At 38.4% G+C, this 72089-nt stretch overlaps 1 protein-coding gene across 2 annotated transcripts; it reads right to left on the bottom strand.

The window, feature by feature from the left end:
• Nucleotides 1-21126: 21126 nt before the first annotated feature.
• LOC126373570 (runt-related transcription factor 3) lies at nt 21127-49156 on the bottom strand. 2 transcript variants are annotated; one of them, XM_050019741.1, is made up of 5 exons: nt 48166-49156; nt 37912-38025; nt 28274-28390; nt 26481-26666; nt 21127-22607 (listed from the first exon to the last, which is right to left on the bottom strand). In XM_050019741.1, exons 1-5 carry the CDS (start codon nt 48578-48580, stop codon nt 21979-21981), a joined length of 1461 nt encoding a protein of 486 aa, XP_049875698.1. In that variant the 5' UTR covers nt 48581-49156; the 3' UTR covers nt 21127-21978. The 2 variants fall into 2 exon arrangements, with proteins under 2 accessions (XP_049875698.1, XP_049875699.1); XM_050019742.1 differs by having other exon boundaries at nt 28274-28375.
• Between the last annotated feature and the right edge of the window lie 22933 nt (nt 49157-72089).

Raw genomic sequence — 72089 nt, 5'->3', positions numbered from 1 at the left:
CCTTGGAAAAATATATAGAGGAAAATATATGTAGGGGTGCGTCGCGATTGGTCGTTGGAGATAATTTTGCGGTTAACCGCGGAACGCTATTCGTTAAGATGATAATGTGTGCGATTGGGAGGATTTGTCGCGGTAAGGGCGAGCGTTGCGGTTGGAGGTGTCGATTTCCACTCGCGTCGAACCACTAATTGCGCACCGGATTGGCGTGACGGAGAAATGCTGTTTTTCCCCAGCCTTAAAGAGATTGGGTTGAATAAAATTATTCTAATAAGGTGGAAATTGGTGTATTTTATTATGTATGTATCTAAAGTAACCAATCAAGTATTATTTGGATTAAGATATCCACTTTTTCCCAATGTTCAAATGAAGCTCGAATTAAGAACTTTGTATACTTAACTATTTTATAACAAACTAAACACTACGACAACCAAAACATAAGTCCGCTCATACCGCTAAACTCCCTGCGTTTAAAACATCAATCTCATACACTCCCCTACCTATGCGTGTATAAGTATAGCACACCCTAATAAAAACTGAAAACGCGCCCTCTTACGGTGACGCTACGAACTGTTTCGTCAACATTTTTCACTAAACTTATCAAGTGCGAACCTTTCCGCTTTCTTCGCCTTCTTAAGAAACTCGACTCCTTGTAAGAAAGTTCACGTACACTCGCCTCACTCACACAGATGACGACGACCCAGTCCCCTAAGAAAGGGTAGACGTAACACAAGTCAAAAAGTTGTAACAGCCACGATTTTCCTACTCACATAAGTTCCTTTCGTACTAAGCTCTTTTCAACCCTTCATTTCAGTTCTAAAACAGTTGAAGCTATACTTTTCGCATGCGAACTTACGCCGTTCTATTTTCAAACGCATTCTTTCAACTCGTTTGCCTTCATGGAAAAATAGCTCGTATTTTCTGTACCCTCTCTTAAAATATGAACGCTGTCCCTAGTACATAAAAGCTACTTTTGTATGTTTGAGCAAAGTTGACTTTGGTAGAGTAACGGTGGGATATTTTTGACGACTTTTCCGGATGGATGTGTGAGTGTGTGTACTTTTGTGAAGGTGTGTATGTGTGGGTGACGTGGCGCTAGTGTGCTTTTGGTTCACGCGACCGCCGGTAGGTGGCGGTAACCGTATTGCGGTTTGGAAATATTTCTGTTGAGAGAAAGCTTCGCTTCGGAAAGGCGAGTCGGAATTGCTTTTAGCAGATTACAGTTCGCGAAAGTGCGTGGCGGTTGTAGATTGATTCAATTTTAATGTGCTCGTGGCCTAAATTCCTAATTAGATCTTGGTTTTATTGTATTTGAAGAACTTGTTTTATTTTTAAAGAAGTTTCTAGCGATAGTAGGTAAACTTAATTTTTGGTAGAGTTGGCAGTTATGGATTAAAATTTGTTTTAAAATTATGATTTGTTTTTCTGATTGTAACATCATACCAGTATTCCCAAAGGAGTAAGCAGAGGTGTAGAGTATGTACACACTCCTCGCTAGCTATGTTTAAGACCCATGTAATTGGGAGCGAACCTTTTAACATTAACATTTTCTTAGTATAGATCTAAATTAAGGTAGAAATGAGAAATGATTGTCTGTCTACAGGGATGCCTGGTTGCTATAATTAATTATGTTCCAGGTTTGATTCCTGACTACGCAATAAGTTTGTAAACTACGGTTCGAGCAATCATTTCTGTTTTAAGTACCAGCATGAAAATATACTTCTCATAAGAGATGGATTTGATCACTTTACGTGTTATAGCTGAAAGGCTGTTAATAAATGATGACTTCCTTCCCTTACATTTAAGTTTAATATACCTTGACTTGCCTCTCTTCATAATACCTCCACTACTTACTATAATTATAATACAAAGTTGGGACTAAGGGTGTTACGGAGCTCCGAAATTGAAACTATCGAATATATCCGATCCTTATTGAAGTTTCGGATGATTTCGTAGGGGGGTTCAGACAGGTTTTTGTTTTTGGCCGACTGAATCGACACCGTATGCTCTGCAATATTTCTTTTTCTCTTGCTTCGTAACTAATCATTGTGGGTCCTTATCCTTGTCCTTATCATTGTGGTACCTTCTGTAAAAATTTTCACTTTGTGAATCATAAATGATCTAATACAACGTACTTACCTGCTTTTACTTTACTAATTCCTTAAACTATCTAATAACCGTATCTATCCGAAACCGATAAAAAGATCCTACATCCGTATCTGAAACCGGTGAAAAAAATAGCTATATCCTTATTTTTATATCCGAAACTTCATATCCTAAATCCCTGGCGGGATTTACTCTGGACTCATCTACTCGATAGTATTACTTCACACTATAGACCAGACGAGGGAGATGTGGAGGGTGGTAATTTCGCGGACTATTTATTTCCCGATGGTCACATTATGCGACTATTTTACTGCCTCTGACTATTATACTCATTTTAAATGACAGTCTCTCAAACTAGATTATATCTAACTAATCTAATCTAATCTAGCCTACAAGATCCCACTGCTGGGCAAAGGCCTCCCCTTCCTCTTTCCATTTTTCGCGTCCTGTGCGTATTCCGGCCAGCCACACTCAAAACTAAACTAACTGAATTATAATAAAGCTACTTACATAAATAGCTTTTAACAGTCTCCATTGTCTAATGGTTACAGCGTTAGGCTCACGATCTGCAGGCCCAAGTTCGATTCCCGATGGGGACATTATCGAAATCACTTTGTGAGACTGTCTTTTGTTTGGTAAGGACTTTGCAGGCTTGAATCATCAGATTTTTGAAAAAGTAAAATGATTCTGTGCTTCGGAGGGCACGTTAAGCCGTTAAGCGTGGTGGAGTATGCTCCATACGCTCTCCGGTTGATTGAAAGGAAGCCTATGCCTAGCAGTGGAAGGTGTATAGGCTGTTATGTTTTTTGTTTATGTATGTAAATAGCTTGCTCGACGAAATCAACCAAGGGGAGTTTGAAATTCGCGGTAACTGAAGTCCGTCTCCGGGAGGGGCTCTAAGTTGGAATACTTTCAGAGGGTGAACTCGCCCTAACTTCATCTCTTAGCTTCGTTCTGTCTCTATCAATGAACTATTTTTTATCTAGATCAGTCTAATCTAGTTTATCAGAATATCAGCATGGATGGATAAAAAAGAATTCTAAGGTGATATGATGTCTAAGGTACCTATATAGGATAGGATCCAACGTGGGATTTGAACCTGCAATTCTAACAGAAGAAGGCGCCTGTTTCGGTCACCACTATCACGGTTTGCCTTAAGATCTGAAGGTGTACCTAGTGTTACGTACGTGGGTCGATAACGTAGTATTTTTATTTTTATTTCATTAATGCTATAAATCTGAGCTAAACCGGGCCCCCCGTTTATCAAAAGGCGCTAATAAAAATGATGCGCTGAGTGGGGGCGCTAAAGGGTTGCAATCTTGACGGCGGCAATCAGGCGGTGACCGCTAACGGCCCCGTGGGGGCGCCTTGAGACGTGGCCGACTAGGGGTGACACAAATGCCACGAACTGAGATTTAAAAAAATAGTAAAAGTTGCATAATAATATTATACCGCCTTATATTTACAAGCCTCGGTAACTCGCTATATGCTTCTACAAGCGCGTATGTGTGGGTGACCAATTAGGGTCTTCGCAAAATTTATATCTAATTCATGAATTGACTAATTTTTAAGAGAACTTCCTCACGACTAAATCGATTATTGCACGTTTCATTGATTGTTTTTTCAAGATGGCAAGAGAAGAAAACCCTTTAAACTTATTTAGCTACATAAACTCATATTTCGCGCAAAACTGTAACTTAAAAAAATTTTCACCTGTGTGAAAAACTATAAACCTGTATTCATTTTAAAATCCAAGTAGGTATAGTTTAAAGACCTAATTCGAATTAAAAAAGAAACCTGAGATATTTTGGCAACTCTGACGTGGTAACCCTCAAAAGCTGTAACTCTTAGCGAGGGTAGAAGACAACGATGTTTATTCTTTATCGTAGCCGTGGGAAATTTACGCACTGGTAATTAAAATATTCAGCCAAAGTACCGAGAGAGCTAACGCCCGCAACTTAATTAAAAACGACAACCCTAATCAGTATTCATTGATAATTATACTGAATTGTAAAATTGGTCGAGTTTGAATTTGGAATGCTGATTTTTAGGACTGCCGTTGACGATAAATAATGTAATTTATATTCGATTTAATTAATGCTAAAAAACTTCTAACAACACATTGGTTGCCGCTTCGGGTTTTTAGCTGTAATAGAGTGCAGGAACATAGTACAAACTAGGTAACTTTTGTGTGAACATATCCTCATGACACGGTTATTATTCAACATAATATTAGTATGTACTTACATTATTGTTTTGACTTTTATTCATATAGTTGCAAGGGTTAGTAAATGTTGTGCCCTGTGGTAGCCTTATGTTACTGTCACAGAAGACCCTATGAGCAATAGCTTACGTGTCAAATCAGCAGTTGAAGAATGAAGTACAGAACATTGTAAAGAAATAAATATTTATTTTATGCCTAGAATTAAATAAATGGGTTTGCAACGCTGTCGAACGTTTAGGAAGCAAGAAAAATGAGTCTGGCAAGATCGGAAATCCATATTAACTGCTTACAGTGGGAAATTGGCGTGAATTTAGAAGATATCGTCCTCTTATAGTGAATTACACGTAAGGTTGCTTGAAAAATCTCATTCGGATGTGATTTTTGTTATCAAAACCTTGCACAAGCTGCCCAAATAAGTTGGTTTCAATCCAGGTCAAAATTTGTGGTCTCATTTTTACCCGCAATGAAATACATTCTTCTAGAATACCAACCTCATCAACCCTGGTGTTAGGGTTATTATTGAGCCGCCAAAGGCCTCTGACATGGCTCATGTAACGACTACATACTTACATCAGTAAGTTAGTAATCGGGACCAACGGCCTTCCGAAGCACGGATCATCTTACTTTCGGATAATCAGGTGATCAGCCTGTAATGTCCTAACCAAACTAGGGATCACAAAGTGATTTTTGTGACACCGGGATTCGAACCTGGGGCCTTCGGATCGTGAGCTCAACGCTCAACCACTGGACCAAAGAGGCCGTTAATGAAATACATTGATAGAAATCGAGGTTTAGTTGATGAAAATCATTCAAAAATGAGCTTATATGGTTCACTATGAGGTGATATGTATGTACTTAGTTCCTAGAATGTAAACCAGTTCACGTTAACCATCTACTATATCAATCGGCAAAGTCTCCGACCGGTTTCGAATTTCGAATCCAGATCATACGTCATCGGGCTTGGCGCGTCCGCCCGTCGAACGCCAATCGCGGACGGGCGTAATTTAAAACCGCACGCACCCGCGCCCCACATGAAATTAAGTGCGACTCGTGCACCCCGTGACAACGGCAAATGCCGACCTGTGTCGTGTAAACCAACTTCCATACAATACGCTGGACTGGCTACAGGTCGCATTTGACAGTACCAAATCTGTGCGCAGTGCAGCGTCATTGGCGAAAGTACTTCGCGACTTTTCTATAGCACCACTAAACTTATCATACATACTGTGTGGCGTCTATTAGTTCTTTAAGTATAGCATGATCAATTGGATAGCTTCTTCTATGTGGTTCTTCGTCTACGTAGATCACCAACCTCATCAACCTTGGAGTCAGCGTCATTATTGAGCGGCCAAAGACGAGCCCCTTTCATGGGTCATGTAACGACTACGTACTTAATTCAGACTACTTTTACTTAATTTGATAGCTGACTAAACAATACATTTTCCTGATATATCTGTTTCGCACTAAACCGCACGCTATCTTTCTCTTATGTTATCAAATTAATTAGGGACTGTAATTGATTCATGCAGTTTATAAAGTACTACCAAGTACTTCCGGTTCGACTTAAATTCAAATTCTGTCTTCTGTTGACGTACAATAAATACTTCTGTTGGCGCCAAGATGGCGAAGTTCAAGCTCTACCTGTCCAGTGCATTGTATAGAGGTTAGTGCGTGTGTAGCTACCACTAACTGCAGTGTATAGTCGCCTTAATTATTGGGCTTCATTTGTAGCACGTCGCAGGTGGAATGCAGGCTCAATGGTATGCAAGTAAATGGTGAAGGAAGAAGTGAAGAACATCTTTTGTTTTTTTTTAGATGTTTGGGTTTAGTTTTGGTGTCTGTTGATAGAAGCTCAAAAGAGGTTCTCAGAAGAGGTCCTGAGCTGAGGTTCGAGCCCAACTATCTTGTCTTAAATTGTGTACCAGATGATAGCCCTCAGCGCTCCCCATTTGTCCGACCAAGTAGTTCATGCCATCTGCGGCAAATCTAAAAAAAGTCACGACAAAAAAGGTGTGTGTTGTAAGTTGTTTTAAGTTTACGCGGTTATTATCATAATTAAAGCACATAATAACGGGTTCTTACCGCTTATGGATCTACCTACTCCACTCCAATCTCATCAGTCATCCCGTGATCATGGCACTTGCAACAGTGTCGAAATATCGGGAGTCTCATATCCCCATTTAAACGCGGTAAGAACCCGTTATTATGTGCTTTAATTATTGTGTGTTTTAAGTGTCTAAGAACGGAATCTAGCTTAGTGTTTTATCATAAATAGGTACCTAGCTGTCAATATTCATTGGCTAAGTAACCTACATAATTATATTAGATAAAGAGCTTTGTGATTTTTTTATTTCTATTTGTCTTACCGTTTATGTGCTATATCGTATTCTTCAAAAAAAAAAATTAAAAACACAAGTAGGGAAAATAAAATACTTATTCAACTAGCGACCCGCCCCGGCTTCACTCGGGTGCAGTGCTGAGGAAAAATGAAATTATTTACGACATCACATTAAAAACCTAAAAATAACAGTATGTATCCACTATTTAATGGATGTTATTATTCATACCTTCCTCTTGAATCACTCATCTATTAAAAAAACCGCATCAAAATCTGTCACTTAGTTTTAAAGATTTAAGCGTACATAGGGATATAGAGACAGAAAAAGCGACTTTGTTTTATACTATGTAGTGATACTATGTTTGTGTGCAGTGGGCGATGCTTCCATTGTAAGATTCAATCCCACTTACTTACCTACATAGTACGCCTAACATCGAGCGACAAATACGTACGTGCAAGGAAAATGTTCGACTACGTCTTTTGTCTACCAGTAATTGTCGTGAAGACTGTCTATTATTGTATTGAGGGCCCAGAACGCCTCAGACCTACACGAGGCGTAATTAGGGCCCTTTCACTGAGGCCCTTTTAATTATAACAGCCTTTGTACTTTGCGCCGTGTTTGTGTGAAGATGCCAATTATTGCAATAAGTGAACTCGCATCGTTTGTAGACTTGCCTTACTTTGTTATCTGAGGGTGGGAAATAATGAATATAATTAGTCATGTCTTCAAAGACTGTCTATGACGTCTCGAATGTTATGTATGTAAGAAGCTTATTATACACAGACTTCGGTTTTCTTGTTAAATTAAGTAAGTACTTACATATTGAAGAAGAAGGTGTATGTTTGCACTCGGTGAGTTGGGATTGGCCTCGTTTATGAAGATCAAAATCAAATCAAATAAAATACACTTTATTGCACAGAACTTACAACTTGGACGGCCTTATTGCTCTAGAGCAATTCCTTCCAGGCAACTACTACCAGGAAACAAACCTTTATTAGACTTTAATGCGGGATGGTGGGATTGGAAAGGTGTAACTGTAGTGGACTACACCGCATGCTGTCCTACAAGAATTCAAAGTAAGAATTCACTTAAAACTAAATTCGAATTCAAATTCATTAATTCAAATATTTTTTCTGTCAATTAATATTAGGTTATCTCAGTTCCGCCAAGTCCTCCAAGGTCAGCGTCTGAAATCAAGTGAAACCATTTAACGTTTTACAAATACATTTCGAAGACCTATGAATAATTATTCTCCTAGTTGGCAACAATGTCTGTTCATATTCGTTGCAAAAATTAGGCTAGTTTCCAAGTAGCCAAATCAGTTACTTTTTCCTATACGTCAAAACACGAAATTACTATGGAATCTGAATGAAATAGCACACTGTGACGTCATAGAAAAACGTGACAAAATGTCGGACTTATTATTAAGGATTTCTTGATTTAAAATTCATAAATAAGTTAAATAGAAGAATGTATTTCGTTAGATCTGTTTTTTCATAAGATCATAATTTATCTTGAATCTAGTACACGACCCTATTGTCATAACATTGTAATATCAAGCGATATCATCCGAAAATAGGCATTTAGTGTGAAAATTAACACGAACAAAGTTGCGACATAAATCTGGCGCAGGCGTGCGTACCCAAAACTCCCGTGAATTTAATGTTTAATGGTAAAAATCAATAATTAACCGATGTATGTGATTAATACGCAGTGTCCGTGCCCGCGTTGCATTATAGACGAGAGCTAAAATGCAGCTGCATTATGAAAATGACGTCGCGATAAGCCGGGGTCGTCATTTTCGACGGCGGGATTTTTGTGTCGGTAGCAGCTTATGACGGGCTGAAAATGTTGGCAAAAATTTCGGTGTTCTTTTAGATGGTTATGTGTGATGAAACTTATCTACTGTAAGCGATACTTATTTGAGTGAGTTAGGATATTGGGAAGCTACCAAATTATCATCATGTCCCTAGCATTTATCTCGTTTTTCACAGGGTCCGCGTACTTAACCTGAAGATTTGAAAGGTCTGTTGCGTCTATTGGATTTAACAGAAGCTATTGCGTATCTGACCTTACAACCCTCGAAGGGAAAATCAGCCCAATACAGGTTAGGTTACATACCTTCGAAAATTGCATTTCACGGGAATGTGGGTCTTTCCTCACGAGGTTTTCCTTCACCGCTGAGCACGTAATAATCACTTATGATCCAAACATGAATTCGAAAACAAATTCTAAGTTTAGGCCTGTGCTAGATTCGAACCTGTGACCTCAAAGTGAGAGGCAAGCGTTCTACTAACTGGGCAACCACGGCTCTATACACGGAACTACAAAATTATCATGACCGTTCTTAATTATTTTCTGAAACTTCACTTATTGCTCATTACAACCAATTTTGTTGTTAGTCCGTTTGAAAGGAGTCATCATCAGCATGTCTTCTTTTTTCCTTTTCCTCTAAAGTTTTATCCCATTTGAAAAGAGTATAAAGATATTTCAAGGAGTATTGAAACTTATACTATATATTATGTAAAACACAGAATCTGTTCATCGTAGAATCTTCTAATCTACTTACTGATTTTCTTCTCCCATATCTGGTCAACAGAATATCTTACATAACAAAAATACGACAGTCACCTATGTAACAACAGCCACCTATATAACTGTAGTCGTCAACCTACATTTAGCAATTAAATGCCAATCCATCCGCATTATCCTTAACATAACAACGGAGACATGTAATTACCTATGTAAATTTACCATACCTACTTGGCAAACCTGCACAACATAATATATAAGCATACCAGCATACATAAATGTATGCCCACATATATAAGCATATAATATAAGTATATACATACGTTATCTGGTCCAAACAGGTCGTGTAGTTTTCACTCGGTCGAGCGCGAAATTATTGATTGTTGTAATTAATTGCACACATTCAATGATAAAATTAATAACACCCCTTGTATAAATATCAGCCCGATATTAATTATGAAACTGATAGAATTTCATGTACAAACTGTGTATGAAAGTTTATGTAAGTATACAATATAAAACATGACAGAAGTATTTTGTTTTTACGTATATTTATTATTTCTGCAGTTTGTGGTTAAGTATAGCAGGTATTTAATTATTTATTTGGTAAAATATAAATGAATTCAAATAACTCGAATCGAATTATCGAAATTGTATTTCTGGTGGAAACAACATGAATCCGCTAACCAGATTTTTATGGTTAAATTCTGTAAGTTGTTTTTACAACAATTTATTTTACGTTGTACGTCACGTAAAGGCACACACCGGACACTTTATTATAACACCTCGTTTTACACAGATAATACATAATTATTCAATCAATCAATCAAATTATTTATTCAGGCAACTAGGCCCACACATTGCATTACATTACATTAAATAAAATTTAATAAAAATAAAATAAATGGTTAGTAATTCGAACTGTCACCAATGTTAAAATTTTCATTGCAAGAAAGGTGATGAGCTGGCATGCAGTCTCATCCACCTCTCTAGCATCGGCGGGTTCCACCGCTCAGACGATATCATATCATTGACTCGCATATCTGTGTGACGTCTGACGCCCATATGATTGAAGATTGAAGTACGATTGACGTAAGACTGAGGGGGTGAGGTGTACCTAGCTCAGCCGCTGGTTGGGAGCGGAGAATTGTTCTATACGTAGTGTGCGTATTATTCTTTATTCTAAGGTAAAGGCAAGCTGCATTACGGATAATTTTTTCGAGGTGTATCATTTAATTTCAGTTTTTAATTTTAATTTTGACGTGGCTTATTGTAGATTTGCCGCAGATGGCATTAACTACTTGGCCATATAAATGGGGAACGCTGAGCGCTCTCACCCGGTGCAAAATTTAACCCTGACCCAACCCAGTTGGGCACGAACCTCGGCTCAAGGCTTCGTTTAAGAGTTTGGTGTCGTGAGCTGGTGGGCCGTCTCTATGGCTAGAGTAATCGGATCGTCGGGATCGTATACTACGTCCTTTTTAATTTCAGTAAAGACCCTCAGAACTTATGGGAGATGTTCATAAGCGGTTAAGCATTTTTGGTTTCCAGGTAGACAGCCCAGATACGGGCCAGGTGTTTCCAATTTCCATCATTCAGCTTTCGCTAATCCTCATCAATGGCTCAGTAGTTTTAAATCTCATTATCGTCCAAATCGGTCTCGCATCGATTTTTCCTGTGCACACGGTACGGCAGCGCATACATTATCACGCTACTGTGACAATCATTGTGGCTGATTATTTTGATGTCGGTTTGGCCAATATTTCAGAGTGGAAATTAATATTGGAGAGTTTTAGAAAGTGCCACCGTTAAATTTGAGTAGGCTTTTGTGTTCCCACTGAAGTGGAGCGCAGACCGTAGTCGTGCATCGTAGGGGTAAAATATATGTGCGTGTAAGTACATTTATCATGCGAGTCTCATTTCTGAGCATAAACCTAAATGCGTTTAATCTCTGGGGGTGGTGTTAATAAACTAATTTCAGCTGAGACTGCCCTCAAGCTCATGCTTAAGTCTATGTTTTTATATACTGTCACAATGACATGATTTTGAGGGCAGTCTCGAAGCTGAGATTAGTTTATTAATACCACCCTAGGAGGGGTTTTCTTTCGCGCCCAACTGAGCACCCTTAGGCATGTTGTCTTAAACGTTGTACCGGGTGAAAGACTTCAGCGCTTCCCATATGTCTGGCCAAGTAGTTTATTCCATCTGCGGCAAATCCACAATAAGTTACGTCAAAAAAAGAGGGGTTTTCACCTGCAAACTTCTTTATGCCACCTTTTCGTTGTCATTGCTCAATATTCTTCATTATTTATATAAAATATCAAAAAATAAGAACTAACTTCTCTTTCAAATAAGAACCTAACAAAAACAATATTATGTCTCTCTAAATAGTTTTATTTCCTATCCTTAAAGGTTGCCTGGAAGAGATTGCTACTTAGCAATAAGGCCACCTATTGTACTCTTTATTTTTATATCTTGTTTTGTATTTTGCATTGTCCTGTTTGTCCAATAAAGTATTTGCTATGTTATGTTACTTCAAATATATAGTTCATAGTACTGAAAACAAAATATATTTATCATAGATCAACCAAAATCGTCAAAGTAATCCATAATTATGATTATCCAATCATAGTCTCTCGTGTGGTGTAACTACTGTGAATGGGCGTCCGTCTATCCATCGCATTGGCGCAAATTAATGAGGGTGGGATATTTATTTCGGACTTGCTGGCAAAATATCAATCCACCCAGCACACATAACTACATGGTGAGATAGTTTCATATCCGTAGCATAACAATAAGCTAGATGACAATCTTAAATATTTCTACTGGATGTAAAAACGTCAAAATTTATATTTATTTATTTATAGGAAAACCAACAGCTACATCAAATAGTATAAACCTAAATATAAATCACAAAAGAGCCAATTATAGGTTTCCACAGATAGACTTCGGTATATGTTGGTCATACAGCAACAATAGATAGCAAAATAAACTAGGTGCCTATACAAACATAACAAACACATTTCACGAAAAAATCAACTAGTCGCCCACAATGCCCGGGATAGAAATCTGCAAGCAGAAAAATGCCTGCGATCACGTAATTACAACGCATGATACTCCCAACCAACTAATATCTTTTTGCCAATTTCCGCTTCACTGATGGTATACTACAGTTGAAGATATCAATATCAAGATTTTTTATTATGTTATTAAGGTTTCTGCCTGCTCGCCATAGAAAACTGTCCTGTCTATAGTTTTTACATGCTAATGGTAGTGAAAATGGCGGATAAACCCTTCGTGATCTAGTGGGAACGTTAAACAAAAGCTTACCTAACAGTTCCGGACAGTCAACAGTCCCGTTGGTTATACTCAGCAAGTACGATATATCCGCAATCTCACGCCTCGCTTCAAGGGATAAGAGGTGATGCTGCTTGCATATGCGAATATAAGATGAAGAACAATATGGTTTCTTCAATTTAAAACATAAAAACTTTATAAACTTTTTTTGTATCGATTCAATTCGATCACTATATTTCTGATATCTGGGATTCCATATTTGAGATGCGTACTCTAACTTGCTCCGCACAAAAGCACAGTAAAGTATTTTAAATGTTTTTGCGCGAGTAAAACAGTGAGAAATACGCTTAATGAAACCCAGAGCTTTAGTGGCACTCTTCACTATATTGTCGATGTGCGAATCAAACATGAGTTTGGAGTCATGGATAACACCCAAATCCCTCATATCAGATCTCCTCACCAAGGTGTGTCCCTCCAAAGAGTATGGCATTAAAAAGTTATTGGATTTACGAGAAAAAGTGACGACAAAACATTTAGAAGGATTTAGATCCAATTTATTTGCCCGACAATACTCATCCAAACGTAGAAGATCCGATTGAAGGGCCCGAGCGTCATCCAGGGATGCGATTTTGTTAAAAATCTTCATGTCATCCGCAAAACACAATAATTTCGAAACGGAGAAAAAATTGCTGATATCATTAACAAATATATTAAAGAGTAGAGGACCAAGTAGCGATCCTTGGGGAACCCCACTGGGAACACCAACCCACCCCGACATATAATTGTTAATGACAACAGCCTGGGATCTATTCTTTATATAAGAAGAAAACCACCTGAGTAAGTCCCCCCTGATGCCGCAATTACATAATTTTGAGAGTAATATGTCATGATCTATTCTATCAAAAGCCTTGCTGTAGTCTGTATAGACTACATCAACTTGGCAACCATTACTCATAGCTTCAGAGACGTAATCATTTAAAAGAACTAGATTTGATATAGTAGATTTACGTTGTAGAAAGCCATGTTGGGCGCTATTAAATACGTTTTTCAACACGGCGTAAACTTGACCATACACGATTTTTTCTAGTACTTTTGACAGAATGCATAATTTTGAAATAGGTCTGTAATTACAAACATCAGTTTTAGAACCCTTTTTGAGAACCGGAGTAATATATGCCGATTTCCAAATTGCTGGTACGGAACATTCGTCAAGCGACCTTCTAAATAATAATGCAATAGGGACAGCTAAACTCTGAGCACATTTAACCAAAAATATTGCTGGCAGATGATCAGGACCTGCCGACTTGGAAGTATCTAATCCGAGTAACAATTTCTTCAAAACATCGAGATCAATCTCCACAGTGGCAATATCCGCCCCTATATCCATGTCATCTTCCGAGTGTTGCACTGAGGTAGTACTAAATGACAGAAACGAGGAACTGAAATAATCACAGAACGCATTACAGATTTCAACGCCGCCGTTAACTACAGTATCATTATACTTCACGCTACTAGGAATAGCGTTGGAAGTAGTACGTGTTTTGGAGAACGACCAAAAATGTTTAGGATTATTCTCAATCGACTGTTCCACTGATTTAATGTACTTCTCATAACATTTTTGCTCCAACCTTTTCACTCTCTCCCTTAAGACTGTGTAAGTTAAAAGATCCGACTTATTTCCGTAAATTCTATATTTACGAAGATATTTAAATTTTTCTTTGATAGCCTTCTTAAGAGGAGGAGTAAACCACTTAGGAAACAAGTCCGCCTTCATCTCCTTACGAGACACATACTTGTCCCTTAACAATTCGAATTTGCTATAGAAAAAGTTAACCGATTGCTCAAACGAACGACTTAAAAATTCAGTTCGCCAATCCACCACCATCAACTCAGCGTTAATAGAATCATAATCGCCTTTACTAAAGAAATATTTAATAAAAGGAGCAGATTTTAATGAAGGCATAGAGGCAAACTGAATCGTAATGCAAACAGCGTTATGGAGCGGATCAATCGGAACTATGGGGTCAGTACATTCAGTGACAACAACAATGTCATTACATAGAATAAGGTCCAATATTTTTCCCTGACTGTTGACCACGCAGTTAAATTGATTAAGAGAATGGGTATTTAAATGGTCAATTAAATCTTGTTCATTAGAAGAAGTGTAATTTGAAGGTACTAGGACAGAATTATGAGAAGTCCATCGTATTTTACTCATATTAAAATCGCCTACAATTAAAAAATTATCGTGTGGATTGCTCATCATAATGTCATCCAGTTTTGTTAAATACACTTCTCATCAAAAAAATCGAAACACTTCCGTTTTCATTGTTTCTGTCCGAATTTAACACAAAAAAGAATTCATACGATGAAAAAAAATACATAAATGTATAGCTGGCAGTTTGGCCATTACAGTAATAAGCGAAAATTCTAAATTCTAAATTAGAATTTCATTTGTTTATCTTATAAACGAAATGAATCACTGTTTTGAGACAAATGTGTGTTTAGGGTTGGAGTACATTTAGCGTTTAAAAACTAAAAATTGGCGCCTATCCTTAAACTTTTTGTTTTTTATTTCAATACTGTGACTTTGGGACGTCTGAAAAAAGGTTTTTTTTCTAAAACATATGGATACTTCGCCCACAGAAGCCGCCCAAGTTGTGGCATTGCTGGATTCTGGCCTTAGTCAGCGTGTTGTGGCTGCAAGACTGCATCTAAGCCTGTCATCTGTTCATAGAGTCTATAAACGTTATCGGGAGACTGGTTTGTTCACGCGCCGTTCAGGATCTGGCAGGAATCGGGTCACTTCTGAGCGAGATGATCGATTTATTGTAACAACTTCTTTAAGAAATCGACGCCTTAACGCTTTTCAACTGCAGCAGCGGCTTCGTGTTGTACGAAGGGTGGCTGTAAGTGACTCTACAATTAGAAGAAGGTTGAAGGATCGTGGACTGGTACCGCATAAGCCAGCAAATGGGCCGAAGTTAACTGCAGACCATCGAAGAGCGCGCCTTAACTTTGCACGTGAGCACCTAAATTGGTCATACCTACAGTGGAGCAAAGTTCTCTTTTCTGATGAGTGTAAAATTATGCTGTATGGTAACGACGGAAGGAACAAGGTCTACAGAAGAGACGGAGAACGCTATGTACAATGCTGCATTGAAGAAAAGGTCAGCTATGGTGGCGTTTCGTGGACGGTTTGGGGAGGTATCAGCGCCGACGGTAAGACAGAGCTTGCTTTCGTGTCTGGGCCACGTCTGCCTGCACTAAACTGTCATCGGTACGTCGAAGAGTGTCTCGAGCCTCATGTGATGCCCTATGCACATTTTATTGGCAACGGCTTCATATTCATGCACGAAAATGCTAGGGCTCACACCGCGGGCGTCGTACGAGATTATCTTAACGAAGTCGATATCTCTATTATGGAATGGCCAGCAAGAAGCCCGGACATGAATCCCATTGAACATCTGTGGGATGAATTAAAGAGACGAATTCGAGCAAGAGATCCTGCCCCAGAAACACTTAGCCAGCTGCAAGATGCAATCCAAGAGGAATGGGACAATATACCACAGCATGTGATCGTGACTCTCATCCGATCGATGAAGAACCGTATGGAAGCAGTAATTAGAGCTCGGGGAGGGAATACAAGTTATTAAATAAACGTTTTTTAGCTTTTTTTTTCATTTACGTGTGTTGTTTTATCCATTTCCTTTATACTCCATACGGAATAAAAATGACTCATTTAACAAAATACGAAACCTATGAAAAATTCATTTAAATTTAGAACATTAACATTAAGATTTGATAAGCTCATATTACTCACTATTAAACGACATTTAACATTTATTCCTAAATGTACACATTTTTCTGATAATCCTGACAAAACGTAAACTTGCAAGGTGTTTCGATTTTTTTGATGAGAAGTGTAGTTAGTTAATTGTTCTGAGAATGTATGGACATTTTTCTTTGCACACAAGTAAAGAACACACAAATGAATTTTTAGTGGCTGATTATTGAAATCTTTTACTGTGAGGGTAACCCATAAATCCTCCGCAGTCGAGTGGAAGGCTAATCGAGGTGTAACAGCTAACTCCCTACGTGTAGCAATAACAACTCCACCGCCGAGACGCTGCCCCGTAAGATGATAATCTCGATCCCTGCGCCAAACAATATAACGGTCATCAAATAACTCAGAGTCAGAAATTCCCTCAATGAGCCACGCTTCAGTTAATAAAATAATGTCATGCGAAGATAAATTAAGGTTTCGAAAGAATGTTAAAGTTTTAGTACGAAGACCTCTCACATTTTGATAATATTCGGTAGGTAAATAAGTTTTATCGCATCTATTAGCCATTTATATGTAATGTAAAATAAGTAGTTATTATAATCATAAATGGTAGCATAATTAAAATAAGTAAATATCTTGATTGGCAGGTAAAGAAGAAATAAGGCGAGAGTAAATGAAAATAAAGGCCGAAATACGTAGCAAAATCAGCTGCAAGCGGACAATATTGTATACATCGCATAGTAACAGTAAACAGTGGCAAATTAGGCAGAGCAAAGCAATATTTGATTTGGTATATCTTGCAATTGTGTAGAATCATACAAAAAATCATGGTTAAGATAAACGAGCGACAAAGTTTAGGCATACGAACTCTGGCAACCGGTTCTGAGTCACCGGGCAATGCAGAGATAGTCAACCCTTTACAACAGAATGAGTCGAGAAGCGAGAATATGAGTAATATGGTTAGCTTAAACAAGAATATACTACAGATTAAAATAATTTGTTTAAATCATTGACAGAGTTAATAATAAATACTTTAGATTCATCGTCTTTACGCACATGAATTTTACAAAACTTGACCCAGATGTACAAATATTTTTTTTGCTTTTAGAATAGATTTAGTTTCGGTCAGTAACTTTTTAAATTCAGGTGTCAGGTGATCATTCACAAATATTTTATGAGTAAGGTCCTTAAAGCCCACTTCACTGGCCAATATGGACTTTTTTGCCCGAGCAGAAGCAACGAAATCCTCCTTCACGTAACGGTTGGCAAAGGTTACTATTATTAGCTTTTCTTTCGAATTGAATGCTGGGACTCGGGAGATGTAATTAATTTGCGACTTGTTCACTGTAAAATTAACTGCCTTACCAATGTCTTCCAGGATTGCAAATAGGTTCTCGTTCTTCCTACACGGAATACCTTTTATCTCGACGTTGTTAACACGCTGCCATTGATCCCTGCTCGCAAGTTCCCACTTCAGGCCACTCATCTCGTCGCTCAATAAGGATACCTTTTCCTGCAGATTTTGTGACCGCAGATACCCTTCCCTCAACCTCGTTCAATCTCGTGGAATATTCATCGAGTTTCGAACTGCTGAAGTCGCACGACGCTTGGACGTCAGCTAGGTCCTTCTTGATGTCTTTGATATCTTGCACCAAAGTGGGAATGCTTGAGAGCTGACGTTTCATGTCCTGTAACTCGTGCATGATGGACTCCAGGGTAACCGGCTCACGTGACTGGGAAGCATCCTTCTTGGGTACTGGGGAAGCATCCCTCTTACACGAAGGGGAAGCATCTTTTTTGCACAAGGGACACCTCCAAACAGCCCTGCGTTCCGCGCCCAGCTTCCTGTGCCCAGTTTCGGTTATCCCAGCACAGCAGAATCCAAAGTGTTTCATGCACAATCCACATTGGGCACTGTCGAATATTTGAAGGGAGCAGATAGCACAATCCATGATTGAAGATGAACAATAGAAATAATTTATAAACAAAATCAGCAGAAAAAAGGTTGACAATATATGAAATGTGCGCGCACGATGCGTATGTGCTACCTAAACAAGTGCTCAGAAGCGACTTATATGACGTTTGTATCAGAAACAATGATATCGTCAACAATAAATGTAGCGTCAATAAGTCGTACTCTGTCGTACTCATTGTTACGTTAATAAGTAAAAAGATAGATTATATTATTTTTTAGTAATCTATAAGTTTTTATACCTGGAGTAAAATTTATCTTTGACTTTTTTTTAATTTTATTTATGGTATTTTAACAAAGTCTTTTGTCTGTTCTGTTGTGTACAAATAAATAAATAAAAGTTTGTTATGTCAGCCCTATCGATCAAGACTGACAAGTACTGATTACTTATAAATCATTATTTTAATTGATCAAAAATCAACCTCATTTTACTTTTCGACTCATATTCGAATTTTATTTATGCATTAAGTAACAATGTGTACGACGATCGACAGCTTTTATTGATGACGTCACAGGACTGTATTTCCATAGAAACTCCAAAGAAAACTTTCGTTTTAACGTTTCGTAAAAATATCTCATTTGACTGGGTTGTCAAGTAGCCTACAATCACTACCTTCATAGTCAAACAATAACAATAAACAAACATATAGATGCCGTGGTAAAGATTTTTCTTCGTTTAACCTTCTAATTTCATGGATAACAGACATAATTATGCTTCTTCTATCATTGTTTTTGGTGATGACCCTTTTTATTACCCCCAGGCACAATTACACCTTCCACCCATTATTATTCTGATCAAAATAGAGAGAGGTAGCAACATAATTCTATACATAATGTAATCCAAATAGCAGGCAACAATTATTTTTATATATGCTTCTGCCATTACATTGTATTTTTTAATAAGGATGTACCCGAGTAATGAGAAAATAGGTAAGTATCATTTTAAATATTGACACACACGTGTGCTGGATGGACGCGACACTCATGACCACACCTGGTTTGACACACTGGCGAGCAGGAGAATGAAACGCCATCAAACCGACAACAATCCACCAGTTGGAGACTTCTCCTGCAGAGTGTGCGGTAGAGTTTGCCGCTCTAGGATTGGCTTGCACAGCCATGAAAGAAAGTGCATTTCTTTGAGGCAATGACGTCATAAACCGTCTAAAACAGACGTATAAGGCCAATGATGATGATGAAATATCGAGAGCGCCATCATCATCATCATCAGCCGTATGACGCCCACTGCTGGGCATAGGCCTCCCCCAAGGATCTCCACGACGATCGGTCCTGCGGCTTCCCGCGACCTTCACCAGATCGTCGGTCCACCTTGTAGCGGGCCTACCCACTGAGCGTCGTCCGACACGTGGTCGCCACTCCAGAACCTTTCCGCCCCATCGGCCATCGGTTCTCCTCGCTATGTGTCCTGCCCACTGCCACTTCAGCTTTGCAATTATTTCCTCATTTAATGATTAAACATGCATGTTTTTGTATGTGTGTTTGTGGATATGTCTACAGGTCATATGCAAATGTATCGCCGGCGGGTGCGAGGGCGTAATGAGCTCATTAGCGACACTGTACTAGACCCGTGGTTGTTGATAGTCCAACAATTCTGTTGGGCTACTACAGATACCTAGACTTAATCAATTCGTGACGTTCTGTTCCTGTTATTGGATGTATATATAAGTTGATTATGGAGATTAAGGTACGTGAAATAGAAGAATAATACTTACTAAAAAATTCTTGGGTCTTTATGGAATTTATTTATTTACATTTCACGACTTTACAGTGCAGAAGCGCCAATGGGCCGTGAAACTTTAAATATAAACAATAATATAATTAAACATAATGAACAACTTAGGTGTAAACAATATAAAAACATATTTAATTTTCACACATCATTCATCATCTCGCAGAATGATATGTGTCTCTAACAGTGTACTACTTACCTAAGGGTTGATTGGCTCCTACCTCTGTGTCATAGTCTAACAATTCGTAAGTTTATTGTAGGTAACTTACTATTGAAAAGTACGTATACTACGTACGTTTTCTGGTAAAACAGCTTGTTATGGTTAAAGATATTGTGATGATTTCAAAGCTTTTTTGAGCTGAAAGTAAAATAGGAATCTTTCGTATCCTACGCGGATAAATTTCGGTTTTCATCCAGTGTCTGCCTGCCATTGCGCGCCGAATTTTTCAAAATATACAACCTCGACCTCATCAGGGTCCCTACCGGGTAAGACGAAGCCGATTCAGATTGGAGCAAATCGAACATCGATTTCATTCTGTCGTACCGCGTAAGTAGCCAAAATGGCGATCCACGATTCGTGACGTCACATGTTCGGCAAGCCGATTGAACGAATGGTTTCAGTGCTTTTGACACTTTATCGGTACCGGCTAAGAAATCGAAGTTTAGCGTCTGAAGCCAATTCCTATTGAAAGTGTCAGTTGATGCCCTGTTTTGTGATAGTGATTATAATTCCGTACAAAACTGAAAATGCTGATAGCGCATACGATTAGGGAGAACCTGTATCTATATCTGTTTTCAGAATTATGTACTTACCTATACTATCAATATATTATATTCTGCATGTTTTAATGATGAAGCATGTTTCAGCATCAATGTCTGCACCTTGCTGGCGCCACCAATAAGATAGTACCTCACTTGATTGCGTAACCGATTTTGTTGACGGCAACCGAATCTCGAATAATTTCCCACTGGTAGCACAACCATTGTGTCTCTAAGTGCGATATGGCCCCAAATAATTATTATTCAATTAACCGTTTCAATTCGATTTTATGAGGTTTCTTTCTATATTAAAAACATCAATATGTTCAGTATAATTTATTTAATGTAAAATTAATTTCTCTACTCATAATAATCAACATAAAATCTCGGAATTTGTAAATTACAAGCCAACGATGCTTCAAACAAATCTGACATTAATTTATTTACAAAATATAATTAAACGTATTAATTATATGATGACCATTTTTTTTTAAATATGCTGTATGATTTTTGAAAAGAACATTATAGAAACACGTTACCAGATAGCACGAAAGATAGAATTCCGGCTCCATACTCTGAGTTATGGAAACAACATACAAAGAATAATAATGTACTTAAAAGAACAACCTATTCACGTTTAGTTATATCTACAATCGGACAGATTCCACGATTTAACCAACAGATAAACTTACACTTATAACTATGTCAATATACTTAAATCTACCAACTTTATGATTGCACATCTATTGCACTTTACAAGATGCATTTACAACAACTTATTCACATTTTATGTACAATTTCCCATTTATAAAACCAAAAGTTAAACTTTACATCGAATGGCACGTTTATGCAACTGAGACGTCGTATATTTTCAGGACGGGAACGAATAAAATCCAGGACTTTACATTACAATTTCACTAATAATTTACCCGTAAGTACATTTAATATTTTACAATACCTTTTTTTTAGCTTCGAAAATCTATTTCGTTGCATTAAAATTACTTCGAAAACTTATCTTAGACATTAATTGATCGACTGCTCTTTTTTAAAACGTACACTGTATCTTCATTACAAACGTAAAATATTTTATTTTTGCTCATAATGTACTTTAATGAGGTATTAAAATGTGAGCACACTTTTCACTATCATCGATCACCATATAACATAGTTCAAGAAGACTTGTCCCTTACTTTCACTACAGAAGTGTCATTTGACTTAGTAGGGTCTCCACACGGTATTGCTGTCAGGCTGAGGATTGCCTCTCTGTCCGAGACTGTTCACCCTCCCGTCCTCACCTCTCGCCGCCGCAGCCGCGCAGGAGCTACCCCCACCGAGTAATAAATCCCCCTGAACATGGTTGTTATGATTATGTTGTCTGTGGTTGTTAGTCGTTGAGGATATCTGGTCCATCATCGTCTGCAGCTCGTTGTGATGGTTTTGCGTCGAATGTATCGAGTTTGAATGAAGCGGGTGGAAGTTATGCGTCTGGTTTGCAGCGGTGTATAGCTGGCTGTAAAGCAAACTTGCAGGCAAGACTGGGTATAGAGAGTTGTTGCAATTGCTACTCCCGTACGAAGAATTCTGTGATCCCATTAGGGATGGGAAATTCGAGCTGTTCGTGTGGTTGTGGCCAATATTCGTCGTGGTGTTTGAGGTGAGTAGGTCGTCCTGTACTGGAGACTCTGGTTGCGAACTGTTGTCGCTCAAAGACCGGGGCCCGGTGGAGAGGCTGTAGTCTGCGTTGTTGTTGTATCGCGGGATGAGCGTGGAGTGGTGCGAGGGCGATGACCCCACCAGCCCTGACAGCTGCTGGTCCAGGTCCACGCCCGTTGTGTCCGGAAGTACTGCGGGAAAAAGAAAAAGTTTAATATTGAAACGTTTAAATCACTTAAAATCATTTTCTTCTGATTAGAGATATATAACGTTTTCATCTCAACTTGTTAAACTCGTATTGACTTAAATACCCATTTAACACGGTTTTTGATAATCTGGTGGATTCATCATCAGCCGTGCGACGCCCACTGCTGGGCATAGGCCTCCCCCAAGGATCTCCACGAATGGTGCCCGGTGGACAGGCTGTAGTCTGCGTTGTTGGATTACCGAAAGCAAAACACGTCCACACAAGATCCTCTTACTAACAAAACACATGAAGTAACTACAGGCTGTAAGCTACATAATATATGGTTGCTATGTACTAATATCTAAATATTTCAATCCGAGTTTCAAACTACCGCGGAGCTTTGCAAAAAGCTATTGCGTACCCAATCAGGCATACCACTTGCCACGCAATTCCCAACTCCCAACGTTTTCCCAATGACACACAAATGTTTGACGAATGAGTGCAGTGTATGGTTTTAAGGTTTTAATTATGGGCGCCATATTTTTCCCGCGGCGCACGCATCGGCGATAAATTCATCGTAGATCGGACGTTCCGAGCCGCTGTAAATTATAATGAGAGCCGGTTAATGCCCCAGCCAACAGACACCGTATAGCTGGACATAGACAATATTCTGTTACTGGAATTGATTATTCATGTATGCCATTTCTAGCTAATGTTATTATGAGAAAGAATATCTATGTAACATTTCGCGGAAACTGTTAAATACACCTATTAAATAAATGCCTTATGTTTTCTGATAACGTTTGTATATATTGCGGACTTGAATTTACGTATGTGTTAGATATCATTGTCTATTTCAGAAAATAAGCGAACCTGGTGACTTTCGAAATCTATTCAGAATGGACAATACAAAGAAGAAGAGGGACAGAAAGGCCAAAAAGAAGCTATTATCTAGATATGAATTATTGGGGTCATTTAAAAAAAAAATAAGGATGAGTAGAGAACGAATAACAGACACAAGTCAGAATAAGTTTGAGATAAAGTATTTTGACGAATATAGTGGCGAATTAACTATGAATTAAAGTAAAAGAGATTAAAAAAAAAAGTTTAACAACTAAAAGCCGACCACGGAAAAAGTATAAAACAAGAAAATAATTATTTGTCTGAAATTCTTCCGTATAGTGTTGTTTAGGAGATAACCGTGGTTGAATGCTGTGGTAAGCAAACTCTTAGGACAGATCTTAGATTGGGATTGGACCACGGCTATCTCTTAAACATCACTCCTTTTCCCTCTTTCTTGTATCCCCGCGGTCGGGTAAAAATAAAGAAAGAAGAATTAATACCATATAAAGTAAAAAATAAAACATAAGTACATTATAAAGTCACATCAAGTGCGTGCCTAAAAAAGTTAATAATTGACAAAGGTTATTAATTTGTATTACAGAGAATGAATCAGTTTCCAATAATCTGAATTATTTGTCATTTCGATTTATAATATTAATGACGTAAGTTATTTAATACGCTCTGCAGCTTTCATTGGAAAGTTATTATAGTAATGACAACTCATTGTTTTATGTGATACTTCTGTGAGTATAATTTGTTGCAGATACATATGGCTTAATCATCATCATCATCAATTTAAGAGCCACGCTCTTGTCGGTGCAGCATTTCCTTGATACTTTTTTAGAGAAAAATAGGGCAGTGGTTTGTTTCCCTCTTGCCTTCCGCCCCTCAGTACTCTGTCTGACGCAAGTGGGATGGCGCCCAGAGTAGTCTATTACAAAGCCGTACTAGGACTCCTGTCCTGTGTATATAGCTTAATAACGAACATAAACAAATATCCACTGAATTATCTATAGGGTGGACCGTCACCGTAACATATTCGGTCTAAGATGCATTTTATAAAAACCTTAGTATGGCGAATAAAGTATATTTGCACCCACAATAATTATATTACGTAGGTACTATAAGTTATCTCTCTAGCTTTACCCCGTTATCACAAGGTCCGCTCACCTAACCTGAAGTTTTGATAGTTCTGTTTTTTTACAGAAGCGACCGCTTGTCTGACCTTCTAACCCGCGAAGGGAAAACCAGCCCAATACAGGTTAGGTCGCATACCTGCGAAACGTATTTGTAGGGAATGTGGTTTTCCCACAATGTTTTCCTTTACCGCTGAGCACGTGATAATCAATTATGGTTCAGACATGGATTCGAAAGTCATCGTTAGGCCCATGCTGGGATTCAAATCTGCGACCGCTCAGTGAAAGTCAAGCGTTGTTCCAACTGGGCTACTACGATTTACACCTGTGCTGCACGACACCTATGTTGTTGTATTTTATGCTGGGCGGTGTGATTATATTACTATAACGTTGCCTTACGGCAAAGAGTAAGAAATAATACTATTTATGGTGAAAACTATGTTTAAGCGTTTTTTATTAACAATCTCTCAATAGACACGCTAGTTACAATTGTTACAAACCAGGTAAAAAAATTGTTCAAGTTTTTACCCGGCCTGAAATTGATTGAAAGAAATCGACGCTTTGTTGAAGAAAATCACTTCAAAATTAAATAAAAAATAATAATAACGTTGTTTAATGGGCCTCTATGTGTTGGCTTCGGCCCTACTCACGCCTTCCAAAAGTCCGGGACTTCATAGGCCCGAAATATGGAAACGATATACATAATAATAATTCAAGTTTTAATCAAACTACTAGTACCTAGTTACTTCAGAATTGAGTTTTCTATAAGGCATTTATTCACGATAGGTAAATGTCTAAAATAATATTAGTTTACTAAAGGCGTATCCAGTCAAACATATGCCACTTCCGACGACGTCGTCCGATCGAAAGGAGGATGTTAGTCATAAAACATGTTGGTGCATTTAATTTCACCATTAATGAGTTATAGCAACGACTATAAATCGACGAATAAGCCAAACATTTTCCTGAAAAATATTCAGTTTATTTTGGACAACGCTGATTTGGAGCGTATGGTCTTCATTGTAGATCATTGTTTTGTTACTTAAGTAATAAGAATTAATAATTCTAATCTTAATTAATAATTATTAACAGTTTTAATTAATTTCAGTGATATTACGTACGATAATTAGAGAAATAAAAATATGTTCGATTAAGTAAGTAAGTATAAGTATTTTTTCATTAGTTCACCTTGTCATACAACTTCCGTGGTCTAGTGGTTAGAGTGTTGGGCTCACGATCTGGAGGTTCGGGTTTGGAGTCCCCGATGGGGAATCATTCTCAAAGTCATTTTGTGAGACCGTCCTTTGTGGACATTGCCGGCCTGAATCACCTGTCTGTCCGAAAACGTGAGATGATTCCGTGCTTTGGAGGGCAAGTTAAGCCGTTGGTCCCGGCTAGTAGCTGTAAAACACCTCCATCAGCAGTGGTGGTGGTGGTGGAGTATGCTCCGTACCCTCTCCCGTTGATTGAGGGGAGGCCTGTGCCCAGCAGTGGGAAGTATATAGGTTGTTTATGTTATGTTTATGTCACCTTCTCGCTAACTTGTTTCCGTTTTCATTCCTTGTTATACTGAGAACCATAATTTAATTAGGAGATTCAGTCAATCGTCCAAAACGACTACTTATTGGTTTAACACTTATGTGTGCACTTGTTAAGTTGAACCGTTCGTCTGCCTTGTATGTTGTGTTTTTGTTTTATCCAAAATATGTTTTAAATTGTTACCTGTAAACAAATACCCGTATATAATGTTTATTGTTATCTATAGCCCTAACCCTAACCCGTGCTTAGGTAAAACTCTAATGTGGTGAATTCGAGTTGCCGGCTTGACGAGAGCAGCATCAGGTTGAAATACCGTATAAGTAAAAAAAAAACTAATTTTCTCTTTGAAGTACCTTTACCTGTATTGTTGGCAGTGAAGTCCTGTGAGGGCGTCTGGTCAGGCACCGATCCTGGGAACCCTAGGGCCGGCGGGTTGAACTGCGTCGCTGCCGGGGCTGCGCAGGAGGGCAGGTACGCAGGATATGCGCCCGCGCCGCCGTAGCCCCAGTGCGAGTTGCTCGAGCTCAGACCGAACTGGCTCATATCTAATTAAACATAGAGTTTAGATACTCATTAATACAAGCTTATCTTATGTATATTTATACGCAATAGGATAGAAAAAGGAATTGTACAATGGTAGCTTATCTCTAACAAAAATATTTCTCCCAACTGGCAAGAGAAACATTTATCTTAAACGAGTATACTAGATGAGAAGGTAAGATGCCGCCGGAAAAGAGATTTTGAGTATAACAATACTTAGGCCTTCAATATTTGTTTACCGTACCTACAGACTGTATCTAAAACCATTTCACAACAGCCACAGTTGGAAAGCGAGCCAAAAACAATACACAAAATCCACTTATAAAGATATCGGGGCGGACAAAACGCGGCGAGATCGCGTACGTGCGCGGCGTACACTTTATTTTTTCGACAGTATTACGGGCTTTTATTTTTCGGTATCACGGTTCCGTTTTTGGCCGGCGATCGGCGGAGTCGGTTTTATACGATATGTGCGCGCCCGCCGCCCGCTGCGTCGATTTGTGAATGTTTTTTTCCCGTTTTGAGCCGCATGAGTTGTTTTGGGGTAGCCCTGGATTTTAGCGGGCTCGCTGCAAGCTTGTTCGATTGCGTCCGCAGTCAGCATGCTCCTCTTTTTGTCGAGGCTGATTGAATCCGCGCTTTAGTGAACGTAGTTTAGCGTATCACCGCACGCTGACTCATTCACTTTTGACCGATGTCAGTTATAAGGTTTCGTGATTGCCACTTTTATTGCAGCGCGGAAATGGTACAAATTGGTTTCGATAACACGCAAACTTAAATATTTATGCGGTAATAGATGCCTATGCATTTTTATTTTCGGTGGTTCTAAATCTCTTGTAACGCGTACTACATTTTGATATTTTTGCGATAAGGGTAGTGAGGTATATTGCGCCGTTGTAATTATTGAACTAGTCTAAAATTTCCTTTTATATTTTTAACTATAGGTACATAATTACCTCCTTATATTATGACTATTTCATTGATCCTAATTATGGGTGGTGGCGTCGGACATCGAGCTACAATCCAAATATTATTATGAGATGGAGACAATAGGGCATATCGTCACTTGCGAGTAACTACATCATCTCTTGAAGCACATCTTTTACCATAAAAACAAGTACGAGATTTTTGTCGAACACGAACCTATAAGTATAATAGGTATGTAGAAATCTTCTATTTCTTTTCGGTTGTGTAGTCATAACTGAGTTTACCAAACCTGGGCCACGGCCACGGTTGAACGCCGAAGGCCCCTGAAATGGCAATAGAACACGACTACATCCCAATTGGGGTAGTCAGAGGTGCATCCATCGCATGATGAACTAAGTACGGTCACGAGTACTAATATGTATACACTTTGAAACCATGTCACATTAACTTTTTTGACAAATTACACCGTAAATCTCATTAAATGTCAAATATGATAGTGCGACAGGGTTCTAAAGTGGGTACATGATATTGCTCATGACTGCACCCACGCCTCACCGAACTTTCTGTTAGACCGACGTGATAGGTGGTGAGCCGTATCGCCGTATATAATGCTCGAGCGAACTGTGTGTGTGTCTGTGTCTTTAGGCATGTGTGAGTGTGCAATAAAAAAGTGAAGTATACTCACTCTGGCAGGTAGTGATGGGCGGCATGCGGAATCCGCCGAGCGGGTCCGGCGGGAACGGGAATGGGCGCTGGCCGAACGCGAAGTGGAACTGCTGCTGCTGCCCTAGGAGCGACAACACTACATCAGTACGATACAGGCTGCCCTTCACACTTAGCATCCATATTAAGGTTATACTAGGGGCTCACTAGGATAAATAAGCTAACTTTAACATAAGCTCATTATATCGCGTCCCACGCGTAATGCAGCTGGGCTAACATGCGCAACATGAAAAAATTATCGATCAATTCAATAATTCTTGTCGAAATCGATGTTTGTTTTTTTTTGCGCTAATCGATAAAACGACATAATTGACAACATTTCATTTTTACTAAGGTGCCTTAAATCGAAAACCATTTCGAGATATTTCTATGATTTACACAAAACACATTTTTACAGATTTTTTAATTCAGTAATAATAGAAATATATTGAAAAATCCACGAGGTCAGAAGAGGAAGGCATAATAAGTTCAGACCTTTACATAAAAAAAGTAAATGTCATACATAACATGACACTTTGTTTGCGACTTGTTTTAAATACGCATGCAAAGGTACATTACATTATACTGCCTTCATTCTATCAATGGCAGAATCCAATTTTCAAAAAATATTTTTTGTAACTTCTAGTGGAAAAATCTTGAAAAGAAAAAATACGTGTCTTCTATTTAAACAAGTACTTTCGAAATAGCACAAAAAAACCACGGCTTAAAAATTTGAAATGTTGTCAATTCTTGTCGAAATCGATGTTTGTTTTCTTTGCGCTAATCGATAAAACGACATAATTATATCGTCAGAATCGATAAATTATCACGTTGCGCATGTTAGCCCTACAGGTGACGTGTTTTGGCTACAAGTAACTGGAGCTGCGTCACTTGCACTTGCAACTTGCTTGTGTGAACTTGCGTCAGACAGAGTACTGCGGGGCGGAAGGCAAGAGGGAAACCACTGCCCTATTTTTCCCTAAAAAAATGGAAAATGCTGCACCGACAAGAGCGTGGCTCTTAAGTTGATGATGATGAACTGGAGTTGGGCGATTCTTACATTATAACGCAAGGCGCATCTTTGCTGTATGATTGTTGTTGATTTGGTGAAAGTATGTGAGGAAACATATGAGGAGCTAATATGAGGAGCTCGGTGGCGCAGCGGTAAACGCGCTCGGTCTACGATTGTTGAAGTAAAGCAACTTTCGCAAAGGCCGGTCATAGGATGGGTGACCACAAAAAAAAAAAAGTTTTCATCTCGAGCTCCTCCGTGCTTCGGAAGGCACGTAAAGCCGTTGGTCCCGGCTGCATTAGCAGTCGTTAATAACCACCAATCCGCAGTGGGCCCGCGTGGTGGTTTAAGGCCCGATCTCCCTATCCATCCATAGGGAAGGCCCGTGCCCCAGCAGTGGGGACGTTAATGGGCTGGTGATGATGTGATGTGAGGAAACAAGCGCCAAATTGGCTTACCTCATGGATTTGTTTATTGGGGTTTTCAAACGACTGCACGTTTCCATTATTTACTTTGGATTTTGTTGAGTGTATTGGACGTACTTAATTTATTGTTTCTTATTTGGTTAATGTATATTTGCTTTATTTGATTCACTTTATTTTTTCTTTTTAATTAATATACGCAATTCTATTACAAATTTATAATTTCGCTTTACTTTGGGAACACGTCGTGCCCGTTCGGCAGCGCGGCGGTCGAATGGAAAAAAAAGTTTTGTTTATAAGTAAGTACTAGTAGTAACCAAACTACTTTACCGACCGAGCTAGAATCGGGGTGCGGCGCGCGCGATAGATAGGTACTAAGACAGACTACACAATACACATTCATGGAATTCGTATTTGTTTATATTATTACATTTGTTTACTAGTTTTACCTATATTAATAACTTTCTTTTTTATTCTAACCTTAAGTATTTACGTATACATCTTTGCGATAATATTTGTCTATGTACACTCTAATTCTATTAAAATAATTTGGTATATATTATAATGTATATTTTTGAATTGAATTTGAATATACACACCATTAACACATGTTTATGGAATACGATGTTCGTGCGTCACCAAAAGGGTCCACATAATACCAGCGTCGTGGTTCACGCCGCGACTTGTGCTGAGTGAGGCCCTTTTATCTCAGGACGTCCACCACCACCTTATGGTCATTTCGACAAACATCCGTCTTGCTTTTTTGTAATTGTTTTAGTGGAAATTTGATATGATGTTGTTGACTTTTTTTTGTGTGTGGCGTCCTTTTATAATAAACTTTTTCTATTCTATTCTATTCTATTCCAAATATGGGTAACTCGTCAATAATAATTATGCGGGTGCCGTATTATGGCCGCGGTGAATAGGTTTCTTGGACGTTGTGCGATTCACACACAGAACTGCACACCACTGGAACAGAACTTTACAAAAGTTGTTGTATGCATTAAGATCCACATAAGATCTCTCTCTGTACTTTATTTCTGTTTATTTTAGCGTCATCATGTAACGAGTATTATTTTAAGGTCCGATCGCAACAATAGAGGTTATTCTGCTGCTAATTATCATGGTTTTGCTTTCTTCTAAAGACTTTCTGTTGAGTACAGTGACGCTACCTACATGAGAGTACGTTTATAACTCGCCAAGTCCTGGTAATTCACACGTTCCATAAATTCTGTCGGATAATTGACATGTGTCAATTTTAGGTTGAAATTTAAAAAACCCTTCCAAAGTTTTATATAAGCTAATAACCCGACAGTATTAAGTTGACAGCACACGTGAAACGGGATGTTTTTTTTTGTGACTTATTGTAGACTCGGCTCAGGGCGTCGTCTGAGAGGAAAAATATTTGAAAGAATTAATCGACCCTAGTGGGTCGATAGCGATAAGCGCTGAATGAGGGAAATCGTCGACCACGCCGGCGGGGTGAGTATCGGGGTCCTGAAGTGTTTGGTGTCGCGAGCTGATTGGCTGCCTCTATGGCTAGAGTAATCGGGTCGTCGGGATCGTATATTACGTCCTTCGGACGCCGATACTTTTCAGTACCGGCCCTAAGCGGAATGTATTTGGAAGCCGCAACTACCAGGGGATTTGGGATTTGAGTGGTGCGGAGCAGAATCGAAAAAACGAAACGGGTTGCATATCAGCGAGATTTCTATGTAATTCGCCCGAGTTATTTGTCAATCTCCCATCCCTTTCCTTTTCGGTGGATAAGAAAATGACGGGTATAACTTCAAATAAAATTAGGAGGTGTGTGCAGGAATCGGGGCCACTCTCTACTTAGTTAAAACTAAAGGCCAACGGAACAGTCTTGAAACAATCGAAGCCTCTGCGTAAACTAAATAAGTAAGGAGGAACGAGTTGCGAGAGTTTCTTCACAGACTTTGTAGACGGGAAGTTCTGGATAGTTGAGCGGATAGAAAACTCTACTAAGTGCAAGTACGTCTTTGCATCTGTTGCCGTTCTGTTTTGAACCGTTGGACTGAATTGGATAATATTGCAGGATACTTTAGTAGACGAGCTGGGGATTAGTAAGTAAGTAATACAAGACTTATGTTTCAGAGAATATGGTTAGATGTTAGATGGTATAATGTAGTTTAGCTTGAAGGTGTAGAAGATTACTTTTGGCTCGTTTGGCGGTAACGAGCGAACTACCTACTTCTTCACTTATACTTTTGTACTCATCATATCATCTCCCTAGCGTTATCCGCTTTTCACAGTGTCCGCTTACCCAACCTGAAGATTTTACAGGTCCGGTTTTTACAGACGCAACTGCCTGACTGACCTTCTAACCTGCGAAGGGAAAACCAGCCTAATACAGGTTAGGTCACAAACTTCGAAACGCATTTCTCGGGTATGATGGTTTACTTCTTCTATTAAAGCCATACTTCTCTTCTACTAATTCATCGATAGGTACTAGGTACTCATTATAACGTGTTGTCTATATCTCCCCTAGCCCTCCCCCAATGGTACCTAAGTATCCCGAGACACTAGATAATTCATCGACACAGCGACACCAGGCGTCACTCCCGACACACACGCACATATCATGTACGAATCACTAACGAGTGGAATCAAATGCTTATTAAAGTGCCTGCTTACCTTCTATCCCTATAATATACGTATATGGTTTGAGGAATGAAGTTAACTACAGTTTGAATAAAATTAATACCTATTTTGTATATTTATGATTTGGGCTGGTTTTCCTTTCGCGGGTTGGAAGATCAGACAGGCAGTCGGTTTTGTAAAAAACCAGACCTGTCAAATGCTCAGGTTAGCTAAGCGGACCCTGTGAAAACAGGATAACGCTAGGGAGATTTGTGTTTGTATATTTATGACGTTTTAACACCTGAGAGGAAGAAGAAGAAAATAACACCTGATAGGAAGACTAAATTATAAGATATATCAGAATGTCTCAGACAAAATATTTTTTGATTAGCTGACTATCAAAAATAGCTTCCAACACATGTCTATTAGATTTCAATAACTAAACCCTAGTCATTTACCTAATTGCTATAGCGACGCACCAACAAGTGACATGCCAATACAGAGGGCAAATCTAATAGTCTACTAATCAAGCCGTAGCATACACCCGGGATCAATAGTGCATGCCTCGACAGGTGTCGTGCTCAATACCTCGAATTATTCAAGTCACATGCTTGCATTTCAGTAAGGACCCCTTTTTCCTATAGCGTATATGCCTACTCGTATATACAGCTTCTAGGCGGCTTATCTAGCCAAGCGGTTTCAGAAGCAAATCTGAAATAAGTGACGTCTAAAATAAATGAAGTTCAAGGACTGGAGTTTACAATTCAGTGACTGCATAAAGTATGATCGTTATTTTACAATCAGCAATATTACAACAATATTGGAATGCTATTTTCAGAAATATATTAATTTGAATTTTGAATTATCGAAAATTGCTAGTTCAGAATATAAAGAGAAGATACCTATAATGTCGAAATCAATTAAGAGTCACTCCTTGTCGCAAGGTGAGAGCATTGTCGTCATAATCATGAGTAAGTATCAGTAGGTAATTAGATAAGTAGGTGACACCACAGATGCAATTAGATTACCATAGTTTTACAGATGTAAGGATTCATTAACAACCCAAGTTAATTTGCAAATCAATAGCCTAGTACAGATCTTCGTATTCCCTGCATCTCATTCAACTGCAGTACCCTCGCAGACCCAACCGCACCCGGATTATCTATCACTGAGCGCGCTTGCCCGATAATACCTCCATCGCAATTACTCTCCCACAGAGAACTATTTTAATGGAAAAATGCATAAATAAATGCACTTACATATACGACTGACATTAAATTGACAAATGCAGACGCACACATAGACAGACAATTGGAAGCGCGCGCACACAGACACCGAGTACGTACACACATGTTCGTTTCGCAAAGGTTTCAGTATATAAATCAACGGCGCAACAATTACACACTTTCATGGCAAGTTGGAATTAGAAACTGTCATTTGCACCGTTCGAGGGGCCGGGGGGATGGGTGTTATAGATGGGAGGGAAAAATAGGGTGCGGGCAAGGGCTACAGTGGACCTGATTAAAGGATTACGTAGGGGTGCCGGCCGGTCTAGTTAGATTTATTATGCCAAGTATTTTCTACTAGTTAGCCCTCGCTTTAGTGATTCGGACATCGGCTGCGCCAGACGCTGGAAATTTAATTTAAGCCCGGCTGATTAGTGCCGGCTAGTTTGTTGCTGCCGACCCTGGCTTCGCCATTCGTAGCTTTTCAGCTTAAAAAGGGTTTAGTTGAAATAACTTTTGGATTGACTTTGACACTTTTTATCGTATTCCTCAGGAATTAGAAAGTGATTCTTCTTTATTTGCTTGACGCTGATACCTTAGTGCAGAAATATCCGATTCTGCACGTCCTATTAGGTATTGCTTAGCGAAAACCACATACTTAAGCGCCGTTTTGAAAAATCACATTTGGATGTGATTTTTGTTAACAAACCTCGCAATAGACCAGCTACTTTCATCCCAGCAAAAAAAACTGTGGTTAAAATCCAAATCCCAGCAGAAAAAGAAACCGAAATGAATTTAATAAAAAGAGGTTTTGCAAAGATAATTATTCTCCCAATCCTGACAAAAACTTATTACACTCTAAACCCTAATCCGTAATTCCCTCCATATTTCGGAATCCTAATAAACTGCCATCTGATAAACAACGGGCAACAAACAATGCTAGCGCCACTCGGGTGGTCTTATATCGGCGTCCGCGCACCGAAATAGCTGCCTCCAAACATCGTTAATATTCTATTAAATAGAGGCGGCTACTGCGCACGGGTAGTAAAACGCACCACCCAGGCGAGCTTGGTAAAAATAGGGACAAGGGAACAAGGGGATAGCGTCTACAATGTGTTTAATATCCGCAGCGCTATTTACGTCTTGTTTACCTATGGATATCTCGTTACATTTTTTTACTTTTATTTATAAGTAACTTATTTTGTCTTGCAGTGTACTTACATGTTGGCTGGAAAGTACATAATAAGTTAAAAACCGTAGTACTTGCTTCGTAAAACCTTTTTTCCTTGTCGTGCCTAATTGAATGTGGATTAGTTTTCCGTACTATTAACTAAATAGGCGACAGTTGTTAGTTGGATGACCAAGCTCATCAACTTAGTATCAGGGTTATTATTGAGCCGCCAAAGGCCCCGGCATGGCTTATGTAACGACTACGTGCTTATATCAGTAGGTAGTGACCGGGACCAACATAACATGCCTTCCAAAGCACGGATCATCTTACTTCCAGACATTCAGGTAATCAGACTGTAATGTCTTAACCAAACTAGGGATCATAAAGTGATTCTTGTGATATTACCTCACTAAAATTCGAACTCGGGACCTGCGGATCTTGAGCCATTCACTCATCCACTAGCCACGGAGGCCGAAATGGTGCTAATTGTGCTGAAGATCAGAAGTATTATTAATATAATTAAATAATTGTTTGGCTTTGTTTAATTTTACCTATATAATTAACATCCCCTTTTATGCATTATTGCAGGCAAATATGGCTCCCTCATCATATATGTAATCCGAAAACTTATTACTCATAAAATCGTATCAGTGTTTGTTTACTAGTAGCCGTCAATATGCGGCGCGGGGTAATCATACAACGCGAATCGCAACCGTTCCCCGACCGACACGTTTCATCAATATTTCCACACTCGAACATATACCATTCGCGTGAACACGTAGCAACTTACTAGAATTAAATAATTTATCGCCTCCGTATAGAGGCTGGAGGCATAATAAATCAATATGCAGGGCACATGCACACACGGGTGGTTAACCCCCCCTCCTATCCCCCCTCGCGGGTCCTACCCGGCCCTTTCTTGACTAATTAATTAAACAACCGATTCATTACAGGAGCCTCTTTGTGCCCTCACATTCGTCTAGTGCGTACAGATAGCAGTAACGTATAGGACGGTAATCTTTTATCTATCCAAAGCCGTGGTAGCCCGATTGGTAGAACGCTTGCCTCTCACTTTGAGGTCGCAAGTTCGAATCCAGAATCCTAAAGCAATGATTGTCGAGTTTGTTTTCGAATTCATGTTTGGATCATTAATGATTATCACGTGTTCAACGATGAAGGAAAATGTCCTGAGGAAACCCACATTCCCGAGAAATGCATTTTCGGAGGTATGTGACCTAACCTGTATTGGCAGTCGGTTCTGTAAAAACCGGACCTGTCAAATCTTCAGGTTAGGTAAGCGCACCCTGTGAGAAACGGAATAATGGACATTACAGGCTGTTCACTTGAATGTCCGAAAGTAAGATGATCCAATGTTAAGCCGTTGGTCCCGGTTACTACTTACTGATATAAATACGTAGTCGTTACATCAGATACATCCATACATCAGCCATGTTAGAGGCCTTTGGTGTCTCGATAGTAACCAGAACACCGGGTTGATGAGTTTGGTCATTCACCTCATAACTCATACGATAGAAAAAGAAGTAAAATAACTCACGATCCACCCGCGTTTGTTTGCAGACAGTACCGAGCGTAACCCTTCGTCCGCACTATGCGAAGCGCGCAATTATTTTAAATTCTTCCGCGCGATGGATTGATCGGCCCGTGTGATCCGCAAACTCAAGACATCCTCATTTGTAACCGTCAGTCTCACTAACTATTTAAATTGCTACCACCATCAATTCCAAAGACTTGCCTTGTCAAGGTACAGGCTGAGTGACAAGGTTTTGAATATGCGGATAGAGATAAGCAATTTCCCTAATGCTTTCATGACACTTAATGTTTTGTTTTATAAAGTTCATAATCGAGTAAAGTGTAGGAGAGAACCGGACTCTACATAAAACATAAAACATCTTTATTTTATCAGTTTCCAACAAGATATATTTAAATAAGACCCAACCTTAGAACAATTCTGCTTTGTAGAATAACTCTGTTTAACAAAACAATCATCAAAAAAAAAATAATTCAAAAACATTATCATTTTATAATTTTTCGGCTTGGTTTAAAGGACTTTAATCCAAGCTCATTTTTCCTCATTCAAAGATAAAAAACGACAGTATGCACATATTACGAAGATGATTCAAAAATTCACAGAATCTGATAAAAATATGGTGCCATGTTAGCGTCCATCGATAATATATCACGTAGTGGTATTTCGACAGAAAGACACATTTTTTTGGTGTGCCGTTAGCATCAATCGACAAATCGGCATAATATCGTCAAAATCGATAAAAAGACCGTGACAAAATTTTATCATGTTGCCTAAGATGGCGATCGGCTGATAACTTTATCTTAAGGTACTTAATAATTAAACAAAAGTGTTATTATGTTCTGACTACCCCCAGTAAATACCTACTTAAGTCTATGTTGTACATTATTATGAAGACAATGTACAATGTACAATTCCGTGAAATTATTAATAAATTAGCTTCATTAGCAGGCCCTGAATGTTTGCGGTCGGGCTTGTTTGTTCCAAGTGGTCCGAGTCCTACCTTTGATGTAGCCGCTGTAAACGAAGACGTACATTTCATTGTTTATCTCGTTTTTGTGTAGAGTTGAACCATAGACTTCGTTTTATCATTCTAAATCTATGTGTTTGAAATTGAATCACGCGACTTTCGCGTAAGCGCGAAATAATTTTAAGTTTAGGTTGAATCATAGATTTAAGTTAAGAGTTTGTTTTTTAATTTGATCATTTATTCCTGTTTACTTAATCTTTCTTTGTATGCGCCTATGAGAAAACTAGAGAGATTTTAGAATTTTAAGCTGGTTAATAAAAATATTTATAAGTACCTAACGTCTCAAACCAAATATAATCAATGTCTCGAACACAACATCACTAAGAGATCATTATATTATTTATTATTATTTGGGAGATTAAAGACTCGAGCTGATGCAGCCCGAGTCACTTTGCTGGCTTTATTGTGCGTCGTCACTTGTGGCGAAGTTATATATAATGTGTGTGAATCTTTAATGTGACTAAGACAGACAATTCAACAACAACAACAAGGCAAGCTACAGGGATTGTAAAAGATCGCTAGGAGTGGAAATCTGTTGTTCGAGTCCTACATGTCAACAGGGGATTAGAAGAAGAAGACAGACGGTTGTAATAAGTAAATAGATACGAACTGGTCTTGGATCGCGGCTCCCGGGGTCCGTCGACCGTCACTTTGATGGCCTTGTTGTACGTCGTCACTTGTGGCGGCGTCGTCGATATCGTGATCGTCAGCGTGAACGATTTACCTGCAACAAATATGACAGTGTTCAGGATATAAGTTACACAGCATCATCTGAGAAAAAACACTTAAACATATTTTTTACAAAAAATAGACTATGTTTAGAATCATCATCATCATCAGCCCATTAACGTCCCCACTGCTGGGGCACCGGCCTTCCCTATGGGCCTTAAACCATCACGCGGGCCCAGTGCGGATTGATGGTTATTAACGACTGCTAATGCAGCCGGAACCAACGGCTTAACGTGCCCTCCGAAGCACGGAGGAGCTCGAGATGAAAACATTTTTTTTTGTGGTCACCTATCCTATGACCGGCCTTTGCCAAACTTGCTTATGTTTAGAATAGAATATGTTTATTTATCAAAAAACTTAAACATGTATACATTACTGGCGGACCCCGTACTAGGGACTCCCTGTATCGCAGAGGTCCTGAACATTTGTTATTACCAAACACTTTTAAATAAACCGGCGAGCTAGCCTTTCATAAAAGTACTATTATAACATATTAATGAACAAGACAGTAATTATCAAAAGATTATCGCTTTTAAATACACATACATTTGCATTTTATAAAAACCTGCGGAAGATATTTGTTGACATAAATTATCTAGAAATAAGTAAGTACCATTATTTAAAACAGAGTAATGGAGTTGCGTATGATTACCCAAACTTTTTACACAAAGTGCGTCGAAGCCATAAATCCAATCTGTGGTCGGCTCTCTTTTCCCGGCGTCCACCACTGTAGTTCCATTTGATCACTCGTTGGAGAAGTTAAAAATTTATCGCCGGTTTGTTTTCAATTTGCCTGGTGATTGAAATCGTTACAGTTCGCTATAGAGAAAGCTAGTTTGGTAACCGATTTCAACGGAAATAACGATCCGAACACATTCGCAGCCTTTGTTCAATTTCGTTTTGAAGTTCTCCAAAAACGAAAGACTAAATGAAAATTAAATGTTACGAATGCATGTATAAACGAAACATTCCTGATTACAAAAACTCAATATCAGTCAAACAAAACATGTGCTTGAAATGAAACAATCTCATTCAAAGTGGAGAGTATAAAAGGGCAACTCATCCGCAACACATCAGAGCGCGTCACAAACAACCGGCCGACCACTTCATCACGGCGTAACGCTGCCAATAAAAAAACATTTCCATCTGCGGAAAAACCACAGTTAATATTAAATGACCGTCCGTCAAAGCTGTATTGTAGAGCGCTTTGCCGACGCGCGGCGCGGGTCGCAGCCAATACCGATTTTGTGATTTTTCCGTGTACAGCGCGGGCGGCGCGGGCGGCGGCGCGGGGACAGGAGAGTGACATGTAAGCTTTAATGGGGCCCGGAGCGGCAAGCCGCCGGCTCCACGCGAAAAAACTGAAAAAAGCCTCATTCATACGTGATTTCATGTGTAGGCTACTTTCTGCGGGCTCGGCGGTGGGGCTCGTTAAAAATGGAGGCCTACACGCGGGCGGCTTGTTGCGGCCTATTGGAGTTTATTAACCTGACCGGAGCTCGGACGAGCACTTGTTTCGCAGGCTGGGGGCGTTGAGTAGCATTTTGTGAGATGATTAATTGGTTGGTAAGCGCTTCGTCTGACAATTTAGAGGGTTAGAGTATCGTGTAGATACTCCTCACGTAATATATTAGACCGTTTCATTTATGACTTAAGAATATTTGATCTTAGCAAATAAGATAATCATTATTATACCTAAGATAATGATACTATTTCTTCCGAAACGATGAGTTATCAAGCAAGAAACTGAGTTAGTACACAGTTTAACAAGGTACCTCACAGACAAAGCAAAAGAACAATTGGATGGTTCACACAAATCACGGGCTGAGTGAGTGACGCGGTGATCCGCGGTGTGCGGCGTACCAGCCGCGAGCTTCCACCACGCTCATGCCGCGCCTAAATAAATAACCCCTACTTAATACCGCGCCACACGAACTCGGCTTTAGGGTGTATTACAGGGCACCACGTCCATGTGATCGACGTCCATCAAGAATATATAAAACGACACTTTCATGAAGTCAATAGACGGTACCTTGTGATTAAAAACCTAAATCGCCAAGTGCCAGTTTATTAAAATGAAGATTTTGATAACAAATATCTAAATTAAGTACATACTTCGCAGTAATAAGGTACTCAGTGCCAAGAAAATAAACAAGCGACGGATTTTCTGTAACTTGTATTAATTAATAAATTATGTCAGTCGATACCAACAATTTTTATTTTCTTTAACAACTATTTCTTCAACACCTCTCTAAATATTTATAATCAGTAACGATAACAATTCCATACCATATCCATCATACAAATAATATGTCGTAACTATGTGAAAATACCCTAAGAGGTGCTTTGTATGAGTTCCCAATTTCCCCTAAACGTGTTATGAAAAACTTCGTGAACTTCGCTCGAGCATTTGACAGGGTGTAACACGAATTCGTGGTGCAATCAATTGGGCGCAAAAACCGTTGAACGAGTCACGAATAACTTCGTTTGCGTTTGGTAACATCGGAGTAACATTGGATTTAACACTATCCCTATGTTTTTACTTTTTACGTTTTAAATTATAAAATAGTTTTACATTTAAGTACTATGTCTATAAAAATATTATGCTGTATTTTGTCAGGGAGTTCCACAAAGATCGATTTTAGTTCCTACACTTCATTTTCTAGAAATTATATGTCTAATTAGTTCCCGGGTGGCAATTTCGTGACAATTGGTACAATTAGCAGTTAGAACTAAGCTGTACAGGAACAATGCTTAGTTAGTCGCTTAGTGCCGCGAGTCGCGACACTTCAATTCGATTGCGACATCTCAATTTGTTCACGGTGGCTTCATAGGGATATGACTGTGTACCATTTTTGTCACTTTTAAAGATTCACGTACTTTATACATAGCGAACAATTAACAACGTCATTGATTTTTACTTTACTTATTATTTACATTTTGTTTATATTTGAAGTATTATTTTATGTCAATACTTGTAGTGCAGGTGTAGTAAGCATTAAAAATTAAGAATATTGTTTCTTAACGACAATTAATGAGCCAAAATTGAATTAAAAAATATCGGAAATTACTTCAGAGCAATAAGGCTGTACTATATCAATGTGTTATGTCTGTACGTTTATGTTAAGTTTTATGCAATAAAGTATATCAAATTAAATCAATTATTATTTATTGCACACAAACAAAACAAACAAACATTTTTAAAGTATTTAGCAATAGCACAAATGAAGGTCTTATTGCTCTGAAGCAATTTCCGATTTTTTTTATCAGTCTCGGTTAATCATTTGTCCTCACAAAAAAATGTTGTATTTGTTTTGATTTTATCTTAATTTGAGACAAACAGTCATCGCAATCACTGGCCTCTTCAGTACCTATTATAATTTAGCGTCTAAATAAACTGGGTGTTTATTTTGGTGTCCCGATAACCGGCGCGTCGTGTCCAGTCTATTCTCTCGGCAAGTCCGCCCGACCCAGACGACATCCCTTAATAGCTGGATGCAATCCAATTTGACAGCTGTCAAACACACTCCTTGCGCCATCGCTTGCGCCGATTACGCCGTTAACGACGTGCTAACGCCGATGTGCGCTAATTGACTGAATTAATACGCCATGTAAGCGAAGCCTCGGATCTACCTGCAGACCTGACACTCCTGTCGATGATAATTGCTTTTGAATACACAATTTACTTGTCACTGGTCTAAATGCTACGTGAATTGCGGATGCGAGTGAATTGTTCGAGAATAATTAAGATTCCTAGTTCCATGATTAGAGACTGTCCATAGTCCAGCTAAATGGAACGTGCACCAGTGTTTTACTGACTTTAGTGTAAATGGAGCGTAATTGCAATAGAAAGTTTGTATTGCGATTGATCGTAAAGTTTCAATCAGTTCGTAATTCCAATATCCCGTTTCATAACACATAGCGGCTAATAGAGCGTGAGAAAGCCGCGTAACACAAAGCATAGTTACGCAAGTTGTGGGTTCTGCTTAGTTAGCGCAACTACCCCGAAACCAAGGGGCGACCGTAAATGAAATGGTAGTTTTCCACCGCGGCGGGCCGGCGGCGCGGGCAGCGCGGGTCGGCGGTTACCCGCTGCGGCCGCGTTATGGTTGACAAGGGCCTGTTATAGCTGACGGCTCCAACCCGCCGATACCGCCGCGCACAAGCCGCTTGCGTGTGCCAATACCAACGTCCCGCCACCGTCTTTTGTTACCAACTTTTTATTAATAGACCCAAAACGTCATTTCAGACAAACACACTTTTGTGTTTTGTATTCTAAACCACAAAAACACGCAACACTCGCGTGTCACCCTTTCGACTTTCATTTGTCTGTTAAACCTGTGTGTTTTGGCACGTTCCGAAGCGCTAAGCTGCAGAGAACGATCTGGAAACTCATAAAGCGGATCGCAATCGCAATAAAAGCGTTCGTATAATCTCACCACAGCATATTCAAATAAAGAACTCTTCAAAGGAAAAATTCAAATGGTTGCGCGACCGCAGCGAGCGCGCGGCCCCGCCTCTCGGAAGACGCTGCTTTTCCAACCTTTTCCATTGGCTGGCTGGGGGGGCGGGGGCGGAGTGGGACGTCTTCAAGTCTTGAGAACTTTTCATTTGCACGGCTCTGAAATATCGCTCCAGATTAAAGCGCAGCGGAAGTTCGCCTGCGGTTTCAGCCGAGACGCTTTTTTGTGTCCGACCTCTCTGTAAGCCGTACATCTTCCATTTACATTATTAGCTCCGAGAATACGTTGGAATCTCGAGAAATATTAACACTATTAACTTCCATGTTGCCTTGTTTTTCGCTGTAAGAAAAACGCATTTATTTGAATTTTAATTTTCTTATGAAATGTGGACTGTGGGTTTGGTTCCATTATTTTTTATTACTGTGAGCAACAAAGCATAATAATAATTGTTTGAGACATCAGCCACACAACTTTCAGGGAAGTAAATGTTAGGGTTTATAATGATACATCAATCCACAGGAGAACTGGAGAGTAAAATGGCCACATCCAAGCATTTAAAAGTAAGTGCGTAATGCAAACAAACGTCAAATAGCAATATTGCTTTCTTAGATGAATTGCTTCGATGCGATGTGGCCATTTTATCCCCCCTGTAACTATCTTTGTCTTTTAGATTTGTGAACATTTTACCTAGGTAAAATTGTAGTGATTTTAAATCTACGTTTCGCATCTCTTTAAGCTTTTAACTCGACTACTGTGAAGAAAAAAGGGTTATGTTTTCTGTGTAATGTACAATACGTTACGTCAAAAATACCACGGACCGTGGTAAAAAAATTATAAAATATGTCAACTGGCTTACGTGTTAATTTCTGTGACGACAACGGATGGAGGTATTAAGTTGAAATTAACAGCATAACTTATCCCTTAAAGCTGCAAAAGAAATTGAGCTTCTGAATAAAAGAAAACAAAAGATACGGCTATGTTAAACCTTCATTTTTGTATATTTTGTGGGGTACTTCCCATAGACCTAGATTTATGAAATTTGGAAAGAAAAAAGGTATTCCAGTAGAATTAGAGATAGAAGTAGAAGAAAAAATCCGAAAATCGTTAATTTGTCGTTTTGCTAAAAAAGTCAAGGTATTAAGCGTAATTTCAACTTGATACCTCTTCGCGTTCCCGAGAAAAAGGGTCTTATATAGATGGATATACGGACAATAAGATGATCTTTGAAAGGTTCTTTTTGAGGTTCGGACCTCTAAGACACTATCATACTATCATGAAAATAATTGTGAGTACATTTAATGTAAGTTAAAAACTTGCAATAAACGTATGAAAACTTGTAATTTTGACATAAGTAAGTTCATAGCGTCTTCGAGATTTCGTGTGTTTTTGTGTGAATATTTATCTCGATTTTATACTTAATATTTTTAAATTTTTAGTTTGCAGCTCAATCTTGTTACTGGTTACGATCTAAGATAGATCTATGATATGTATTTCATACTATTCCCCTTTTTCTATTTTGTATATCTATCATGCGAAAAACCTGCGTCCTGTTACTTTATTTATTTATTTTACCTTACTCACGCCTATTTCCACCGGGGTAAGCAGAGACTATGGAATTCCATTTGCTTCGATCCTGATATACTCTTCTTGCTTCCTCCACATTCATCAATCGTTTCATACACGCACGCCGGTTCAGAGGAGATCATACTGAACCTTTTCTAAGGATATCTCCAATTTGGTCATTGAACGAAGTACGTCCTTATAGGTCTTCCTCTGCCAGCCCTACCACCAACCTTAGCTTTATATACCGCTTTCGTAATGCTATTATCCTTCCTATTATTTTGCCTTACCTTGTTATTTATAGATGTAGGCATCATCCTAATATATTTATATTATAAAATAGTTTAGTATTGAAAACCTATCCATTAAAAACAAACACTCTTAATTTATTAATAACTTAATTGATTTTCAACTAGACTTACCTACCTACTTATCATTTTCTAATCCGTCGAGAACGAAACTAAAGGGACATCATGGGCCGTGTAATAGTTGTTTCCAACTAGTGAAATCAGTTATTTTTAATAAACGTCCAAAGACGAAATTACTATAGAATTTCTATGAAAAAGCACACTGTGGCGTCATAGAATAACGTCATAAAATGTCGGTTTTTTTTAAATTGAAGAAAGGAAATGTTTTTCGTTAGTGTTAGATCTATCTTTATTTAGTACTTAATTTCAAAATGTATCTTGAAACTAGTACATGACCCAATTAGAGAAAACAAATGACAAATTATTTAAATATATTTGAATTTACTTCGATTTCACCAATCTAAGTGTTTGAAAATGACATATAGGTAAGGTAATAAATAAAATAAAAATATATCTCATTTGAAACTATTATCACATTAGATGTACCTAAGACATTTTTTTAAATATGTTTATTATTATTTATTTATTTATCTTTATCAAGAAAATTATTAAAAAAAGATTTGTCGATCGGACGGTCGGTTTGTAGTCGGTCGGCGAAAAACCGGACCTGTCAAATCTTCAGATTAGGTTAGCGGACCTTGTGAAAACACGATAATGCTAAAGAGATAATTTATAAAGTATTTATCGCTAAGTTACTAAGAACACGAAACAGTTTTTTTCTATTATTTCCGCAACAAAACTTCTCAAGGGCGGGCGGACCATTAAGGAAATAGCCGCCCAAGATCCCGCCCTTCTTATCCTCCTCGCTTGTCAACTTGCAGTAAAACTTTCAAGTGGCTACCAATGTCGCCCAGTTTCCCCTACTTACAAACTTTCTTATGCATTTCAAGTTCAAATTTTCACTTTATTTTGTCTCAATTGTTGAGTTTAATCGTTTTTTAAGGCCCATTATTGTCATTGTAAATTAATATGCAATCTTAGTTCAACTAATTAGAGAATGACAGTCAAAGTAAATCTACAATTAGGTAAGTACTTAAGTAATACTAGATAAAAAAATATATCTACGCATCGAATAGATATAGAATTCCCAGATTGGTCTAACATAAAGCTCGGTGAGGCGTGGGTACTTAGTTCATCTTGCGATGGATGTACCCCTGATTACTCCAAACAGGATAATTATAGCCGTGAGCTTATGTTATGTTAGATATTGAAAGGTTATTACTTATGTCCTAAGTTTGATATTTCCAGTGGTAACAGAATAAGGAATAATACAGACAGAACGGTAAGTATCCGCTGCCCACCAGCGGTTACGTATGTTATGTTGTTGATGTAAATGACATGAGGAAGATCAAAGCAAATCCAATACACTTTATTACACAGAACACATGTATATTAAAGTTGAGGTCGTTACTACAAAAAAACACGTATTTATTAATTTACACGTAACACGATTTTTATTAATTCTTCATGAATTTAAGTAGGGTAAGTCCGGGATAGACGGCTTTAAGGGCGAGATGGCCAATCACAAAAATTAAGAAAGAGCCGTTGATTGAAACTGCGCTCACTTCGGGTTGTGTGTGAGTACTAATAAGGTATGAACAAAATATTGTCAAAAATTAACAAAAAGTAATAAGTTGTTCATTTTCATACACGATTGCGGTGTTGAATTTAATAAAATAGGAATGATACATAAAACATAACATTAACAGCCTATATACGTCCCACTGCTGGGCACAGGTCTTCTCTCAAACAACCGGAGGGGGTATGCAGCATACTCCACCACGCTGCTGCACTACGGGTTGGTGAAGGTGTTTTAATGGCTAAAAGCCGGGACTAACGGATTAGAATGATATTTTTAGTATTTATTTCAAAGTACGCTTAACCGCAGTAACAACCTCAAAAGGATTCCTGTAGTATCTTATTTCTTTTAAATTTTAGGTATGTCATCTCACCGGGAAGAAAAGGAGAGATGCCCAGCTGCTGTTAATAAATTTGTGATGGTTAAGAAGTGATGATGTCCAACTGTATACATAATTTTACAGATTATGAGAACAAGACGTTATCCTGTGTAAGTTTATTACGCCGTAACTGTGATTTACATCATAACTATACAGAGTGTTAGTGACATCGTAACGAAAACTTGAGGAATGATTCAGGCCATGATTCTGAGTTGATATCAATTAGAATTTTCCGTCGCAAAATTATGGAACTGTAAATAATTTAAAAATGTTCATGAATTTTTCTTATCTGAAATTCCACTCGATATCAACTCAGAATCATGGTCTGAATCATCCCCTCAGTATTCGTTACGGTGTCACTAACACCCATACGTACTTGCACGGCTGCCTGTATGTACTTGTATAGGGTATAAGTGACATCGTAACAAATACTGAGAGGGATGATTCAGCTGATTAATCTGAGTTAATATCAAGTGGATTTTTCCATCGCAAAAGTATAGAATTGAAAATAATTAAAAAATACTACAAAAAATCATGAATTTTGCGAAAGTTAATTGATTACTGTTTAAATACAAATAAAGTTTTTTGTAGTAACGTGTAAGGCTTTTTGACAGAGTTAAAAAAACTATGGTCCTACTATCCCGGATTTGTGTTATTATTGAGATATTAGAATATGCCTTTACAGTACTGTTGTACGTTTTGGGTATTACTTAGTACTTTTTCTTGGCTTGAAAAGGTTAATGTACTTCGCCAAACGGTTAAAATTACGCTATTTTTATACCGGTATTATAACCCATCGTCGTTACCGTTATAATTATTTTGAACGGTACTGATTTTAGAGACCCATAGGAAATTGGTACTGTAAATTCTTGCCTCTTGTTTTTTTATGCCTTTTTATACTTATAATGTTTCTTGAAAAATTCTGTTTTTAGGCGATTAAATTATTGGATCATCATAGAAGGGAAGCTACAAGGAAAGAGAGGAAATGGGGAAGACCAAGAAGAGCTTACATGAAACAGATTAAAGAGAAGGCGAACGTCGTGTCTTATAAGGAAGTGAAGGAATTGGTCTTTGATAGACAAGAATGGAGAATTCTACACCGACAAGAACGTGGTTCTTAAATTAGTGATGTGATGAAATTATTGGAGAATTGTTGTGTATAATTTTCATTTTGTTTGTTGCGCCATCATTTAAAAAAAAATAAGATGTATGAAACACTTTATATTTGGTCTGGATATTATTTATTACATAGAATAAAACACTACTATCAAACAACACTGTAAAAGTGTAAAAAAAACTTCGTAAAAGATAACTTCCTCAAATCGTAAAAGTAAACTTATTTGTGCAAGGCGGCTTCTGGGCGGAAGTAAGCGAGGGCCCTCCCTCATTTGACATTCAACTTCTTAAGTTGCGCGGAAAAAGTTCCGGAAAATCATGGACTTTGCGCGACTTTGTCAACTTTCGCCTTTCGAATGTTTTGAAAAGTTTTGCTTATCCCGTGTTATTTTAAGTGTCATTGTTAAGACCTAATCAGAATACTTAAAGAACAGTTATTCTAAAATGTGATGTTTTACACAACAATTATTGTGAATTTTGACCGATTGAACGATTGTCTAATTAAAATTTTCACGTTAAGTACTTTGATATTATTATTTTTTAATGAGTCTCGTCTACTTGTGAGAAGGAAGGCGGAGTATTCTGGCTATGTTTCTGGTGTAGTGTGTTATGTTGCTTATTGTTATACGAATGGTTGGTGTATCACTTCAACTGCACCTTCAGCACTCACCGCGACCGCTGCGGCCCACAAATCGCAAGTCATTGAATTTGGCGACTTGGTTCTTCATCACGGCAGAACTGTTCCGCAGCTCGGCGCAGCAGTTCTCGTCGTTACCAGCGCGGACGGTCACCAGCGTGCCGTCACCCACGTCTCCCAGCGCCACCACCTTGAACGCCACCGGGAGAGTCTTGTTCGACCGCCAGTGCGGGGGCAGGACTGTGCACACGAAGTGAGGACTGCCCGTCCGGACCAGTTCACCAGGATGCTCAGAGAGGAAGTCGCCGAGAGTGCGCTCGGCGAGGATGTCTGACGTCATCTTGGTGTAGGTCTCGTGCAGCAGCGTGGAGCTGGTGTCGGGCGACACGGCGCCGCCGCCGCCCGGCAGGTGCATCCTGGCCAGCCGCGCGCGCCCCGTGCTGCACATCGAGTCCGCTATCAACCACTGCTACATCTCACTCTCCACCACACTCCATCCACCGTAACCGCAGGACATCCTCACTCACTGAGCTCATTACACGTCCACGCAACCACGAGACTACACTTTACTCGCAGAGTGTCACGTTGCTAGGAAACACGCGTGGCCACTTGACGCGTGACGTCACGGCGGCCTTGCCACACTTTTTTCCCCGGTGAATGAAAAGTTCGGAGCGGGCGGGACGCGAGGGGCGATTTTTTCCGGCGTCGAGGGGTGGTCCCCCCGCGCGCGGCGAAAAAACTTTTCACTAGTTTCACTGACGGCGGCACTTTTTGCGCTACGTATTTACGCGATCGCACGCACGTTCCTCTCGCTTTCGTTTCGGGGACTTTTTCTTTTTACGGTTTTGTTCGTTCAGTTCGTATTCCGTTTTCGGGTGTGCTGTATATCTGTCGAGTGTGGGGTGTGCGCGTGTTGATGCGTGCGGTGTATGGCGCGGCCGCGGTGCGACTCGCGTGCGGCTGCGGTGTCGGCCGGCGGTGGCTATTAATACGCGGTGTACGTGCGCCCGTCGACTTCGGACAAAGTTTCGCGGGCGAGTCTGGTGAGCGCCGGCGGCGAGCGAGAGGCGGCGACGGCGCGGGCGCGCGGGCGGCGGAGCGCACTTTGCGGTCGGAGTGGGTTGGGTTTAAAGCCGCCGAAGGATAAAACATACAAATAAACACGTGTTCGCGCCGGCGCGAGCGAGAGGTGCGGGCAGCGCGCCGGAGCGAGCGGGACGCGCGCGGCATTCACAGCCCGCCGCCGCCGGCAATACAGCCCTCACGCTGCTTGCTGCTGTCACAACCCTAATTGTCAACTTTACACAATTTCCCTTCAAAGTGCAAAGTGTGAACAAACCAATACTGTGAAACCGAACACCCACCAAAACTAGAAAGAAATAATAGATTTTATCAGTAATAGATAAATCTATTATTATTTTGAATTACGCAACATACAGTGTCAACTGAAATTATTTTGAAAGTCATAAAACTTGCTATTACCTAAACAAAACAAAGAACCCACACGTATACAAAGAAGACAAACTTTCAACGCTATAAACTTTTTAAAGTCCTAATGAATGAAATATCTCAGCGCATCTAACGTGTATCTCGGGGCGAAGGGATCGGCTCAGTGTATTCAGTTAACGAAGCCAGTTAAGTGTGGGGCGCAGGATCTGAAATCTGCTTACCGTCAGTCTACGGCTTAGCCTTTTAGGGGATCCGACGCCCTAATGTGATAACCAAGACATGCCGTAGCACAAAAGCTAAGTAAACCTCAGAGTTCGTAACGCTTAGCGCTACGGCGCGTAGCACGTAGCAAATCACGTGTGATGATTTTTTAGTTTTTTTTAAAGTAGGTACTTACCTTTTTTATGTAGCTGTAGCTACAATAAAACGTATTTAAAAATATTTTGCTAAAATATCTCAGGGTTAGCGAAAATCGAAAATTGTGCATTAGATTTCCAAACACAATAGTCACATCAATAGGGATCTGATAGAGAAGAATGAAAGTAACATCAGTATCATATAAAACTATACAAATTTCTTACTAAAAATCAACCCGTTCATGTCTCAGAACTTACACACTAAATTCATGCACAAAACCATATAAACATCATCTTACATTAAAGTATTTCCAATTTAACACATAATTCTGAACAGATTGAATATAAATCGCTACAACAGCGACTAATGCGTATAGTTGGATTCTCACCCCTCGCTTTGTCCTCTGAAATCAGATTACTATTTTCAACTACCCACCCTATTATCCAGAGATAAAGGCCACATTGCCCTGGGGTCAGCTATCAGACAAATGAACGCTGGCGACCACTATGGGTCGTGGCAACACATGTTGGTTTCACAAGAAACTTCAGTGGACTATTTCTTCAACGTTTTAATATCATTGTTGCTAAATAAAACTTAATCTTTATTTCACCAGTCAGTAAAAAAATCACTTTATTTTTAAACTCGTGGAATGTGCAGTTTTTCTGCTGGCCTTGAGTGAAAAATATAGAACACGTTAAGCTGCTTGTCTTTCCGCTCCGGGTGAGAGCCTTCAGCGCTCCCCATTTGTCCGGCCAAGTAGTTAATGCCATCTGCGGCAAATCTACAATAAGTCACGTCAAAAAAAAAAAAAAAATTGTCTTTCCGCTCGTGTCGTAAAATGTGACAGAGAGATTGTGTCATTACTAATTTCTAACTTTTATCAACGACTTCTGTAGTCCAATGGTTGAGTATTGGACTCGGGATTCGGTGGTCCCGGGTTCGAATCCCATTGAAGACATGTCACAAAAATAACTCTGTCTAAGGCCTAGTTTGGTTAGAATGTTGCAGGTTGATCACCAGATTGTCCGAAAGTAGGATGTACCGCACTTTAAGCAAGTATGTAGTCGTTAAGTACATGAATCATATCAGGGGCCTATGACGGCTTAGTAGTAACCCTAACACCAGAGTTGATAACTGTTGGTTGTTGATCTCAAAACCCACACAAGAATCTTTTTTTGTTGTATACACAAGAGTGTCTTTTTTGTTTTTTTGTGATGTTATTTTCTTAGATAACTTCTCAAATTCAAATTCAAAAAATATCTTTATTTAGTAGGTAAAAGGTAGCGTATCTATCTATACATTTTGAATCGTCAATTTATACATAACGGAATCGTCAACTTCTTCTAGTTGTATCCAAATATATTACCCTGTATATGTTTCTACAGGCAGAGGGCTCGCGACAGGCGGTCTATCAGACGCCAGGGAATACGGCGACAAAGCCGCGTGTACCGCTATCAATTCCGTCGACCGATACAACAGATACACCGTTGCACGGATACCAATTCTCGGAATGTGTCCATGGGTATTAATTTAGTCTTTGCCGTTATATAGCTGAAAGTAAAACTATCGGTAAGAGACAGTTAAGTATTCGGAGAGATATTGCTAATCGGGGGTTGCGTACCCACCCACAAATCACTAGCAGAAAGAAATTAGAGTCTTAAATTAATAGGAAAACCGATCTCATGCAATACTTTTATTGTGTCTAAGTACTTCAAAAAATAATGAAGAGCTAACTAATTATAAAAAAAACTAAAAAACAAAAAAAAAAAGAAACTAAATAAACTAAACTAATCAGAATTTAAACAAAATTTTGTTTTTGGAAAATAACTATCATTTTATAAAGTAGTTGGGTTATGTAATAAGAACCATAGGCGGACGTTACGATTCACAGACAACTTACGACATCTAAATCATTCATAATTTTGTTCCATAAATACCCAATTGCATTATTAAGAGCCTGTATTACGAGTAAAATCTGTATTCAAACAGCCGCCAGAGAGCCCCCAAAGGAGGGCATAATAAAGCTATGCAGGTCGACTGGCAAATATTGGCCCAGGCTCCCTTACAACACGAAATCAAACCTTTTATTTAAGTCCGAGGGGTCCGGATAGTTCAACAACCCTTGCTGACCAAAGGATAAGCTCACGATTAGGAAATTTGCCGAGTTATATTATGCTTTGTGCACATTACTCGGATTCTTTGGCGTGTTTTGGAAGTGGGCCTCAGAAATCCTTTTGCTGAAATATGTTTAGGGATGAATGGCGTTATGTTGAACGTTGTAGATTCAGTGGGCAATCCAATTCAATTCAATTTCAAAATATCTTTATTGGCACAATTAATATACTTACATAGTACAATAGTGGGAAAATGATGACATGTGATTGTTGCTGTATTTATTTATTACGGTAACCGGTTTATTTAGGTAGGTACTTACCTAATGTTTTGTTACAAAGTTGTACATGTAACGCGGGAATATAAACTTCATCAAATTTAAATGAATGTTGTAAAGACAATAATGTGACTAAAAATATATTCTAATTTCTTCAATAAAAAATATACAACCCTATTATAGTCGCTTTGTTGTATCGTAGACAATATCTTCTGAACTGGAAGGTAAAATATGTTTTTAGTGTGCGAAATCCGAGCGGTATAAGCAGGCGGCATTTACCCGCCAGATTGCAGTAAACACGGCGAGTGGACGCTGGACACAGCTTGACTACGAGACAGAGAGTGCTATGGAGAAGACATCACACATAGAAATCTATATTTAATGGCTACCTTTAGCCGCCTGATTTACAGTAATCATTGCGAGTGGAAACTGGACGCAGCTTGAGTGCTGTAGAGCCGATATCTTTCTTAGATTATACAAAAAAGATATACAGGGTGTAAGTGTCACCGTAACGAATACTCAGGGAGATGATTGAGACCATGATTCTAGGTTGATATCAAGTGAGATTTTCCGTCGCAAAATTCATGTTTTTTTAGTTTTTTTAATTATTTTCAATTCTATACTTTTGCGATGGAAAATTCCACTTGATATTAACTCAGAATAATCAACTGAATCATCTCTCTTAGTATTCGTTACGATGTCACTTACACCCCGTACAAGTACAAACGGTAGCCATATAAGTATAAGTATGGGTGTTATCCTGTCAAAAAATTCATGAAATTTTTTGTGTTTTTTTATTGCGACGAAAAATTCTACTTGATATCAACTCATAATCATGGTCAGAATCATCCCCCTCAGTATTCGTTACGATGTCACTAACACCCTGTATTTGGGTGAATATCAAAATGTGTCAAGTTTGGTGGCGACTGTCATATAATGTTTTCGTGAAAAATTGGAGAAATTGGGAAAATTGGGAATTGAAAAATTCCTTTTTCATGTCGGAACCGAGGATCCTTTTGGATTTTTTTCGTGTCGGAACCCAATTTTTCACGAAAAAATAATATGAAATTTCGCCACCAAACTTGAAATTTTGAGATTCACCCATTTAGTTAATATATTTAGCTGTCAGATTGTTTTTCTTTTCTACCGAAATAAATAATCTACGATTTGATAGGTATCCGTTTTCTTTCGTCAACTGATGAATAATGAATCCATTAGTTTTCAGTCATCGAGAGTGTTTATAAAACGTTACAGATATGTTCAAACTAAGTATTAACTGCCAAACAGTATAATAATGTTTTATTAACATGTTTATGGAAAACAATAGAAAAAAAGTACTAATACACTAAAATATAAATTTAGATTAGTCTCCACAGCATTTTAGTGCGAAGGGCCCAGTCGGTGTCCGCCGCCCTCGTTAGAGCAGCTCAAATTAATGCAGGCCATTCTCCGGCGACCCGCCCCGTTGTTCTTAAATCTAATTACCATGCGCACCGCCTGCGTCCGCCTCCGCTCCCGCCGCCGCCTCTGCCACTATGCCTTTACCGAACAAATGTCAGACTAATAATAATAATAATGTATGTTACCGTTTTAAATACAATAAATTAGTTCTAACTTATTATAATTTGAATTTGAACTATCACATATTTTTTTGAGTGAACCTTATTCTCGTCAAACATAAAGTTAGGGTAAGTAACATTCCTATTACAACTACCATAGAGCGAATAAAATACAATCTATATTTTCAATATAAATTACTGATTTTATTATTTGAATTTTAATTATGTTCCCGACCCCGGAAACGATGGCGCGTTGATCTTGACGGTTATCGAAAAGACTGGATAGAGCTCGCACAGAACCGGGATACTTGGAAAGACATGGGGGAGGCCTTTGCCCAGCAGTGGGATCACACAGGCTAATAATAATAATAATTTAATTACGTTTCTTGCATATGACAATAATGACCCTCGCAGATCCCACCCGCTCTCGCTACCTCTATAGCGTCAGTCCATAGCATAAACAGGGTCTGATTTATAGGAGCGCCTCGATGTACTCGGACAATAATATACGAGTGCCGTTGAGGTGTTGTCCGACTCGAGTGTTTGATCGTCCTTTCTGCGCCACTCGAAGACATGCCCCTTCGAATTCTAATAAGATGTTTGTTACTATAATTCAATTTAAACAAGTAGTTTGTAACAGAGATCATAAAGAGTTTTGGTAATGTTCTATTGATTTGCTAAGTTTGGTTTAACTATATCCTCCTAAGGCCCGGATTTCCAGACACAATAGTTAAACAATGAGATTAGTACTACTAGTAGGGCCGTGGGCCTTAGGAGGATAGGAAAACTTTCACTTGTCATAAGTTTAAATAAAACAGCAGTAAAAAAGTTAAATCGATTGTTTAATATTTTTAGCCCTCTCTGTGCAGCAGTAGGGTCTTTATATGCAATTTAATTGTTCCATACATTGGAATGTTTCCTGAAAGATAACTTCTGCCGTTTCTCTTTGTTGCTATACATATAAACCATTCACAATTAAAATATTTAGCAACTGTGCAGGGTTAAAGTGAAACATATCGCCGTTTGAAAGTCCGCCGCGAACTTTTTAAACTCCAACAAACATGTGAGGGCTAAAACACAAGTTGGTCGCGAGTTTAGAATTGTTGACGAAAAAAGGAACTTTAATTTGTACGTTTTAAAACAAAAGTCTGAGGGATAATGGCTGGAGCGTGTAGCGAAGTGTAGCTACCCTAAATACACCCTTCACTCATTCATGGGTCTTGCTTTGTTCATCATGTACCTACTGCGGGTTTTATTGTGAGTACTGGAAATGTTTGTGTTGGTAAAATTATTATATTTTCCAATTGGTTTCTGGTACTTTAGCTAGTATAATTTTCTATTTAGTCTTATAAATATCTCCCAGTAAATGGATTTTAAATATTATCACTTATAAGGATATTTGTTATGTTAGAATTCATTTTCAGAAATAGATGTGGTGACATTATCCATGACCCTTATTGGGATGTGCAAGGTTGTATGGGTCCATACTAAGATGAATATCGAGTAAATTATGTAATAATGTATTTAAACATTCAGGAAACAGAGGAACATAATACTATTATTCAACAATAACAAACAAACAGCTCCGTAATTACAAAAGACAAACAAAAAATGGTTCTAAACAACACCTGTCCAAATCGTCGGGAATTAGCAAAAGGTGCACGCATAAAACAAGAGTAGGGTCCGATGGAACCCTTTCACATAAATTGCAAGTGAGATTCCATTCACAGACGCAGGGGCTGACCAGCAAGAAAGGGCTCATTTTCATTAGGCAACTACGATATGTAGATTTATATAGCGGGGCCCAGCGGCTGTCAAAGTTTTTCTTCGTTTTGGTTCCGATGGAAATAATTAGATTAAATAAGAATATAATATGCCTGTTTTTGTCTACTCTACCACGTGACACACATTCTCATCCATAATCAGCCTAGTATACGTCCCAATGCTAGGCACAGACCTCGTTTTTCTTGCTAAGTATAATATATGTAACCGCGACGCGAAGTATGTTTAAGTCCCACGTAATAGGGGGCGAGCATATTGATCGTGCGCCTGTTAAACGTATAATACAATGGTGCTAATTCCTGTAAACACCATCTAATTTTATTTTAAGTCTTTTACTAAAAGTTCAAAATTTCCTTGCAAAGTAAATATAAAAATATTAAATTTGCAAGTGGGTATTACTTATAAAGTTTTTATTTCTTAATCCAATAATATATTATATATAAAATTACATTATTATTATACTTAAGATAATACAATCTGTCACATAATCAGAAACATACGTAACTTCAAAGTTAAAGTAAATTTTAAGTTATATCTGTCAGTTTCTTATCCGCCGAAAAGGAAAGGGACGGGTAATCGACAAGCATAAAATTTATGGAACACACGTAAATTTTAAGCACAAATCTAAAACAACCGTCTAAACATTTTACATTGGCCAATAACCCGACAGAATTATGTTGACAGCACACGTCAAACGGTTTGCATACCAGCGAGATACCTTTTTGATTCGCCCGGGTTATTCATTCATTTACTCATTATTACTAAGATTAAGAGCTGTCAATCATGCGTCCCTTTCCTTTTCGGCGGATAAGAAAATGACAGGTATAACTTAAAGTAAAATTAAGAGAGAAATATATAATTTATTTAAAATGTGTGTATGGTGTTGAGTGACTAAGATTGAGAAAGGAATGTTAAGTTGGTTTGGACACGTAAAGCGGATGAAGGATAATAGGGTTACGAAAGCAGTATATAAAGCGAATATTGATGGTAGGGCTGGTAAAGGAAGACCTAGAAGGACGTACAATGACCAAATTGGAGATGTCCTTAGAAAAGATTCAGTATGATCTACTCTGAACCGGCGTGCGTGTATGAAACCCGTTGATTGATGAATGTGGAGGAAGCAAGAGAAGTGTGTCAGGGTCGAAGCAAATGGAATTCCATAGTCTCTGTTTACCCCAGTGCGAAATAGGTGTGAGTTTGAGTAATTTATAGTAGTCAGAAATACGTTGCACGCCACAGTTTGAGATCATCTGTGGTTGTTAACGAGTGGACTGAACACCGCGCAGCGGGGACACCCTTGTCGGGAACAAAGCCACTTTTTGTCTGCACCTACATACCTGCGACACATTCTCAGACCACTTGCTCGATACACCGTCGTTTTTTTATGTGAAATGAAAAGAAAGAAATAAGAATCCTATTTGTTTCCTAAAATACCTAAGCCTAAAATCTAGTTAGACGCTTATCACTACGAAATATTAGTAAAGGATATTACTTATAATATACTTATTCTCTCATGTGGATTATACCAATAACCGATCCCGTCAACCCAGCTCATTATTATTATAACGGGTCTCTTTAGTACAGTGGTTGAGCGTTAAGCTCACGATCCGGAGGTCTCAGATTCGAATTCCGGTGGAGACATAATCACAAAAATCACTTTATTGATCAATAATTCTTTATTGCACGCATAATACATAGGACGCTATATTCATTTCCAGCCAAGTAGTTAAGGTTATTTGTGGCAAATTTACATAAAGTGACGTCATAAAATGTATAATTCAAGTTTAAAATGATGTCTTGTAACTACCAAGCAGATCTAAGATCCAGTCCCCTCGCGTCTTCAACAAAGTATGGTATAAACACCAACAATCCATCAGAGAGCGAGTTTCAAACAAGACCCTATTGAAAACTAATTAGTCGTTGCTTTGCAAGTATAATTAGAAATTCCAATTAGATATTTGGCGCTGTTTGGCAAGCAACGAATTCTCTGAGGTCAAACAATTATTGTTATCGGTGGCCACCCAAGCACGAGCGCCTTTGATTCTCGACTCGGGTTATTTTCCAAGGGCGCTGTTGTAATGGGGTGGTTATCAACAATTTAAGAACCACGCTCTTGTCGGTGCAGCATTTTCCATGCTACTTTTTTAGGGAAAAATAGGGTAGTGGTTTCCCTCTTGCCTTCCGCCCTGCAGTACTCTGTCTCACGCAAGTGGGATGGGTGGCGTAAATGGGGTGGTTATCTGACTAGAAAAACATATTAAATTATACACTTAAATCTGTTTTTATAACATAACATGTGGAGATGTCCTTAGAAAAGGTTTAGTACGATCTACACTGAACCAGCGTCCGTATATGAAACGATTGCTGAATGTGGAGGAAGCAAGAGAAATGTGTCAGGGTTGAATCTAATGGACTTACATAGTCTCTGCTTACCCAAGTGGGAAATAAGCGTGAGTTTATATATGTATAACATAAAATAGCATCACACCTGTATCTTTAAAGGGGTAAGCGTAGGTGTATAGTATTTATGCACAAGCTCATGTAACGATTACTCACTTACATCAGTAAATAGTAACCGGGACCAACGGCTTAACGTGCCTTTCGAAGCACGGATCATCTTACTTTCGGACAATCAGGAGAACAGCTTGTAATGTCCTAACCAAAATAGGAATCACAAAGTGATTTTATTGTGATATATCCCCACCGGGATTAGAACCCGGGACCTCCGGATTGTGAGCCCAACGCTTAACCACTGGACCACAGGGGCCGTTACAATACCATCGCCCTATAGTGAATACTGCGTAAGAGGCTTTTTGAAAAATCACATTCAGATGTGATTTTTGTTAACGAACCCTCGCATTTACAAGCTAGTTTTAATCCAGGCAAAAATTGGTACAACGACGAATTTATTAAAAACATCATAGAAGGAAAGAGAGGAAGGGGAAGACCAAGAAGAGCTTACATGGAACAGATTAAAGAAAAGGTTAACGTCGTGTCTTATAGAGAAGTCAAGGAATTGGCCTTCGATAGACTGGAATGGAAAATGCGTCCGACAAGAGCGTGGCTCTTAAATTGATGATGATGATGAAAAATTGGTGTTCTTGATTATTGCCCGGGATGAAATTACTTGAGAGAAATTGAGGTTATATTGAAGAAAAACACATTAGAATGTTATTTTTCAGAAAGGTTTATGTGGTTTTCACCATAAGGCGAGGATATCAAATTGTAGCGCTGCTTTACTTCCCCTCCCCCGCCCCGCAGACCGCCCTGAAGACGGGTCGGGTCTCTTTTTGATGTACGTTTAACCACTTCCTACATCCTGAGTAGGTGAATTAATACTTGTACACATTTTGTTACCACATTTCTTACCAGATTAAGTATTTCAGTTCGGGCACAGATCACAAAAAATGCTAAGTTCAAATAAATGGTCTCTTCTTCTATCGTGTGGGTTGTGAGGTGGATTACCAACCTCATTAGCCCTGGTGTCAGGGTTACAATAAATGGTAAATACTATGGTATGGTAATGGTATGGTGGTTGTGGTAAATACTTAGTTCGGCCTATCGATCGAGCCTGTCACTATAAAGTTCATTATGTTTATTGTCAGCAATCAATAAACAAAACAAACAAACAAAAAGTATATGATTTTCGTTTTTATAGCCTAAGGGCTATGTGCTTAGGGAAACTCACAAATAGAAAATTAAATTCCAAAAAAATCTGACTCAGACGGGACTTGAATTCGTAGCTCTTGTCAAGCCGGGACGAGCGTGCTAACCATTACACCACCGGGCCCTCCTCCTGTCCATGCGAAATTCATTTGACCTAGGTATCGTCATAAAGCCGACGCCGTGACAAGAGCTGCGGGTTCAAGTGCTGTAATATCTCCTCTTTGACGTAATAGTTCATATTTTACTCTACATTCTAAGATTCTTTTTAACAAGAAAAAATTATCATAATAACATTTAAAACTATTGAAATTCATTGAAGTTTGAAGAAATTTCGACACAAATATAGGCATATTTTTATCTAGTTATTTTATAGTTAATAACCATCAATCCGCACTGGGCCCGCGTGATGGTTTAAGGCCCAATCTCCCTATCCATCCATAGGGAAGGCCCATGCCCCAGCAGTGGGGACGTTAATGGGCTGATGATGATGATGATGATAGGCATATTTGTGTCGAAATTTCTTTCTCTCGTATTTCTACCGTATAAATTAGTCACCAACTAACTACATTTCTAGTAGGAACGCACATCTCTCGGAGTGCGATAGTGTGTGTATTCATTTAACCACATTTTACAGCCGAAGACACGCGTAACATCTCGCCGGATTGTGTTTACATTTGTTTATTAGTATAGAAAACGTAAATTTTATTAATCCGAGAGCTCTTCACAAGGTTGAAAAGAGGATGTCGACATAAATTAAAAATTATGATGTTTTAAGAAACTATAAACTTTGATTTTTTATATGTCTAAAATTGTAAAACCTTTCTTGTATACGTTTTTATATATTTTAAGTTTCGGTAATTCGTTTTGTCTTCCTCCTGGTGTATAGAACCGATTTTATTCACAACATCTTCCAAACAAGAAGCTAAACAAAACGTATGTTGCTATATCATAGTCTTCGAGCCAATTGAGCAACCATTATCGTTAAAAAATTTCGATATGACGTAAATAGCTCTCAGTTCGAATCTAAACTTTACTTTAAAGCTGAGACTTTGAGTTGGAAGTTGGTTGGCAAATTTAATTGCTTATGAAAATAGTTGTAGCCGTTAAGTTTGAGAATTTGCATAAGGCGCTGTCAGTATCTCAGAAGGGTTACATCTCGAGGGCTTTCCCTGATCCGGGAGGCTTATCCTGATAATTATTTCAATTGTTTGCGCCTGTCGACGGTGCATTTAGATGGCGTATTATAGTTTGTAGAACGTTGTCTTCATTAAGAAGCCCGTCTCCCAGTGATATATGTGAAGGGCAGTGGAATAACTCTCCTTCTGAATTATCCCCCCAATTGAGATGGATCTCCAGAGGCGAGTTTATGGTGATTTATTTATGATTCCGATATCTATTGTGCGAGCGTAGATATTTTGAGGTTGCGCGTAGTTCATTCGTTATATCCGCCCCGTTCTGATTGGCTGGAAACCCATCAATAAAATGTTCAGCCATACCTACCGCCGTTCTTTCACAGAATGTTTACATAAACACAAAATTTGATGGCGCGAGTGTGTAATGAAATATTTCTCAGTGAATTTATAAGCGTAATGTAATATAATGAAGAAAATTCCGTTAGAATTTAATCTGTAGGGAGGGCTCATATCACATATTTGACTAATGAATCGTTCGCTGCTTCATTAGAGCGCGTCGATTCTTCAAACCTTACGAGGCTTCTTCATAATGTCTCATTATTGTATATTGTTTTAAGATACTTACAAATTTTGTTACATTTACGAATAAACAAAATGTTCTTTGTTTCTTTTAGTATCTAGAAGTCACGTGTTGGACCTTAATGGATAACCTGCCGAATTGAGCAACTTCAACCTCCAAAGTAAGTAAAAGAGATTAAAGGTTAGAATTATTCAATAAACACTGCCACTATATAAGCAGACTGAAAAAACTAAATCACTATATAAAAGTGAAGCTCTTTGCATGAATCAGTATTTTTGTAACCTATTAGTAAAAATTAGACAGGGGTGTATTTTTTTTAAGGTTAGAATCTTGAACAGAACATTTGATCTCACATCGAGGTTACTTATTATTTTTCTAATATAAAACCTACTTATCTAGTACACAAAGTCCCAGACAATAATGTGCTTATCACGAAGCGATATCTCAATAAATCCTGTAGGTATGCACCCTCTAGCTTCGAGCAAGGGACCTTCAGGAACAGCTTAATTAACTTAATATATACACACTCCATTTCATTACAGCATACGTCAAATGTTATGAGCGTCTGCATACAATAAGTCGTCCGTTAGATATCTATGTTTATAGGTAGCCGAGAAGGGTTGCCAATGTTTTGTCTAATACGAGTATTATAATATATATTAAAACGAATGCAGAGGTAGCTTTGAAAAAGATTTTATGTTTTAAAACAGTTCTTCTAGTCTGTTGATTGGGCTGGATTAAAAGCAAGACAAACAATTCAAAGAAACTATGGATGGTATTTTAGTGTACTTATTTCAATTTCTTTTACCAAAAGTTACCTGAAAGAAATCGCTTGTACTTCTGCTGTCATTCTGTAATTGTCTTTATGTTGTGTTTATGTCGATAAAGTGTTTTGAATTGAATTGAATGGTAAGCTATGTTATGATTATGTAGGTTATCTTGAATTTTTAATAAAAATATAGAAGATTTTTCAAACATTTTGTTTTCAATGAGCAGCAAATTGCCTATTGCCAAAGTAAAATAAATACTTCCTAGTAGCTCATGCTGTCATCGTTCCTTTCAAATTAAACAAATAAAAATCTCCATCTTATAATAAAATTTCTACAAAAAAAATGTCACATGACACTTTACAAGAGTCCTCGAGACCAAGGGCAAAAAATATGAGTCACAGACGTGCTGGCACCGGTTTGAGTAAAACAAACAGTGAGAGATTACCATTACTGGGTGGATCTTCGAACATCGATGGTCAATATTTTCACGCAAATTAGTTTAGGTATATGCATATTTTTTTCGAGCACTTGGACTATTTCGGATATAAATTATATAGTTCCACTCAATGCTATTTTTAAAAACTGTAAAAACTGAACACTGCCTCTCAAGATACAGGTCTCCTAGTTTGAGAGACAGGGTTACCTTCTGCTTTTAAATAGCCACCAACAAAATTATATTTTATTGTTAATGTAATGTTTAAAAATATGTAAATTGTTCTGTTGTGTGAAATAAATTTATTATTATTTTTTATTTTTTTTTAATATCATTACCGTTATATATCCTCAGTCTTCTGTCTTTTTGTAAATATACAGTTAAAACTTAAGTAAGTTGGTTGATGTTTGTTTGTCCCTTTTGCGGTGGAGACGGGGGGACCATGGTGCCAGGAAGCTAAAAAGTTCGTTAAAAAACTAGGGCGACGTCTGCGTAATCGTGGTCGCGACCCCCGCTCCGGATCATACTTGGTTCAGCACATCTCGCTGGCCATCCAACGGGGCAACGCGGCCAGCGTGATGGGTACATTTGAGCCGGATACGCTCCGAGGCGAGCTATTTGACTAACTTTAAGTTTAATTAATATCAAGTTTTTTTAAGTAATGACATGTGTTTTTTGTAATTGACAAGTAAGTTGGCGATTTATATAAATTCTAACTGGATATTTCAAAAAAGATTCTAAGAATATTTTTGTGTAGACGGTAATATTGACATCCGGCATAGAATAAGGAATAATACTTACGTACTTCCGGTGTTCATACAACCACCGTACTCTCGGTGCTCGACCAAATGGAAGAAGATTTTTTATACGCCATCAGTGTCATATTTCTTGAATGTACAAAAAGTTTAAAAGTCTTCGGCACTCCCCATAACGGCCTCCGTGGTCCATTGGTTTGAGCGTTGAGTTCACAATCCGGAGGTCCCGGGTTTAAATCCCGGTTGGGACATGTCACAAAAATAATTCTGTGATCCCTAGTTTGGTTAGGACATTACAGGCTGATCACTTGATTGTCCGAAAGTAAGATAATCCGTGAAGGAAAGCACGTTAAGCCATTGGTTCCGGTTGCTACTTACTGATGTAAGTTAGTAGTCGTTGCATGAGCAGCTCAATAGTAACCCTGACACCAGGGTTGATGGGGTTGGTAATCAACGTAACAACTGACACGACAGAAGAAGAAGGCACTCTCCGTTTCAGCGGTCATATAGAGATTGCCGTCATAGACAAATCTACAAAAAGCCACATCAGTATAAAAAGTCTGAAGAAAAACGAAGCGCTAACGCCTTTCCGGTGTCCACAGCTATAAACTTAAATATTAAAATATGAAACCAATGGTGTCAAATTGTGAACAAAAACTGGTAGTAGCAGACGGCATGGCACCCGGTTTTGTAAAACAAACAGCCAGGGGCCACCGCCGATAGTTCAACATAAATCAATATGAGGACACGCGTGTCCTGTGACCTTAGGAAGGCAGGATGTAGTTTTTGTGACATAATTTTTTCGACGAGTTATATTTCTGGTGGAGTCCGATAGCATAAAAGTTTTCGTATTAACAATTTTAAACAGCCTATATACGTCCCACTGCTGGGCACAGGCCTCCCCTTGATCAACCGGAGTGGGTAAGGAGCATACTCTACCACGCTGCTCCACTTCGGGTTGGTGGAGGTGTTTTAACGGCTAATCGCCAAAGCACGGACTCATCTTACCTTTTGAGACAATCAGGTGATTCAAGCCTGAAACGTACTTACCAAAGAAAGGACAGGCACACAAAGTGATTTCGACAATGTCAGGAATCGAACCCGGACCTCCAGATCATGGGCCTAACGCTCATAAACATACTTAAACTCATGCCCGTAATCACTATTGGTTGGCCAGAGCCTGTGAAGACAACTTGTTATCTGAAGATAATTTGCAGCTGCTTTTGATACAAAGTCCTAAGATGTAATAATGATGAATCGTATGGTGACTATAACACCATCGCCCACGTAATGTAATAGATAAATAATAACATTGAAGACGTAGATAGATAAAAAGTGTTGTGACGGAATCACGGAAAGAACTAGCGCTTACGCCAATAAGAAGGAAAGGAAAATACAAAACCACAAAAACATAACTGAAACCCCACCTGAGTAGAAGAATTTCAAGCTCAATAAAACACAACTGCTTAAACTTTCATAAGCGCGTAGAGCGACCGCAAACGAACGCGAATTTCAAACAATGCATCCCGAAACACCGGTCATTAAACCAAACGATTACAGCAAAACCTAACGCTCTTCAGTCGTCCGGGTAAAATTACTCGGTCCGGGTATGGTCTGGGTAAACAGAATCATCATTGTAACACGTGTAATTTCGCGTTCACCGGTCATTACTTTGAGCGACCCACTGATGCGTTTTGTGTAAATATCATCCGTTATTTCTTTGCAAATATGCCGTAATCAGGTAGGGTTCCCCGCTACGAAAGTCTACTAGTTTTTGAATCTGTTTTATTTTTTATTTTGGTTTCATGTTTGTTGTAGAAATAACACTAACACAATAATTGTAATTGTGTTGTGTAATGCTGTGCCCGCAATGGGACGTATAAAGGCTATTTATGTTTATGTGGAAATAAGTAAAAATGTGTTGTTATTTAAAAAACATGACGCATTTATTTTATCATAACGAACGTAAGTATATTAAATAGTAACTTCTTCTCAGCCATCTTCTTCTATCGAGTGGATTGTGAGATGGAGTACCAAACTCATCAACCCAGGTATCAAGGTTACCATTGAGCCACCAAAGGCCCCTGACATGGTTCATGTAACGACTACTTAGTAACATCAGTATGTGGTAACCGGGGTCAACGGTTTAACGTGACTTCCGAGGCACGGATCATCTTACTTTCGGACAATCTGGTGATCAGCCAGTAATGTCCTAACCAAACTAGGGATCACTAAGTAATTTTTGTGATATGTCCCCATAATACGTTGCGAAATGACATAAATTCGGAGAATGTAAACATGATCTTCAATAAATTTATCCATGGTAATAATTTCTATTAACTAGTGATTTCTATTAACGTTTTGGCTTAGTAAATTTTTGATTGGTTTACAATTCAAACTGCCAGTTGATTGCTGATGACTTAATATTGTGGCTTAACTTACTCGTATCCTACAATTATCTATCAGTTATTTATGTTTTAGTACTGATAGAAAAATTGATAAAAAGGAAACAAAAATGATGTGAATTGGTGGACATTTCAATTTAACGACAAATGAATTACACAAAACGAAGATTTAACTACAAACAAATATTAAATATTATGAATTCTTACATTGCTAAATCCACTGCGGATAGTCACACCTAAGTTGAAACTGAAACATACAAAACATACTTTATTCCAGACCTATCCTCCCGCGTACAGTCAACCATCGTTCCAAAATACGCAAACGGGTCCCCAGTGAATAATTGAGCGGCCAGTGAGAGATGGAGCTGCAAAAATATGAAATGATTCTGTCCGGCAACTGGCCGTTACTGGGCGTGATTCAGGTGAGACAAATGACCGCTTGCGCCGGAGTTATGGGATTTACACACTGCATTTGTTTGTTGAGTGTTTGGAAAATCGCCACTGAAGTGTTGAGGGAGAACGGCGTGGAAGATTTGAAGTTTTTTTTTCTTTTGGATGGCTGATTTCTTTTGGATGGCAGATCACATCGTGGGGAAAGAAGCTCATAAATATGCGTAGGATGTTATTGCAAATAGTCAAAGAGCGTGGAATATACATAAATGACATGACTTTACCTGAAAATGTTGTCTCATTTGGAAATGTATTGTTGTTGTTTCTCGTCTCGGACCCCAGGTTATTTTGGAACTCTTATAGTCAGTGTTTAGTCTTCTGTTTGTTCTTATAATGTGTACTGACTTGACCAGCTAGAAGAATTTTTCGACTAATCGTAGAATACTTAACTAATGTCAATTTACTTTTTTAGTTTCCAATTTGCATCAATTGAAAACAAACAAATTATTTATAAAACAGACCTAGTTACGTACCTATTTAATTACGTTACGGGAGGTCAAAAAGGCTCATAAATAATCACGAAATAACATCACGACGCGCTTAATTTTTGAGCCGACTATTTCCGCACACGTCGAGTGTCCGAGTCGGGAAGTAAACCCAACACCTCGCCGCAGCCCACCAACGATTCCTGTGTTTTTGTGCCCGCACTAAATTTATAGTTCCGGGGGTCCGGACACAGACATAACTATACATCTACGACACGTGGACAAACAATCTTCTTGATTTATATTAATTACAGACGCGTGGCGTGGCGAAGGATAATTAATATTATATATTTTCAAGATTAACAGGAAAACTTTGCGCACCTTATGCGAAATAATCATTATAAGATCCCTATTTCCTTTTCAAACTGTTAATAGTTCGTTGCGAGAAAACATTTATTAAAAAAACCTTTAAAACAACTGCATTTAGTTTTTATTTAAGTTTTCAAACTGTAAATTCACAATAAAAAGCTCCCATGCGCCCTCAGTCGACGGTGGAAGCAAGCGGAAGCTCGCTACGTGTACTGAAAGCTTCGTAGTTCCAAGCCTTTTGCACAGATGGCGCTATATAGTCTTTTGTTTGCTTTTTTGTTGATTTCCATTGTTTTTCTATTACTGCATGTACGAGTGAAGCTGTGTGTCACACATATATACACTATGCTGTACCAAAATATATTATCAATAGACGAAAAAACTAAAATAAACTCTACTGTATGCACATACAGTCTATTTGCAATAATATTTTTTCTGCCTTTATAGTCATAGTAATAACTAAAACATTGTTTAACATAGGCACAATTAATATGTACGTCAATGTTTTCCATATAACCTTATCGTAAGCTCAGCATATTCATCTGATTTTTCTTTAGGTAACTTGCGAAATGACGTAAATTCTAAAATGTTACATTGACCTTTAACAAGTTTATCCATGATAATTACGTTGAATAAATGATTCTGATTTCTGGTATATAACCTACTACTGCTAAGGTTACTGATAACCTATTTTTATAAAAAAGCTGGTAAAGTGCGAGTCTAACTCGTGCATGAGGGTTCCGAGGCTTTGACTTTGCCTTGAAAAACTATTCCCTGCATACATAGACATGGGTCGTGATTAGTTTACCAACTGCAAATAAGCATACTTTTTTGTGATGGAAGTGTTCGGCTCTTGGTGTGTGTGGACTGTAGGTGTAGTAAATGGTGAGAGGTCGAGGGTTCTAGTTCCAATTGCAAACCACCAGATTGTCTATTTAATTAAGTTTTTGTAATCCGTAAAATACACTTATACACTTTCGCGGGAGGCGTCGGCCATTCAATTCCGTACAATAGTGCCATGCCAAAAAATATTATTATTTTATAATTGTGTTGCTAGCAACAGGAAGAACAAATTTACGATTTGCGTTTTTTTTTGCTAAGTGAAAAGTCCTTTTTGCCAAATTCTATTTGCAAAAGTCTATGGCAAGTAATACCCCACGAGATGTATGTAACATTAGATTGCGTTCATTTAGAAACTAGATTTTCTTACTGCTTCAAAAAATCCCAGATATAACGTATTAAATGGTAATTTCAACTTGATACACGATAGAAAGGTTCTTGTTAGAAAGACGGACAGATTTATTTCAAGACTTTTATCAACAAACTGATCTAACAATTATAGCGGCTAGACTTTCGGTATACTTGCGTATACTATGCATCATACTAAGGTACACGGTGTGAGTGAACAATGAACATGCCACGTGACACGGTTCACTAACCACCCTTGCATTTAGTTCATACATTTATAACCACCCATACATGTAGGTACTATAGAATACATAACATTATATGACCAGTTTATACACAAACGGGTATACCTAAGCGAAATCATTAGTTGTGGAGTTTTATATTTTATTCGCTGGACGCGCTAAAAAGCGGGCGGGCATAATTACCTCCCGGCGCGGTGGTATCGCATGCCGGCACTGCGACGGGAGTGGAGTTGTGTGAGAGTGTTTCTTTTTAATGGCAATAATTTTATTTATAAGATAATACAACTTAATCCTATGATAACAAAGAAAGTAGTCGTGTGCATTGTTCAGAATACAGAATACAGAACTTTATTAATAACATGTCGTTACAAATCAAATACAAGAACATAAACAGTGTCAATAGGCAAAAACACCAATATACCAAGGGTAATATTATTACATATTACTCACACCATTAACTTATCAATAATTACATATAATATTTATTATCGATAACAATTAAAATTAATATTTTCATTTTTTGTTCGCGTATATTTACCGCTAAAATAGTCAGAGTTCATCTAACTACGTAATGCAGTAGCAGTCGCCGTTGTCAAACTCGGCAAAGATAACATTATTATTATTATCTCCCTGCAATGTTTTTATACACAACACAGCATAGGATCACAGGTGTATCCTCGAAGGAGTAAGCAGAGGTGTATAAGTGAGGTCTGTAGGTTTCTCTGTGATCTTAATCTGTAAATGTGGTGCTTTCTTTTTTATTTATTTTACTTTATATTGCTTAGGTCATTGATCACATAATCAGATCTCCAAGTTTCGATTCTGGTTAGGCCAACATATGAAATGTACTTTTCGAAATCGTCTCATAGGTATTAGTTTTGTACTCCCCTCGATCAATAAGGGAAGGCTTGTGAGCAGAAGACGGATTCGAACCCTAGATTTAGCTTTATGTTGATTTGACTGCATAGACATGACAACAATAAAATATTGTAAAGTAATCTGCTGCAATATCTTTATTCAGTTGGTAATATAGTTACAGTACGATACATCAATTATTAAAACGAAAAAAACACATTAATCATTATTAAATAATATCGACTCTACATTCGTCCCTGTTCTCTGTTCGACTCTATCATGTGCGTTTGTCGGTGAATTACAATGTAGTCGCTGTTGCCAGTAAATACTCGATAATACATATTCATACTCATTTTATATTATGTTTTCACTACAAAATATGTTATATTGGTTACTTCTCTACTGGTCTATTCAAAAGTTGAAATGAAACCATAGAACGCGATCATCTGCTTTCCATCATTACACTAGCTGAATATGTCCTCCAAACTTATTTATATACTCGGTAGGTTGCTGTTAGTAATCTTTCATAGCAAATATCAGATATGAAAATAGATAAAAAAATGGTATATACGTAATACATTGAATATTCTGGTTAAAACCCACCCCGATAAAGGTTACGAGCGTGATTTGTGTTTGTCTGTATCATAGGGTGGTATTAATAATCTAATCTCAACTTCGAGACTGCCCTAAAGATCATTTAAATGTGACAGTTCTCATATAAAAACAGAGACTTGAGCATGATTTTGAGGGTAGTCTCAGCTGAGATTCGTTTACTAATACCACCCATAGTATCACTTCGCGGTAGACTGCGGCGATCGCATTACAAAAAGTTTGACGCTTCGCATATCGATTCGCCTCGCCTCCGTCCTATCGTGTTTTGTTTATTTAAAAATCCGACCATGACGTAGGTTTCGGGTTTGCGGTGTCCGTATGTTAGTTGTAGGCTTGAACAAATGAAAACGTATCGATAGTTTTTCGTTTTGGTCCGCGTAGCAACAAATAGAAATTCCGCGGAATAGTCGGCGCTCTGATTTCGGGAACCGACTCGAAACAAAATGTCTTCTATTTGTATTCGTAGATTCGTCAATAAAGCACTTTATTGTTTCCATAATGTTCAGAAAAGTAATCTTTTGTTTGAAGGGCGTGTCTATCGAGTAATATAGTTATGTGTGTGAGTACTGATCGGTCTTCTGAGTTTTTTTGCCCTGGTCAGACTCACTACTCGTCAACATACCTTATTAATAAATAATGAACGGTTTATTCTACGTATGATACTAGCCTGTCATGTACGCCAATTACGCCCTAACCTCCTGCGTAGAAAATCCAATAAAGCCTCTATTCATGTCATATCTGTAGGTATGACCGGTAGGTACAATTAAAGGCCAGGGCAAACACAGACGGTGGGCGTCGGGCCGTTGATTTAATAGCCGCGTATAAACCCGGTGGTGATCGGGTTCCGTACAAACACGGATAATGAACGCTCGCTGACGGCTAATTCGCTTACGCTCGCGGCCTAGCTGGAACATATAAAAAGTTGCAAGCTTTTATCATATTTTTATGTAATAAAAGAGAACTGTGTTCGGATAAAGTGATTAAAGTACGGCTGGCCGAATTAGCCGTCCGCGTCAGTGCGAAAAGGCAATGCCTTTCGAGTTGTTTTGATTTTTGTTATTTCTGTTTATTTCGATGAGGTTGATGTTGGTCGATGATGAGGTAACCATAATACCAAAATCGATATTAGGTCGGTTTGTTGTGTATAAAACGATATTGCTGGTCGTGTCATACTAAGTAGGTAAGTAAGTAACAGCTGAATATTATATGTCTCAGAGAGTTAAGTATATACCTAAAATCACAATAGAACTTGTAAGTATGTTCTAATATCGTGAATATGTATTATTTGTTATATATTTTTTGTTACTATAGCATATTTTGAACAAACATTGTGCTGAAATATTAAAAAGATTCCTTGAAATCTGCAAATTCAAGTAGACGACATTCGTTCCGAGTCATTTGCCGGCGAAATCGGTAGTGTGTCATATATCATACATACCGCGGATTTTTTATTTGTTGTTTGTACGAAAGAAAAACTATCGATAAGTACGTTTTTATTTGCTCAAGCCTAACATACGTGTACCACAAACCTATACAAAATAAAATCAATAATAAAACTAAAGCATGCCTCTTGCATCCCCGTTCTATGAAAAGAAGTAAGTATAAATAAGTGTACTTAATACATTAGAAATGGTCATTCACTTCTTAAATATGAAATCATAAGGAGTTGGCAGACTATAAAAAAATTCGAATAGTAGTTTATTGGCTAATGTTCCTATTAAGTTTTTCTACCTCGTTGATGGTTGCATCTCAGGAGATACTTGTTAAAAAAAAACTCACCTATTTGCTCCCGCAAAATAACAAACACGTTTCTATGCTTTAACTGGAGATCTTACCGAATCGCAAATATCCCTAATACACCATTTCGACAATACAAAATATAACTCGCATTCGAAACCAAAAAAGCGTGATATCTCGACGAACTTTTTTGTCAGAAATATCCCCAAAAGTAGGTTAGTAATACGGTTTGTACAAAGGAGACCGTTGAACAATACAACCTTTCTGACACGCTATTACACGGTGGATATAATTAGTTATGGTGTATGGATTTAGATTTTGTTGTTGCGATAATTTTTGTGAATGCGCAGAATAAACATCTGCTCGAGATTTGCGAGCCGACAAGCGCGCAATCGTATTCAAACGTCATGTAGAAAACTGATACGTACCTATTGTTAACAATGCCTCTCAAAAAATGGTCAGCGTATTTTTACTACATTTTAATAATACCCCGAACGAATTTTATTCTGTGAAAATTTTTCATTCGAGTATGCAAAGAGGATTTAAAGCTACGTATGTATTCGTATATGCAAACACGATAAACATTTATCAGAGTTTGCATTTACAGGAATTCGAATTACATGATGACGCTTCTACTAAAAATTCCAGCAGCTCAAAGGGTTGTCAAATAATACAATAATAAACTGAGCTTTTCACCTACAGTAAAATATGTTGAATTCCCACTTGACATCTGACTGTCAAAGGTGAACATACAAAAACGGAACAAAAGTGGAATAAATGAGCATGTTCCGGCACGCGTGG

Source organism: Pectinophora gossypiella, chromosome 16 (genome assembly GCF_024362695.1).
Source record: "Pectinophora gossypiella chromosome 16, ilPecGoss1.1, whole genome shotgun sequence".
Classification (NCBI taxonomy): Eukaryota; Metazoa; Arthropoda; class Insecta; order Lepidoptera; family Gelechiidae; genus Pectinophora; species Pectinophora gossypiella.
This window is presented reverse-complemented; position numbering and strand designations above follow the sequence as displayed.

What these genes read in the sequence shown, in the direction of transcription:
- LOC126373570 (XM_050019741.1), bottom strand. Translation starts at nt 48,580, where the DNA reads ATGTGCAGCACGGGGCGCGCGCGGCTGGCCAGGATGCACCTGCCGGGC. An exon ending in GGAGCCGCGATCCAAGACCA is followed by an intron (nt 28,391 to 37,911) that starts GTTCGTATCTAT and finishes GTACTGATGTAG; the next exon opens with TGTTGTCGCTCCTAGGGCAG. An exon ending in CTTCACTGCCAACAATACAG is followed by an intron (nt 22,608 to 26,480) that starts GTAAAGGTACTT and finishes TTTTTCCCGCAG; the next exon opens with TACTTCCGGACACAACGGGC.